Source organism: Antedon mediterranea, chromosome 4 (genome assembly GCF_964355755.1).
Source record: "Antedon mediterranea chromosome 4, ecAntMedi1.1, whole genome shotgun sequence".
In the NCBI taxonomy this organism is placed as follows: Eukaryota; Metazoa; Echinodermata; class Crinoidea; order Comatulida; family Antedonidae; genus Antedon; species Antedon mediterranea.
In genome coordinates, this window is record NC_092673.1 from 18,339,076 (window position 1) to 18,405,468 (window position 66,393).

The 66,393-nt window shown below is 32.6% G+C and overlaps 2 protein-coding genes across 3 annotated transcripts; both read left to right on the forward strand.

Annotated features, from left to right (window-relative positions):
- The first annotated feature begins 18,186 nt into the window (after positions 1-18,186).
- Positions 18,187-26,032, forward strand: LOC140047644 (uncharacterized). Its single transcript, XM_072092681.1, has 6 exons — positions 18,187-18,376; positions 18,460-18,630; positions 18,756-19,058; positions 19,793-19,885; positions 19,966-20,249; positions 25,933-26,032. Exons 1-6 carry the CDS (start codon positions 18,266-18,268, stop codon positions 26,030-26,032), a joined length of 1,062 nt encoding a protein of 353 aa, XP_071948782.1. The 5' UTR covers positions 18,187-18,265.
- LOC140048059 (uncharacterized) lies at positions 19,818-44,935 on the forward strand. Of its 2 annotated transcripts, none has more exons than XM_072093064.1 (23): positions 19,818-19,885; positions 19,966-20,173; positions 25,933-26,018; positions 26,681-26,748; positions 27,091-27,121; positions 27,250-27,314; positions 27,828-27,861; positions 27,999-28,080; positions 28,176-28,200; positions 28,448-28,472; positions 29,599-29,711; positions 30,402-30,491; positions 30,768-30,947; positions 32,163-32,414; positions 32,963-33,157; positions 33,673-33,867; positions 34,128-34,430; positions 38,399-38,473; positions 39,057-39,276; positions 39,835-40,026; positions 40,237-40,832; positions 40,982-41,039; positions 43,286-44,935. In XM_072093064.1, the coding sequence occupies exons 6-21, from the start codon at positions 27,261-27,263 to the stop codon at positions 40,257-40,259; spliced, it is 2,058 nt and encodes a 685-aa protein (XP_071949165.1). In that variant the 5' UTR covers positions 19,818-19,885; positions 19,966-20,173; positions 25,933-26,018; positions 26,681-26,748; positions 27,091-27,121; positions 27,250-27,260; the 3' UTR covers positions 40,260-40,832; positions 40,982-41,039; positions 43,286-44,935. The 2 variants fall into 2 exon arrangements, with proteins under 2 accessions (XP_071949165.1, XP_071949166.1); XM_072093065.1 differs by lacking the exon at positions 43,286-44,935 and adding an exon at positions 42,232-42,358.
- The last annotated feature ends 21,458 nt before the right edge of the window (positions 44,936-66,393 follow it).

Here is a 66,393-nt window from a genome sequence, read left to right on the forward strand (position 1 = left end):
CTGTATAATAATATAAGTTGACAACTTATATTTTCTGTTATTTTCTAGTATGCAAGACTGACTCTCAAAGTCATGTGACACACAGAACGCTGTAAACCGGGTGTTGGCACTTAGCATAACAATAAACACCTTTGACGATGGACCAGGGATTGGAGGAATATTCAGACCTACAAGGGTAATTTATGGTTACCAATACCAGCAACTCTTTATGAATTTATTGTTAGTGACTGTGAGTTATATTATTCTTGTTTTCATTTCATTACAGTAATTTAACGTTTTAAGCTCTTTGTCATCTGAAAGTTACAAATAAACAGTACAGTTAAGCACACAAGACACATGAATTTTGCTTTATCTAATCCAGCAGACGTATTTAGTGTGAGAACATAGATTACAATTTTTTTGTGATAAACTTACAGTAAGCTCTGTCTACACTATCAAACTATTTTGACAAAAGGGTCAGGTCAGGTCATACAGATCATCTTCAGGCAGTAACACCAGCATGCAGGTCATCTTCATTCAGTAACACCACCATACAGGTCATCTTCATTCAGTAACACCAGCATATAGGTCATCTTCATGCAGTAACACCAGCATACAGTAATTTTCATCCAGTAACACCAGCATACAGGTCATCTTCATTCAGTAACACCAGCATAAAGGTCATCTTCATGCATTAACACCAACATACAGGTCATCTTCATTCAGTAACACCAGCAAACAGGTCATCTTCATTCAGTAACACCAGCATACAGGTCATCTTCATGCAGTAACACCAGCATACAGGTCATCGCCATCCAGTAACGCCAGCATACAGGTCATCTTCATGAAGTAACACCAGCATACCGGTCATCTTCATGAAGTAATACAAGCATACAGGTCATCTCCATCCAGTAACGCCAGCATACAGGTCAATCTTCATGCAGTAACACCAGCATACAGGTCATCTCATTCAGTAACGCCAGCATACAGGTCATCTTCATGCAGTAACGCCACCATACAGGTCATCTTCATCCAGTAACACCAGCATACAGGTCATCTTCATTCAGTAACACCAGCATACAGGTCATCTTCAATTAGTAACACCAGCATACAGGTCATCTTCAATTAGTAACGCCAGCATACAGGTCATCTTCATCCAGTAACACTAGCATACAGGTCATCTTCATCCAGTAACACCAGCATACAGGTTATCTTCAGTTAGTAACGCCAGCATACAGGTCATCTTCATTCAGTAACACCAGCATACAGGTCATATTCAGTATTCAGATAATATTTATTTAGATAATAATGAATGAATATATACAAAATAGAAAAAAGATATTAAAGTGAACATAGATAAAGCAGTAATTGGTAGTCATTATTATCATGGATCCCTTCTAGAAGTTAAAAACTTGTCTCGTAGGGACCCATAACAAAACACATTACTAAAAAAATATAAATAACCTAGAATATAATTATATAATTTAGGATAAAAAATTACAGTATAATAACATAACTAACATCTTCTTTATAAAAATTATTTAAATTATATTTCAATAGTTTCATGATAATTATAAATGAAATAACTACCGATATTGGTAAATGAAAAAAAAATATGTATACATAAATTATAATTCCAGTATATATATAGTATATACTATATATACATTATATATAGTATAGATTAAAGATTGCAATAATATACAACAACTAATATTTTGTGTAAGACATAAATAGTATATGAGTATAAATAATGATAATAAGCATATTAACTAAGCAGTATAATATTTAGATATATAATGATTCTTTAACTTTTTTCGGAAAGTAAATAATGATATTGACGTTTTGATATTTGGTGGGATATGATTCCACAAATTAGGACCTGATATAGTTATAAAAAATTTAGTTTTTGTTAGTCTAGCAAAAGGAATGTTTAAATGAGAAGTTCTTAAATTGTAATTGTGAAATTTGGTACGTTTACAGAGCATATCAATCATAGAAATAGGAAGTTGGTTTTTAAAATAATTAAACATAAAACTGGCAACTTGAACATTGTGGATATCCGTTAATTTTAATATACCAAGACGTTTAAAAAGGGGTTCAGATGAGGTTCTATATGGTGAAAAAGTAATAATTCTAGCTGCACGTTTTTGTAATTTAGTTAATCTAGCAATATTAGAAGAGTAATCTGCAGCCCAAATAATGTTACAATACTGGAAATAAGGAAGTACAAGTGTGTTATAAAGAGAAATTAAAATATTTAGAGGGAAGAAGTGCTTAAGTCTGTTAATAATACTAATAGATCTTGATATTTTTTTCGAAACGTAATTTTGATGACTGGTCCATTTGAGGTTTTCATGAATATATACACCTAAAAAAAGTGTTTCAGTTTTGCGTTCAATTTGAATTCCGCCAAGAAGTATATTTAGGTCATCAACTTTTAGTTTACGTTGAGAATTGTGAAAAATTAAATAATTTGTTTTAAGAGTATTAATAAGTAATTTGTTTGAAATAAACCAGTCACAAAATTTTGTTAATTCATCATTGAATGTAGTAAATAATAAATCAATATTGGAATTAGAGTAAAATAAGGTGGTGTCGTCGGCGAAGGATATTACTTGCAATTTGTTACTGACATTAGCCAGATCATTAACATAAATAAGGAAGAGCAATGGCCCAAGCACAGATCCCTGTGGCACTCCGCAAGTAATATCCATCGTCGACGATGTACAAGATCCTAATGCAACATATTGTTTTCTATCTTTCAAATAACTATTAAACCAATTCAATGAAATACCTCTAATTCCATAGCACTCAAGTTTTTTAATTAAATTATCGTGATTAATAACATCGAAGGCCTTTGAAAGATCAATAAATAAACTTAATAAATTTTCTTTTGATTCAAATGAATTTGTAATATTATTAATAAGATCTAAAACGGCATGGGATGTAGAGTGATTTTTTCGAAAACCATATTGGCGTTTATTAAGTATATCAAATTTTGTGAGATAATCAGAAAGTTTAGAATACATGAGTTTTTCAATAATTTTGGAAAACACTGAAAGTAGTGATATTGGCCGGTAATTAGATAATTGACTTCGTTCACCTTTCTTGAAAATGGGCACAACTTTAGCTAGTTTTAAGTGTGTTGGAAAAGTGCCAGATAAAAAAGATGAATTTATACAATGGGTAAGTTGGTGGATGATTAAGGGAGATATAGATTTTAAGACACGAGCAGTAATACCGTCAGATCCAGACCCTTTATTAGAATTTAGATTGTATATAGTTAGGTTAACATCATCAATTGAAACTGGGCTAATATAAAATGAGTTGGCAAACGCAGAATGAAGATAAGATAATGGATCAGTTATATTAGTTGGCATACTATTAATAAGATTAGGACCAATTGTAGAAAAATAGTTGTTAAACGATTCACATATCTCTTTTTGAGTTTTGTAAATATTATCACCGTCTTTAATTAGATTCGGGTGCTTGTTATTATTATTACCTTTATTTAAAACAGAATTTATTACAAGCCATGTGTTCTTCAGATTACCTTTATATCTATCAAACTGGGAAGTATAATAATTCTTTTTAGCAGTGCGACAAAGATTAGTGAAAATATTATTATATTTTGTATAGTTTAATTTGTCATTATTACTACGTGTGTGCATATATTTGTTATAAAGTTTATGTTTCCGAGAACTACATTTTAAGAGAGCAGATGACATCCATGGTTGTTTAAACGTTTTATTTGATTTTATACTACTTTTAACCAAGTGTCTGGAGTGGATATTTGTAAATTTTTCAATAAATATATCAAAACTCAATCTTGGGTCACAATCAAATATCATAGACCAGTCTTCACCTTCTAAATCAATCGATAAGGCATTTAGGTCGTTTATACGAAATGAATAGTTGGCGCTATTATCATCAAGGTTTTGATCATTAATTTCTTGATCAATGAACTGAAATATAGGAAGGTGGTCGGAGATATCATTAAGTAAAACACCAGCAACTATTTTATAGTTAGATTGTTTGGAATAAAAATGATCAATCAAGGTGGCCGAAGTTGAGGTAATCCTAGTTGGTTTTGAAATAGTTGGAAAAAAAGAATGGGAAATTAAGGTATTTAGGTAGGTGTTTGTTAATTTATGGTTATGGAATTTTAATAAATCAATATTGAAGTCTCCCATGAGATGACAATTTTTGTTTTCATTGTTAATTTGGGTTAATACATTATCGACGGATTTAGTAAAAGAATCTAGCCCTCCACAGGGGGCTCTGTAAATAATGCCTATAATATCATTTTTTGTCTTTGAATTTTCAATCTCAACAAAAAGTGATTCGGAAAGGTCGTCTGGTAATTTTAAGTCATTTCGAATTGTAATGCTAATATCATTACGTATAAAAAATGCAACTCCTCCGCCAATTTGATTATTGCTTCTATTGCTTGCAAAGAAGGAGTAGTTAATGAAAGGAATAGGGGAGTTTTCATTATACCATGTTTCACTGATACCGATTATGGAAAATTTGTTATTAATTGAATTCAAAAGGCATTCGAGATCATTAACTTTATGCGTAATACTTCTAATATTAAGATGCAGGAGAGATAGTTTAGTATTAAAGGATGTATTAAACTTAGAATTAAATTGTGAATAATCATAAAAGCTGCATTCATCTAGGGTAACTGACTGTGAATTGAGATTATTAATTAGTTGATCAAAAGATTCATCATATTTGTCATTTTCATTGTAATTAACTGGATTAAAGGTTATGTTAGAAATATCATTGTTGTTAGTAAGTTCAGAGTTCACATTAAAGTCATAAAAAGGAAGTAAGTGAAGATAATTAACATTCATTAAAAATAGCTGCGTATACTGTAGCGTTATCTAAAAAAGAAATACAGCAATAAGCATGCATGAGACTGTATACATTAATACATAATTAATGAGAAGCAAAATAAACAATTCTTGAAATAAAAATATATTATAGGTAATATTTCGGTTGACGGTAAGTAGAGTCAAAGTAAAGTTAAATTATTGCGACGACTAGAATTACTCAGTAGCTACGGGGGCATGTGCTTCCTTGAGGTTCGGGTAGTATTTGGCAAGATGATCCATGTCGATGAATGTGCGAACATAACCATTTGCATCTATGTAACGCAATTTGTCAAGGTGGAGCCAGGCCTTTACTTTGTTGGAATGCAGGTATTTCATCGATGAGTATAATGCCTTTCTTCTACTTATCACTCTGCTGGTAAAATCATTATTTACGTAGATGTTATTATCTTTAAATTTAGGTCTCACTTTTGGAGCTGCCTTGCGTACTCTTTCTTTAGTGGAATATCTGAGAAAGTATGCAACAAGTGGTCTCGGTTTATCCCTGGTGGTATTACGTGGTCCAACTCGATGGGCTCGTTGTATATCATCATTAGCGATTTTGATGCCGGTGGTATTAGAAATAAATGAGGAAAGGAAATTAACAGTACCTTCACTATCCTCCGCTTGTTCGGGTATGCCAGTAAACCTCAGATTGTTACGGCGTTGACGTCCTTCTAGGTTGTCGATTTTGTCGCGTATCTCTTCTATGCATTCCGTAGTGGATTGCTGCGTATCCTCGGCAATATCCTTCAGCTTAAAATCCATGAAATCAGAATTTTCCTGCATATCGGCGTGCAAATTCCTCAGTTCTTTTTGTAAACCGGTGATTTCAAGATTGAGGATGGTAATGTCTTTTTCCAAGGAGACAATCTTGGTGACTGCGTCGCATAATGTAGATTTAATATCAGCAATGGTTTTGCAGCCCATGATTGACTTGATGAGAGTCGACAGCCAGGTGTTCGGTTCAGCGGCGCTAATATTTAAATTAGAAATATTTGGCTCTTTGTTTTCCACGTTGGCCATTGTAGATGTTTAGTTAGAATAAATAACAAAAGTGTACCTATATTTAATGCAACCGATACGTTCACTATCCAGGTAGGTATACAGGTCTCATGCAGTTAGTAGCTTATCCTTGCAACATGCTATCACAGGTAAGCGAGTACTGTATCTAAAAACGTATACGTGTGAGAGCTCCGCTCAAACACGTCTGCACTCGACGAAGGACAGTCAATCAAAAAAGAATTCATTCAGTAACGCCAGCATACAGGTCATCTTCATCCAGTAACACTAGCATACAGGTCATCTTCATTCAGTAACACTGGCATACAGGTCATCTTCATGCAGTAACGCCAGCATACAGGTCATCTTCATCCAGTAACACCAGCATACAGGTCATCTTCATTCAGTAACACCAGCATACAGGTCATCTTCAATTAGTAACACCAGCATACAGGTCATCTTCAATTAGTAACGCCAGCATACAGGTCATCTTCATCCAGTAACACTAGCATACAGGTCATCTTCATCCAGTAACACCAGCATACAGGTCATCTTCAGTTAGTAACGCCAGCATACAGGTCATCTTCATTCAGTAACACCAGCATACAGGTCATCTTCATTCAGTAACGCCAGCATACAGGTCATCTTCATCCAGTAACACTAGCATACAGGTCATCTTCATTCAGTAACACTGGCATACAGGTCATCTTCATTCAGTAATGCCAGCATACAGGTAATCTTCATTCAGTAACACCAGCATACAGGTCATCTTCATGCAGTAACACCAGCATACAGGTCATCGCCATCCAGTAACGCCAGCATACAGGTCATCTTCATCCAGTAACACTAGCATACAGGTCATCTTCATTCAGTAACACTGGCATACAGGTCATCTTCATTCAGTAATGCCAGCATACAGGTAATCTTCATTCAGTAACACCAGCATACAGGTCATCTTCATGCAGTAACACCAGCATACAGGTCATCGCCATCCAGTAACGCCAGCATACAGGTCATCTTCATGAAGTAACACCAGCATACCGGTCATCTTCATGAAGTAATACAAGCATACAGGTCATCTCCATCCAGTAACGCCAGCATACAGGTCAATCTTCATGCAGTAACACCAGCATACAGGTCATCTCATTCAGTAACGCCAGCATACAGGTCATCTTCATGCAGTAATGCCAGCATACAGGTAAACTTCATCCAGTAACACTAGCATACAGGTCATCTTCATGCAGTAACACCAGCATACACGTCATCTTCATTCAGTAACACCAGCATACAGGTCATCTTCATTCAGTAACACCAGCATACAGGTCATCTTCATTCAGTAACACCAGCATACATGTCATCTTCATTCAGTAAAACCAGCATACACGTCATCTTCATTCAGTAACACCAGCATACACGTCATCTTCATTCAGTAACACCAGCATACATGTCATCTTCATTCAGTAACACCAGCATACATATGCAAGTTAATTGTCGTTGCCTTTAATGCAAAGGTATCTGTCTGATGGAATTATATTTTATACATGCTGTATGTATGGAAACACATACAGTGATGTTGAAATATAAAATGTTTCTGCTGGAGTAGCTTTCATTGTGTATACATTTTCACCAGTTTTATGTTCAACAGTCTGATGATACTGAAGTTTCCATTCCATTTGTATATCCAGTAAGCAATTGATTATTATCAGTATATTCTTTGTACCACACAGTTACTGTGACACAAACAATTGGTATTTTTTGCATTGCATTGTTTTGAATACAACACACATATTAGGAATTAATGATGATTCGCACTAGTTTCTTTTATTTCCTGAAAATTATTTGTAAAGCTCTGTCTACACCACCATATATGGACATGATGAGGTCATATCACTACCCTATTTGAGAACATAACAATTTCTTTGTCAAGTTTGATATTGTAGACAGAGCTGTGGTTTGTCTAACAAAAGCTATGCATTTAATAACCTCAGGCTACAGAGTTGGAGATATGAACATTTAAAATCAGACAATTTGATAGCTATAAAGATGTATTATTCCCCATATAAAAATAATAATTCATTTTTTTTTTGTTGAATGCCATTTTAATGTCCCATAATAGGTATCCACTTTGACCAAAAATTTGATTGAAAACATTTTTTTACCTGAAAAGTGATTAACTTTATTAAAACTACAAAATAACTAGCTATTCAAAGTCTGATTTAATTAATCTTCATTTTTCATGTTTTTGGGTGACAATCTTTAAACTTATATTTTAACAAAATGACATTGTTGTGAGTATCAGTAGCTGTTTCTCAATGTACAAATATAATAAGCAAAAGCTAAATCAAAACGACAAAGTAAAACAGCCAGCATCAGAAACATCTATATTATGGTATATTACTTCAATAGGAATTTAGATAGTTAGATAGAAATACAGATAGTTTACATACCAGGAAAGATTAAATGTTTACCTTTTATATTTTCAGAAGAGAATGTGTAGGCTTTTATACTAGAGGCTATCAGCATTAATAAATGTTAAATGAAGACACTGTATTTTGAAAATGGAAAGGTAGGTTTTTTAATTTTATTATTTCAAATCAAAAAGATTAACCTTCAATTAATTTATAGTTTAAATGAAAAAGAAAACACTTTAAGATATTATTTTGAGAAAAGTTACTTTTCAAATACAAACATAAATATTACAATTAAAGGGCCCATTTTCATCAAATATAATGATGATAATATTATTTTCATCAATCGTCATTTTCATAAAATAATGTAACATTTCATTATAATCTTTTATAATCATTTTAACAGCTTTGCACAGGAATGATTTTCAAACAGTTAAACACATTTGTAGAACACAGCCAGATCTTGTGACATCTATCAATGAGGTATTAACAATATATTTTCATAATGATTAATATTAACAAAAAGAAATTCTTTTCATTGAAATTTAAAATTGTTTACTACATTATTTAGCTGTAATTTTTGCTGCTGTTTATATAGAAAGAAAACCAATTTCACATAATGTCTGTTGTTATTTATAAACTTTATTATTTTGATTCCTTTCCAGGATGGGGACACTCCACTACATGAATATCTAAGAACAGTAAATCCTACCTTAGATATAGTGACTTGTCTTGTACAGAATGACACATCTGCAGCAACATTGCAAAATAAGGTAATCTACAGGTATTTGCTAGTGTAGTAGGCAACCATTCTCTGCAGTAAACCATTCTATTTATCAATAATGACAAATAGGATTTTTTACTACATTATTTAGCAGTACTTATTGCTGTTGTTTATATTGACAGAAAACCAATTTCACATAATGTCTGTTATCAGTATTTATAAACTTCATGATTATGATACCTTTCCAGGATGTATATTGGAAATTGACTATACTATAGTTATGTGCTTAAACCATTTAAAACAAACTAAATTGATCAAAAAGCCAAATTCCTGGCCCCCAGCCAAAAGTAATCTTTGTTCCTCCTGTTGATTTATTTTTGGATTTGCCCCTGGGTACCCTGATTTGAGTGCCATTGTGAATTTCAACTTGTCAAAAATAGATTTAGACTTGTCAATTATAGATGAGGAAATCTCTAGATTGATTATTATTATTATTACATTTATCTTGTTACACTCTATAACACAGGCTAACATTCTATTTACTGATGAAACATATGTGCGTTTGTTCATATAGCCTTTCACCTTGACCGTTTGACCATTCAACACATTTTCAAAATGTGTATACCAAGCAAAAAATTGACCACCCTAAACCAATTTCTGAAGTCAAATTCTCTGGACATCAAAGTAGCTACTACAGTATCATTAATTATGACCATTTTAGATTTGTTTTCTTTTTAGTAGAACAACCTAATGGCACACATGATGTGTAATTAACCAATCAAATCAGATACACTAGTCAGGTGTGTTATAAAACTGTATATGTAAATGTATGTGTTTTATAGGAAGGGAATACATCTGTGAATGTTTTAGAAAATAACACGCAGATGGTTTACCAAGAAAAAAACAAGATTTTAAAGTTCTTTGACAGTAAGTGAAGTTTTCTAGTAAAGTTTTAATTAATAAACTAAAGGTCTGCCAGTTTTTAATTTTGTTCTAAAATGGGAGTGATTAAGTTAAGACAGTGGAACCGTAATCCAGTCATAATATCAACAAAGGTTCAAGGTTCACCTGCTCCATGTTTCTGGTAGAACGAGTCTTCTTGGATAAGGACTATAAACTGTAATTTCAGTTTACATAAATGCTTGTGTGCACTTTGAAGAACCTAGTACATACATTTATAAGGATGAGTAGGGGTTACCTCAGTTTACTTGTTCACACACAGCCACTGTCTTAGAATTGGCAACAATGACTTGACATGACCCTAAGGGGAAAAGAACTATTATGAAAGATTTATATTTATTTTTACTTTATAATTTTATATTAGAATTGTTAATCCCTGCCGAAATATATGCCAAAGGTGCAGATGCAATTAAGATATATAAAGATGAGCTACAAAATGGTGAAATTGCAGTTGTAAATTCAAGGTGTATGTTTCTTGGAAAAGAAGGTGCAGGCAAGACTAGTTGTGTAAAGGCTATGCTTGGAGAAAGGTAACAAGTAAAATTGATATGTGTATATGTAGTAACTCTAAAGTTTTTTTTAACTAAAAAAACCCCAAAAAACCTGTGTTTATACCAATCCCCAAACTTTGGCTATTGTTTACTTGCTTTGTCCTATTGTAAACTAAAGCCTAGTTTGGCTTAGTTCACATACTACCAGTCTATCTTGTGATGACCAGTCATCTCAGACTATGCTACTTTATATATTAGACACTGAAATATAACAAAAATATTAGGTTAATTTTGATTTCAGGTTTTTAAAATTTAATTTTTGTAATCAAAGATGTATAAATATATGGAGTTTCAATCTTGAGATTTTGCTTTTTAAAATTATTGTCAAACTTATATATTAACTATATACAACTTATAAATATTGTTCAACTTTACTAATACATTGTTATAATAGATTCAATTCCAGAGAACCATCTACTTATGGTATCGTTACAACTACAGTGTTTCAGGCAACTAATAAGAGCAAAAGGGTGAAAGATGTAGAGGGTAAGAGTCAAAGAAATGCTATTGGAAAATATTGATTAACTTCTGTATATAACACATTAATCATTTGATAAAGTAAACATTTTACATTCAAATTGTTGCTATAAATTTAAACCTTAGTTTTGGAGTTCCATTATTAATCTTACTGTACATTGTATAACAGCAGTTGAATGACATTTTGGACAAATGCTATTAAGTACTGTAGTTAGAAATATGTAGACTCATAAATCTGCTAGTAGGCCCTGAACCTTAAAATAACAAATTTATGTCTTCCTTTAAATAACAAATTTATGTCTTCCTTTAAATAAGATTCCATAACACAATTATAGTCATAATTGGGTTTACTGAACATTAACCTCTTATTTTCAATACCTTCAACATTTATACCAAATTCGTAGGTATATTGAGTATATTGATATACCCACTAGTGAAAATGCTGTACGTTGTCTTGTCTTGCCACGACTGGACTATTGTAATTCTTTACTTCTTGGCACATCTAGCAAAGAAATCAAACCCTCTTGAAAAAACACACCTTAAGAGTTTATTGCGCCACTAGTTTGGAACCAGCTTCCACTTAACCGTCAGTGTAAGCAATTCAAGTCACTTCTAAAATCTCACCTTTTTTAATAATTCTAGTTGGTCTTTTAGCGCTGTGAGACATCAGTAAATAGTGCTTTGTAAAAGTTTATTATTATTCTTAATAATAAATATCACACTATCACTTAATATTGTTGATCTATAAATAATACATTTATTTTTCTTTCTTTGTAAAGGTGCTGAACTATCCAAGCAAATTCGTGCACATGCGTTAGAAAAGAAATTAGATGAAGGTAGGCACATACTAAAACATTAAAATGTTATTATTTTTTATATCTGCAGATTTAGGTATATCAAGCAATATTACCATAGTGCTTTTTTTTATTGTTTTTAAAAGGCAATGATAACAGCTTGGCTAAAGTTTGGAATATTGTAAGGAAAGGTTTAACAATGGCAACAGGAAAGGTAGATGTGAGTGACATAACTAGTATTTGGGACTTTGCTGGTCAACTAGACTACTATATAACACACAGGGTATGTTTGTCTTAATTATCCTCGAGTCTTTTCTTGATAGTGAAATCAACATGTGATTCTTTTACTTCTATCTGGATTTAGATACAAGTAAATATATCTGTATCATCATAATAAAAATGACAATAGAAGATGTTGGGCAATAATAACCAACATAATACAGACAATAGACGATGTTGGGCAATAATAACCAACATAATAATGACAATAGAAGATGTTGGGCAATAATAACCAACATAATAATGACAATAGAAGATGTTGGGCAATAATAACCAACATAATACTGACAATAGAAGATGTTGGGCAATAATAACCAACATAATACAGACAATAGAAGATGTTGGGCAATAATAACCAACATAATACAGACAATAGAAGATGTAGGGCAATAATAACCAACATAATACTGACAATAGAAGATGTTGGGCAATAATAACCAACATAATACTGATAATAGAAGATGTAAGGCAATAATAACCAACATAATAATGACAATAGAAGATGTTGGGCAATAATAACCAACATAATACTGACAATAGAAGATGTAAGGCAATAATAACCAACATAATACTGACAATAGAAGATGTTGGGCAATAATAACCAACATAATACTGATAATAGAAGATGTAAGGCAATAATAACCAACATAATAATGACAATAGAAGATGTTGGGCAATAATAACCAACATAATACAGACAATAGAAGATGTTGGGCAATAATAACCAACATAATACAGACAATAGAAGATGTTGGGCAATAATAACCAACATAATACTGACAATAGAAGATGTTGGGCAATAATAACCAACATAATACAGACAATAGAAGATGTTGGGCAATAATAACCAACATAATACTGACAATAGAAGATGTAAGGCAATAATAACCAACATAATACAGACAATAGAAGATGTTGGGCAATAATAACCAACATAATACTGACAATAGAAGATGTTGGGCAATAATAACCAACATAATACTGACAATAGAAGATGTAGGGCAATAATAACCAACATAATACTGACAATAGAAGATGTAGGGCAATAATAACCAACATAATAATGACAATAGAAGATGTTGGGCAATAATAACCAACATAATACTGACAATAGAAGATGTTGGGCAATAATAACCAACATAATACAGACAATAGAAGATGTTGGGCAATAATAACCAACATAATACTGACAATAGAAGATGTTGGGCAATAATAACCAACATAATACTGACAATAGAAGATGTTGGGCAATAATAACCAACATAATAATGACAATAGAAGATGTTGGGCAATAATAACCAACATAATACAGACAATAGAAGATGTTGGGCAATAATAACCAACATAATACAGACAATAGAAGATGTTGGGCAATAATAACCAACATAATACTGATAATAGAAGATGTAAGGCAATAATAACCAACATAATAATGACAATAGAAGATGTAGGGCAATAATAACCAACATAATACAGACAATAGAAGATGTTGGGCAATAATAACCAACATAATAATGACAATAGAAGATGTTGGGCAATAATAACCAACATAATACAGACAATAGAAGATGTTGGGCAATAATAACCAACATAATACAGACAATAGAAGATGTTGGGCAATAATAACCAACATAATACAGACAATAGAAGATGTTGGGCAATAATAACCAACATAATAATGACAATAGAAGATGTTGGGCAATAATAACCAACATAATAATGACAATAGAAGATGTTGGGCAATAATAACCAACATAATACTGACAATAGAAGATGTTGGGCAATAATAACCAACATAATACTGACAATAGAAGATGTTGGGCAATAATAACCAACATAATAATGACAATAGAAGATGTTGGGCAATAATAACCAACATAATACTGACAATAGAAGATGTTGGGCAATAGTAGCCAACATAATACTGACAATAGAAGATGTTGGGCAATAGTAGCCAACATAATACAGACAATAGAAGATGTAGGGCAATAATAACCAACATAATACTGACAATAGAAGATGTTGGGCAATAATAACCAACATAATACAGACAATAGAAGATGTTGGGCAATAATAACCAACATAATACAGACAATAGAAGATGTTGGGCAATAATAACCAACATAATACTGACAATAGAAGATGTTGGGCAATAATAACCAACATAATACAGACAATAGAAGATGTTGGCAGGCCCGTAGCCAGGGGGGGTTTTTATGGTTCGGGCGAACCCCCCTTTACAGCGAACCCCCCTTAACCGACTGCGAACCCCCATCCCCGACATGCCCAATACCTCACCCTCATCTCCGAAAATCGTCCAAATATGTGCCCCACAGTACAAAAAGTTGTTCGTAAATTAAAAAATTCGTAAACTCGTTCGGAATAACTCATACAGTACCTTCTTCCCTGTATGAGCGTACTTCGAGCGATACGTGTCTGTAAATTTCTAAGAGTTGCAAATGAATTGCCGATTTTAACCTGAAAAATAAATGTTTGGTCCCTGCATGTAACATGATATTGACCCGTCTCACAGCGAGCTGGGGCACGAACGATTCGTACAAAGGACACCGCCAGACAACTGCGTACCAATTGTTTAGATCACTGGCAGTCAGGCAGCATGCATAAAGTATATAGCCTTCCGACATACATCAGTATTTATGTGTGGCTATGAAGTATAATGTATCATAGAGAATTATAGTGAATATTAATATTTTACACTATAATATCTATGGTATCATGTACTGTAGTTCACATTATGGCATCCGATTATTTTTTTCTAGACCACCAGCCAATACGTACTCAAATGTATCAATATCAGCTATTTACGTTGGCATATTTAATTTCCTCAACAAATTGCTGTAAATAAATATTATAGATAGAGCTATAATAAGAATTGCATTTTCCTTCACCCAGTGTGCTTTTTTTCGGGGCTTCTCCTAGACGTACGTTCGCATTGAACTTGAACGCAAAACAAAATATCGAGTAATAATGATCTAACAATCGGCGGTTCCGCACAGAGCACGTGCATCTAACATACGGCAACAAACGTTATCGTTTAAATAGTCCACGAGTCCAAGTACGATCGTTTTGCTCATTGGTAGCATGCTGCATGAGAGTGTCTTTTCCGGCCATCTAGGGGTGTCATTTAACAAAATTTGCTTTGCCGATACGTACTCAAATGTATCAATATCAGCTATTTACATTGGCATATTTAATTTCCTCAACAAATTGCTGTAAATAAATATTATAGATAGAGCTATAATAAGAATTGCATTTGCCTTCACCCAGTGTGCTTTTTTCGGGGCTTCTCCTAGACGTACGTTCGCATTGAACTTGAACGCAAAACAAAATATCGAGTAAAATGATCAAACAATTGGCGGTTCCGCACAGAGCACGCGCATCTAATATACGGCAACAAATGTTATCGTTTAAATTTAACAAAATTTGCTTCGCCTCAGGCCCCACCCCAGGGGAAGAGGGTAGGTATGGGGGTGGGGTGACCCAAATACTTAGTGTGCGAAAATCCCCTTGACAGATCCTGGCTACGGCCCTGGTTGGGCAATAATAACCAACATAATAATGACAATAGAAGATGTTGGGCAATAATAACCAACATAATAATGACAATAGAAGATGTTGGGCAATAATAACCAACATAATAATGACAATAGAAGATGTTGGTCAATAATAACCAACATAATACTGACAATAGAAGATGTTGGGCAATAATAACCAACATAATACAGACAATAGAAGATGTTGGGCAATAATAACCAACATAATACAGACAATAGAAGATGTTGGGCAATAATAACCAACATAATAGTGAACATAAATATTTAGGAGTATGGATAGATGAAAAACTGTCATGGAACGCCAACACTGCCAAAGTCTATGCGAAGGCAAACCAAAGATTGTACTTCTTAAGGAAATTAAGAAACTTTAATATTGGCAGAGATGCGCTGTCTCTATTCCATCAGGCTATGATACAGTCCATATTAACATTTTGCTGTATTGTATGGCTAAATAGTTTATCTAAGTATAACTCAAATAAATTACAGAGAATAATAAAAATGGCTAAGAAGGTAATAGGTGCAAACGTCCCATCTATCCATGATATATGCGATAAGGTTATGGAGAAAAAACTAAAATGTATAATTAACGACCAGTCTCATCCTCTTTTTAACTTTATAAATTTCAGTAGATCCGGAAGGATGATTCCTTCAATTAAGAAGACTGAGCGTCATAATTCCGTGTGCAATCAGGCAATACAACAAGCAATTTAAAAGATAACTTGAGACGTTTTATATTTTATTCTTTATATAGTATTTTAATATTTATACTGTTCATAATGTTTTATACATAAGCATATTTTCTTATATATTATCTTATCCATTGTATAGTATTGTATGTTTTTAACTGTTGTTATTTTTATTGTAATTTGAACCTTGGAAGGCAAATTTCATTTACTGTGTATTTGACAATAAATTTTAACTTGAACTTGAACTTGATAATACTGACAATAGAAGATGTTGGGCAATAATAACCAACATAATACTGACAATAGAAGATGTTGGGCAATAATAACCAACATAATACTGACAATAGAAGATGTTGGGCAATAATAACCAACATAATACTGACAATAGAAGATATTGGGCAATAATAACCAACATAATACTGACAATAAATGAAACATGTATATTCTCTGTTTTGTTTGTGCCATAGCAAGTTTTTTACAGTTTTGTATTTTAGTTATTTTCTATATCCAACAGTATTAATATTAACTTTTTTGGTAGCCAAAAATTGAAAAAACTATATTTCTTTATTATTTATAAATTATAAATGTTGACTTTATTTAGAGGATAATATGTAAAGCCTCTATGCACTTCACATTAAAAGTAACAAGTTTTCAATTACAAAAACAAAGAAATAAATGAAAAATAGGTATTCATTTTGTTTCATTTTAAGTTATTTTTTGGACGCACCTTTATCAATGCAGTGTGCCACTGTTGTAAAAGTAAGGTTTAATTATAATATTCTATCTATTAACCTTTACATTGTATTTATATCTTTCAGTTCTTTCTGACAAACAAAGTATCATACTATGTTACGTTTAATGTGATGGATAACTTGAACGAACTAGCTAATCCACGAGATTCATCAATTGTAAGTTCACCAAGTATTTAAGATTATTTTGTAAAATTTATCAACAGAGAATTGTTTATTTTTTAATTACAATTACATTTTGATTTTAGGATTCCCTAGGAATGACTAATTTGGACATGAATTTGTTCTGGATAAGGACTATTTATGAACATACTGTGTTAAAACACAATTCAGGAAACCCCATTTTCATTGATGGCAAGAGTATAGCATCGCCTCCTATCTGTTTGGTTGCTACCCATATGGATAAATTGTCAGGGACAGAATCAGAAAAACAGATGAAGGTAATAGCTGTAGTATACATTTATAACTTAAACATCATTTGACTCTACACATTTATGCACATTGCTTATTTCTGAATGGTAAATCAGAACGGATAAGCATCACATGAAATAAAAGAAGAAACCTTTTTTTGTATTGTTAATATAAGAATACAATTTTACTAATTAAAGGCTGAGAAGATGTTCATGCAGATGTTTGATGCAATGAAAGGAATGCCGTATGCCAAGCATGTAGATCGTGAAATGTACATGGTGGATAACACTGTAAAGTCACATGAAGGTATTGAAAAACTTAAGCGAAATGTTGGTAGATACATGAAAGAAATGGTGATGAAAGTTCCTGTAAAGTGGGTTGATTTGCAAGAAAGGTTGCAAATAATTGGAAAAACAAGATTGTACATTACCTTGACAGAGGTAAGGGTTTGAATTACTTTTGTTTTCAATGTATAGTTATAGAATTCTATCATTCAATATGTTGTGTGTGTACTCAGAAGATTTACTTCAGAGGTAAATAATTGTAATCAAACATTAATCAGTAATTATAGTAATTATTTAGTCAGTGATGCGGCCGTGAACATCAGTCTGTATTGCACCTTCCAATAGTACTGTCCTGTTTAGTTATTTATTTGTCAAATGAATTTAGTGTAATAATTATTATTAAAATGTCAATTCTGCTTTAGGTTTCTAAGATTGCAACTCAATGTGGAATTCCTCAAGAAGTACTCACCACTGCCATAAGTTATCTGAATGACACTGGAATTATCATGTACACTGGCACTAATGAGAAATTAAGAAACATTGTGATAACAAATCTTCACTGGATGATTGAAATTTTGACAAAAGTCATCACAGTATTTACACCAATGTTTGAAATGGTTAGTAAATGCATATTATATATAACTAGACTTGTATATCAGTAGGTCTATTACATTTAGAATCTTTTTTTTTTTGTACACAGAAGAAAGCAGAAGATCGGAAGCAATTACAGAAGCTATGGGGAAAGCTTAGCAATGAAGGAGTTCTTGAAGAGATGTTACTACGTTATTTGTGGCGGAATGAAGATGAAGATCTTTTTGATGTTTTTGTAGAACTGATGAAAGTATTTTGTTTGCTCTTTGAGAAGACAAAGGTAGGCACATAGTATACACTTTTAATGATTTAAAAAAATGTAACTGTAAAGCTCTTACCTAAAAATATAAAACTAACCACTTGTATTAATTTATGTGTAATTGTGATATCATATTATAATAACAGGAAATTAAAGAAGCTAACCGGATATTTTTAGTTTCCTGTCGAATGAAAGTTGACAAAAAAGACATTTTGAAAGTCACAGCAGATGACACACAAACAGTATCAATTTACCTGACTCCGACAGACTTCCTATCTGATGCTGTGTACCACACATTGGTTGTTGCATTTCTTGAATTGATGACAGAAAAGGGTAGTGATGATTCAGAAGTGTTCCGGAATCGTAGTGACTTTAAATTTAGTGGTCACACTTTAAGCTTAGGTTCTGTGAAAATTTACCATGAAAAAGAAAAGCCATGTGCTTTAAAGGTTTGAAATTAATTACTACTTTTTCTATTAATTATATTCTAATTTTAATATTTAATAAAAATGTGTATATAAAGAGAAAACATAAAACCAATTAACGTTGAATATCGTATATATATGCATTCTTCTGTATTACACACTTTTTTCTTTAATAGTACAACAAACCTTGCTTTACTAATTTTGTAACGATGTATTGTTCCCTCAAAACATGACAAATTAATTATATATTATTATATTCTACTTTCAATATTTAGTAAAAATTTGTATTTAAAGAGAAAACATAAAACCAATTAACGTTGAATATAGTATATATGCATTCTGCTTTATGCCAATGTATTACGCATTTTTTTCTTTAATAGTACAACAAATCTTGCTTTACTAATTTTGTTTATTTTAACGATGTATTGTTCCCCCCAAAACATGACAAATTAATTAAAAATTTGACGTTAAATAGCCCATATTGCAGTTTTAATAAAGTTATTCACTTCCGTAAAAAAAACAACAAACAACAGTAATGATTTCACTTTTTACGTGAATAACTATTATGTGACATTAAATAACATTTTTTAAAAATAACAATTTTTGAAATTATTTTTTCAGGGGAACAATGCAGTATATCTTTTATATTTATGTTCCATTTCAATGTTTATGTGTTATATGTGTTTATCCATCTGTATTGATTATCAAAAGTCATAGATAAATGTCGTAATATACTGTGTGAATGTTTTTCTTGACAGCTAGAAATATCACGCTGGAATAAAATTGATGATGAAAGAAGTGATGGCAAAGAAACAGAGGTATCTGAACCAGAACCGAGTGTCTGCATGGAGGTAATTATAAGATTATCACTTTTAAACAAATTTATCATGTAATATTAATCTATAAATAACATGTCATTCCCATGTTTTAGGTACTAAGCTACTTGAAAGAGCAACTAAAAACTGTTTGCAATATATATGAGGGCATTGGCTACAATCTACGTGTGTTATGTACTGCTTGTAACCCAGATGAACATCACTTAATTGATCTTGACGAGTGTTTGAAAAATGATTTTGTTCCATGTGGAAGAAGAATTAAGGCTATGGATACTGCTCGTATAAAGCACTTATTTTCAATGAGTAAGTTGGTTTGGTTATTTTTCAATGTTGTCATCCTTACTTCATACTGCTCATATAAAGCACTTATTTTTACTGAGTAAGTTGGTTTGGTTATTCTTCAATGTTTTCATCATAACTTCATACTGCTCTTATAAAGCACTTATTTTCAATGAGTAAGTTGGTTTGGTTATTCTTCAATGTTGTTATCCTTACTTCATACTGCTCGTATAAAGCACTTATTTTCAATGAGTAAGTTGGTTTGGTTATTCTTCAATGTTGTCATCACCATTACTTCATCATAATGAATTCTTAATCTTTGTTGCATCAGTGAACAAAGAAAACTTAAAATTTCTTAATTTTAACTATGAAACTTTCAGTGGTAGATGCCTGTGTAACAAGCAAATGCGTACTGTAGGCCTATAGAATCTAAGTGTTGTACATATTATTACCCCGGTCATAATCCCATGATGCAGCTAGTAGTCAGAGCAAAGTTTCAGCTGAATCAGATCCAAGTTTGGTGTAAAATATATTTATCGGAATATTTGAAGTGGGTATGGGTTGGTGTGGGTATGATTTGGTTCAGGTTCAATCATGAAGATCACCTATTATTTGTCAATAATGACTAAATAAAATCTAGTTTATATAGTAATTGAAAAAATAAAAGAATTTATGTTTGTGAATATTGTTTGTTTGTTCAGTAATACGGTAGTACTTGAAAACTAATTATACCCGCTGAACTGATGAATTTGATATTTAAAGTCATTGCATTAATTGATTTTAAGAAAATAATTCTGATTTATACAAATAATTTATTTAATTCATTGAAAATCCTAAAATGAAGAAGGAAACAAGTTTCTTAGCCTTACATTGCAATATTGATTGATTGATATTACCCAGCTTCTGTTGATTGATAATTTCAATAAACATGTTGATGTTTAAAAGTAAATCCTTTATTATATACGCAAACGATTGAAAGACATGCCATGCCTATGATAGGCTAAGTGTTTATTATACAATGCAATAATTGGCTGCTGTCACTAAAATGCAAGTGCTTGGATGAAATTTAAACTACTTATTTATTTAAATTTGCAAAGAACATTTTAGGTGCCGTCCCTCATATTTTTATAAGAATCTCAAATACAAAAAGCATCTACTACTATATCAATAGGGACTTTGCGAAACACGACGGGAAGCCACAAGATGGTGATCATGAATAATTTATGCATGAGCTTTAACAAAGTGGGCAGAGCTTAGTGTTTCCCTCTTAACTTAAAGTCTTAACTTTTTCAGGACGATAAACTTGCCATTTTCCCGTTTACAGAGAACGGCTAGAAATAATTTATTTATTTAATTTTTTTTTTATTTAAAAACATATTTATACAGGATAAAAACATATCAGGTTTAGATGTATCAACTGTTTTACATATGGTCCTGTTTATATAAAATAAAAGGTTAAAACATGCATAAAGAATTCTTTAAAACACGTAAAAATAGTAAAATAACAAATTAAGTCAAAATATATGTACTATATATTTGTATATTTTCGAGAAAATGCAATTTCAGTTTACTTGTTACTTTAAGACTGCTTGCTGGCTTTTGAAAATTGTCTCCTATCTTTTAACACTAATTTGGGATCCTGGTCTAGATTTAATGGAGTAGTCCTATATATCTATCTTTATTTTCATTTTGGTAAAGGTCTTAAAGGACAAACAGACAGACAAACAAACACACGCACACGCGATCGACTACATATACCTCATTAGTAAAAAGGTTCATCTGGATCACTGTATAGTATTTTAAGTAAATTTTCTTTTGGATGATCCAAAGTTGAATAAAATTCGTAAACTTGCGTTTTTTACTCTAGCTTTCGCTGGTCAACGACGCAGCTTAATCATGAGTGAGTCTCTGTGACTTGGACTTGTTACCATTAGATCTCGTATATGGTATAGCGCCATCTATAGATCGTTCAGGTTTTCCCAAATGGGATTGTCGGGGCCTCCTCTTTAGTAAGTTTAAGTTTAGTTTAAGTACTATTGTACTTATTACCATTTGGACCTATTGTACCTTTATTACATGTACAAGCCCCTTCCTGTTGATCAGGAGAACTCACCAATTCTGATGATTTGTGACCCCTTAATTACTGATGTTCATCCGCCCCAGTGGTCCACCTTGAAACTGTACTACTGTAAAGTGTATAGCAGTCCCAGTGAAGCAGATTTGTGTTAGAAGGACCCTGCTGTGTTTGTGTAAACAATTCACAGGATACCTCATTACAATTTTGACAGGTTAAAAGAACTTGGTTAAAAAATCTAAGGGACTTGTACACGTCATGTTGGCGGAGGGGAATTTTTGAAGAGTGTTGAAGAAGTCCTTAGATATGCAATGAGCTAAAGGCACGCTAAACATAATACAGTAGTAACAATTACCACCGTTTCTCTGGAAATTAGTCAAAGTATCTAAATATAGTATACTACAAGTGGTCTTGGATGCTAATCTTAATAGAGATTTAAGATAGGTCTACATTGCTTTACACTTTTTTTTAATTGGACCTTGAACAATCAATAATTACACTAATTTGTTATATTAATAAACATGGACGTAAATGACAACTAATCCAGGTGGATTTAAAAATTCATTTAAATTCATGTACTCGCCTCTCTAAATATAAACTATGATCTTTAAGCTTTTGGACGGCGACGTGTTTAGTGAACATGCTTTTTTTCTTTGCCTTTTATATACTGTGTATAGATTATGCAAAGCAAACAATTATTTGAAAATAAGTCATGCTTGCTTAATATATAGCACCTAACAGTATACACAGATGCTATAACATTGGATTATTCTGATTTATATGCATACATTAAAACACTATTTTTGACAAGACATGTTTAATAATTTTTTTTGTTAGACTAAGTTCCATCTGCTATTATTGCTCGTGGTACAGATGTACAGACGATCTACAAACGAGTCTGTAGTGTTTTTTTGGCAAGTTTATAACATAAAAATATCTGGCCGAACCTAGGCCTCACACAGTCTTTCCATATATACCAAACCAAAAACGTTGTCTGGCAATTGTGCAGTTGCTATTCCAGCAGTTTACTGTCTTCCTTGACCTACGACTATTTTTAGTGGTACTGGTATTGCAAGAATCATGAATAGCAGCAGAAATTTGTTTGCATAAGTTGTCAATAGAGGACTTTTTTTTTAATACTTAAAAAGTACCGTATATACACAGATGCTAAAATTGGATTATTCTGATATATCCATATATTTATCACAAAAAAAAGCATTCTATTCAAAATACTCTTAAAGACATGCTTGATAGTTAATTTTACTTGATTTACTGTACTTTAAGGCGCTAATGCAGTTTCGTACCCACCCCTTAAAATTACTCAAAATGATTTCAATACTTCATCTAGCCTACTCACGAGTTGTCTACAGCATTCAGCAAGCATTAAGTGGTAAAATATCGATAAATTCTTATTTATAACTATTTTTAATCAATTAATAATTGAGCACCCTTCAGAAATCCATCGCCAGCTTAGCTTCGCGAAAATCATCGCTAGGCCTGCCGATGAAAGTACGGAGGCCTCATAGGGCATCGATCTATAGAGGACGCTGTTATATGATCATATTATGGCGATAATAAAATATTTTTTACATGTTCCTCGTGAAACGGATTTTAAGTTTTTTTCATAAAGAAATATTTTGTGTTTAATTATGTTGAATTCTATTTATTTTGAATGTTGTGTGTTATTGTCTTGTCAAATTATATTTTTTGTAAGGGTCCCTAATGATCAGCTTCGGCTGGATGGACCACCCTCATAAAATATTGTTGAAATAAATTAATGAATAGACATGAAATGATGTATTCAGTGTCAGCAGAAGTAAAATAAATTCTAGTAATTGATGGAAAACATTTTTATTATAATTATTGTATTACTGTACATTACATTTCAATAAATTATATCTTTCTGTTTTTTAATTCTTTTTATTCATTTCATTTATTTATTTGACCTACAAACCATAATGTAAAATTAACTAAAACAGAGGAAAATTGGTCAGTAGGCCTACTTATATCTTCAAGAGTCAGCAGTTCCATATTTATCTTCTTTTCTGTGTGAAATTCTACTAGTAAAATGAAAGAACAAATTAAAAACATAACATAATTATGATGATACCCACAATGATGAATACAGCAATTGTATAGTATTAGTATTTTTAACTACACTGAACAGGCGCGAATCCATACTCCCCCCCCCCCCCCTCTAAATTTTCGGAGGATAAAATTTAAGGCTTGGCCTACTAATGGGTTTTTACCCTTAGGGTTATTACTGAGGAGAGTTAATTGCCACGATTCAACTCTTTGTACGTTAACATTTATTATTTCAAACATTCAACTACCAAACATGTGATTAATATGTGGTTATTAAAATCTATCAACTATCATCAGCACATACAGGTTTTGTTTACTAAATAAACGCCGGCCCAGTTGTCTTCCTACCCCAAGTTCCAGGTGCCATGTGCTTTTTTGTCCGAGAAATATTAATTTTAAGTGTTAAAAACGTTATTTTCTCAATATCAGGCATTTATTATTCAAATCATTTACAGAAAATGTACCAAAAAGAAGGTCCATTTATTTCATTTTTGGTATGATGTCATTGTAAGCCAATCAAATATGAGCTTTCCTGTGATCGGCAGATTTTAGATTCTGGTTTTTTTATTGCTGGACGCAAATACCCACAGGGGAACGTTTTGTCTCGCACATGGTCTACCTGGACTGATCCAAGGTTGGATTCAAAGGATTGGGTTGGGTGCGCCGCACAGCTTTGCATAACTATTGACTTAACCGCGTACAGCATTATTGAATGTAATAATGAATGTAATAGATGAATTTTGCAGTCGTGACCGTCCAAGCGTAAAAAACAGAAATAACATAACATTTGTATGGGGATTTCAAGAAACCATGTTAATTTAACAGAGGGTCGTATGACAAAAAAAATTACTACTAAATGTTCTTAAAAGATTGTTTGGATTGGCTAAAATTCACCGGAAAAAACACCACAGTGTATAAGCATAGGCACACTGTCTACGTTTATTACCACCATTTTTTCTTGGTGCAGGTGTGGTGCCCATTCTTATAAACTGTAGTGTTTTTTAACACTTTTCTAATTTAAAAAAATCATCCATAAGCTCATCACTAACATTTATTTATCCTAATTGTTTTTATTGTTAAGGTGTGGTTTAAGTAACAAAAGGAATATGAACCTCTAAAGATGCCTCTTGTATAGTTTTAAAATCTTACAAAATGCATAATGCAGGTCCAAACCACTTGCAATTGTTGTTAAAACTGTCCCAGTGGCAGATTGCTACTTAATAGCAGAAGGCACAATGAAGTACAATAAACTCCGAAAAAAAGGGTGAAATTATTCAACAAAAATTTCCAATAATCAATTAGTTTCTAGTTGATGCCATTTTTGGCCTGTTAGTTCAATTTTTTTTATAAATGTTATTGAAAACTTGTTATTTTTAATGTGAAGCTCATAGAGGCCTTACGCATTATGGTTAAAATGTATTGCCATTCAATTAATGACTGATTATAAAAACATTTTGCACAGATTTTATGTTTATTTAACAATATTCATGATTTGTAAATGGGTGTCTAGAAAACTAAGATCTAGAAAACTGAGATATCAGCAAAAACTTATATTATTATTATTATATGTATCTCAGATTTGAGGAAGAACATAAAGTTGATGTTTCAATTATATTTACTTCAGATTTGATGATGCCTATAAAGTTACAGATGGCATAGCAGTGATAAGGACTGTAAGCACAACATGGAAAGAAGCTAGAACTGAGAGTGGTAAATATGAATAAATTTAGCAATAATATTATTTCCATCATCATAAAATCAATCAACCCAGCACAAATACTGTCAAAGTGAAATATTATTAGCTCCAAAAAAAAAACTTGCCATTGAATTAGTTGATTTTGTATCACATGACATTTGTAAAGTGATAATAGTCAATAGTTTTATTCATTCACATGATAGGCCAATATATAATGCGACACTGAAAAATCTAATATCCGACTTCTTGCTGTGGCTGATTTGGCCATTAATGTGATTTAAAACAAATAATGAATTATTTGTATTCATTGAATGAAGAGAATATTTTCGTTTGTTAAAAGATAAAACATAATTTCTCTTCAACTTCAAGATAAAGCGTACTAGAAACAGTACTAGAACCATATAATGCTGTGGAGTGTTTTGTGTGAAAGTTTCTTTATGATCTCAGAAAATTAGAACTTTTTTGCTGATTAGATTGACTGGCTAGTTATGTGAACTATTATAGTCTGGCTATTAGTACTACTAGTCTAATTGTTAGACCATTCACTTTTATGTTAAATTGTTTTATACTTCATTTAGAATTACTTCATACATACTTTAAAAATCAGTTATGAGTTTGACATTTGTAAATATCCAGAAAATTAAAATGAAAGCTACAATAAACACTTGTTTTGTAGGTATTCCTTTGAAACAGTATATAAAAGGGGTCACTGAACTGAGTCTAATTGAAAGTTCATCAAAAAACGTAAGTCAACAATGTCATGCAAAAATAACATTGATTAGTAGTGCCTGCATGACTTTCATACTATAGCAAACCACCCACATCAAACTTTGTAAGCAAAAGTATTGTACAATTTATGTTTTTAGAGTTTTTATGATCAAATAACAGTAACCTGTGTTCCGCACAGTTTTTTTCTGCCTTAATATGTGGTTATAAAACTTTGCATAGGAGGAGTAAGTATAATAAAAGCGCACTCTGATAAAAGTACTCGGACACATTTTTTTATAGTTTTTATGATCAATTACTTTACTCTAAAATTGTGGACAGATTCCGGAATTGATTAATAAAGTTTATTTCATTTATTAGGAAAGTACTAAGAAACCTACCGATAGTTTAGGTAAGTGTTTTTATACAAGTAAAGGCATAATATGTACAAACATTTATCATGTTTTTAATGGTTTTCAAATGATTAAAACTGTCATCAATCTATCTTTTTGCATTCACTGAAAAATAAATTCTACTTAGTAAACACTGAAATGACTGTGGAGAATTCTGAACCTGATGATACACCAATTGAGACAGAACAAGATGTGAGTACACTGTAATTTATAGTGCACAACAGAGAATACAGAATACAGAAAACTTCATTGGTCTTGCATGATATACAGTACAAGAAATTAATCCATTGTGGCAGCTCATACAAATTCACACTTAAAATACAAAAATATACATATATATTATACTGATGAAGGGGTAGTGTTGCCCGATACGCTAATTTTTCTGCCTGTTTTATACTTTATCGTTTTGATTTAGCTTTTTGCTTATTTTATTTTGTATCTCCATTGAGATCCAGCCACCGATACCCACAGCATTGTCATTATTTCATATATATCAACAAACTTTACCTTTACAATTTAAAAATATGCATAAATTCAATTTTGCCTGCCCATTGAATTATACATGTGCAAGTAGGAATATGTTGAAATGTTGTTACCAAATATAATCTAAATATATCTCCTGTTTTCCTTTACTATTGAAATTCTATAGTCAAAACCAGTTCATGTTTCAATAATCAATATTCATTTTATTTACTGTAACTTTAGAACAAGACGAATGAAGCTACCCAGAGTAGTATATGTAAGTTTGCTGTACTGCTTTTATCTGTAAACTTTAAGTATGCATAGAATATGTAAATAACTGCGCATACATTTTTAAAATTTTCAAATGTCGACCTATCTTTTACATTTTTGAAAATATATTTTTGTATTGAACAGGGAAGCCACTACAAAGAATGCTGAACACAATGAGAGATCAATTCAGACAGATCAAGATGCGAGTACAGAACTATACAGTAGAGTAGGTGTATAAATATTATTACCAAACGTAACATTTGAAAGTATGAGGAAAACAGAAAAATGTAAATGCCTATATAATTTTATTTTATTTATCAGGTTAACAAGAAATTGGCTGCAGAAGGTATGTACCTTTTTAGTTTTAAAATTCTGAACACCTGTGTTAGAAACAATGAATGACGGGCTGTTTAACAGATTCAGATAATTAGGCAAACAAACATGATAAGGAAATCGAGAATAATTGATATAAATATACATAGATGATGTGCTGCTGATGACGACTAGTACTCTAAATTATGATTTATAACATTCAAAATTATGAGATGAAAAATGTTTATTTATAGTGATATTTCATTTATTGTATCTATCAGGTTGACAAGGAATTGCCCCAAGACGGTAAATAAATTTTTCAGAATATTAAAAATTAGTTAAGGTGTTGATGATTGAGATTTAATGTTAGAGTTTAATGACAAACTTAACTATATTTTAATTTATCACTATGACAAATTATAGGTTATATGCATTATATGTTATAACGTTTGTTCTTTTTATTATAGTTTGTTTGATCGACAATATTTCAAAAAATTCTTGTTAATACCGAATAAGACATAAACCACTTTTTTCTCTTACTTTAATAATAAATCATACCTATGATTCATATACTTATATACAGTTTATAAATAATTAAAATTAAAAATGAATTCATCAATGTGCATTCTGATGAGTTGTATAAATTTGTAAATTATACATATTTCATAAACATTTGTACACTTTATTGACCTTACACTGTTGTTGCTTGGAAAATGCGATTTCAAGTTGAACAATTACTAAAATTAAATTACTGTACTAAAAAGGTTGTAAAAAACAAAATTTGTGCCCACTGGCGATTTTTTGAAATGCTTAAAACATGCACAAAAATATGTTTTTACGATTCTAAAAAGTAAGTTATACAATGCTCAAATAATGTTATTATTACATAATATGACCTGATATTTATGAGCACTGAATTTGGTTTAATTACGATACAGTGTACCCTTTTCACATCTACATAAATTGTTACAACTTATTGTAACCAGGTTTGATTTCCCGACTTATTACACGTTTTCATACACGCATATGCGAACCTTGCAAAATCTTGGGAGGAAAGCATAGTTGCACACTATTTGATTACTATGATTGGTCAGTTTAATACGAGAGCGCGTATCTTCTACAAAATTGTCTTCACACTATGCAAACCTGGTTGCAACTTTTTACAAGTTTTCACTTTTTGAAGGTGTGAAAAGGGTAAAAAGTAATTTAATGAATAATTTCACCCCTCATTAAAAGCTTATTAAGCAAAAGCAATTCCTGGCATAAGGAAAAATGAAAACCAATGTAGATTGATGAAATGGATCTCAGGTGTACAAAATAATACATTAAAGAATAAATAATCTTAATCAATTTGTTGTCCTAAAAATATCTTTCACATTTAAAGTAAAGAAGCATGAAATTTAATTGTTCAATTATTATATTTTCTCCACAGGTATAGATAAAGATGCACTTGAGGATATTGAGCAAAATAAAGGAGAAACCTATGAAGATACATTTAACATCTGGGATCATGGGGGACAACAAATATATCATGGTATACAGCGTGTAAGTTAGGATTTTTGTGTCTTTGCCTATAAAAAAACAACCCTTTATTTTAGTGCAGTGCTTTTTAAAATAATTAATAACACATCATAATTTATACAACTCCAAGGTAAGTTGCAGAATTATTTGCTGTTTTTTAAAATTTATATTTATTTTCATACTGTACTACAAAAACTCCATGCCAGCCAATTTAAAGGGATTGTAGGCTACTTTATATACTGGCACCTTTAAATTCATTGCATCTGATTGGTTTAATTGTCAGTCTATACACTAGCTATTGCTATTCCCCTCTAACTGGCTATAGGCTGGCTAAACTGCGCATAGTTTCATCTTTAATACAATTGGATCTACAACACGTGTGATGCGACGATTGTGTAGCCTATAATTTATACGATGGTTAACTTGGATGTAGCTGACTTAGAGGATTTAGTAAGTTTAGCGGCCAGTTAAATATGAAGAAACAAATAAAGTATGCTTTGGGAATATTTATTGTATATCTGGAAATGAAGAATTATCAAATGCAGGCCTTGTGATGATTGCTTCTTCGCAGCAAAAGAACAATGAACTGTGTCATGTTATCGATTCGTTTTCGGTTGTTATTCAGGTTATGAACCACCTAACCTACAGAGTAAATGCTGTTAGAGCATAATCAGAAGCAGTTATAACATTTGTGTAATTATGTGTGTCTTCCAGATGTTCGTAACATCAGAAGCACTTTACATTGTAGTGTTCAATCTCAGTGTTAACCTTGAAGATCGTGCAAGTATCAGTGATTCTAATAGAGTAAGTATATGAAGTTTATGGCTTTGTAGTTCTTGTGGAACAAGTCATCTTGCTAAGAACTTCATAATTGTGTAGCATTACAAAGAGTTTGGTTTTATTAAAATGTTATTTCATACTTCAGATTAGCTGCAAAAATGGACATAGTTCAAAACCACATCACATCAAGTTTAATTGGCATAAAAAATTAGTTAAGTCCATTTCAATACATCAAGCATAGATAGATATTGATGATAATGATAGAGAAAGATATAATGATGATGTAATTTTTGTTTACAGAAACAGGATCAACATTATTGGACCAATCTCCAGTTCATATTATCCTTCATCCAGACGGTTTATTCTCATAGTCGTATTGTAGGAAAAGACACAAAGAATGGAGTTCACCAACCAACTATCCTTATTGTAGGTACACATAAGGGTAAGCTTGGTAAGACTGAAGAACAACAAAATGCTGAGGTTAATACTTACATTATTAAAATTAGCAACCAATCAAAGTAATGGTATACATTTCTGTTCTAAAGGCTAATGTAAAGAAGCTACTACTAGAGTATCAAATACATTCATATCAGAACTTCTTATGTGAATGTATTTATATATTGAATATAGTCATACCTGCTTGGTTACCTTACCAAAAAGGACATCTCTACTCATTTGAACAAGTCCAACGCCGAATGAATAAAATTTGTTTCTATGGGGACGATATTTCCTATGAACGGCGTCTTAATGTTTTAGGATTAAGTTCACTGGAAAAACGTTTCCAACTTTTACCCATGTCATTTATTGAGAAATGTCTTTATGGCATATATACTGTGGATATTTTAAACCATATTTCAATCAACCCTTGTCACGGTGATCATCTCATATTTGTACACCCTTTTGCTCGGACAAATTCTTTAAAATACTCAATTTTCCACATATTTCCCCGTGCATGGGAGGAACTGTCGGAAGAAATAAGAGATTCATTAATTTTAAATACAGGTATTTAGACTTTTATAAATAAGCTTAAAAATTATTTTAAGTAAGATTTTGCTATGTATTGACGATTTTTAATGATATTGCAATATATTTTAATTTGTTTTGATATAGTATTATATGCATTTTAAATTTTTATACAAATTTTATTCTAAATAATCAGTACAATAGGAGACCTACTAGATAGTGATTAAGTTCGCTTTTTAGGAATCCTGTCTCTGCCTGGTTTTGTGTAATGTTTTCTTGTTCTTTGTCCATGTATTTGTTTATATATTGTATTTTTATGAGACAAAAATAAATGAAATGAAATACATAAATCCAAAGGCAAATTACTGAAAAAATGACAATGCTGTGGGTATCAGTGGCTGGATCTCATTGGAGATACAAAAAAAAGCGAAAAGCTAAATCGAAACGATAAAGTAAAACAGCCAGAAAAGTTAGCAGAGCTTTCGGGCAACACTAGCCCTTCATCAGTGCAAGTGAAGGAATTTGGATGACGTCGTAGCATTGAAATATATATATATATATATATATTATGGACCCCATTGGAAAAAATGACATGTTGATTTTATGAGTCGTCCTTGCATCCATTCACTTGGTTTTATACATTTTTAAATTCAAATTTCCTTTTTCTTTGCTATGTATTTTAAATGTCTTGTTGAATGGATGTTCTCATTTATTGAAATTTTTTACAACCAGGCAATGGAGGTCTTTAAAAAAATTCAAGATGTACTTAAACAGAAAGAGTTTAAAAAACATGTGTACAACGTATATTTCGCCATCGAAAACAGCCAAGAAACTACAGATAAGAGCTTTAGTGGTCTCAAAAACGTTATTGATGAGCTTATGACACCTTTAGTAAAGCCTGTTCCCTTAAAATGGATGCGTTTTCGATATGGCATACATAATCTAAGGAGAGAAAAACACTTTTCTTTGTGTCCTGTTGTAGAGGTAAATTTGATTTCCATCATTCCTTTTTTTTTTTTTCACAATAGAAGTATGTTGGATATGATAATATTTAAAAAGTATAAACAAAAGAATCTACCCACTATTATGTATTGCCATTTGGACATTAATAAATGTTCTTTGAATTTAATTGAATTGAACTACTATATAATAATATTGATTAAAATTGAAAATTTTGTTTTTCTAAATGGCTTTTGTCATAGACAGTCCGATAATATTTTTGTCATATTTTCACCCGTCATCTTCACTGCCATTAAACAGTGTTTTTTAAATAATTTCACTACTGTTTAGCGCCACCTATGTTGACGTTGAGAACAATCACAGTTACGTTTCCCCCATTTTGAGAGTGACATTTTCCTTCAGATCCAACATTATGCCGTCAAGTTTATCAAGTAAACAAAAAAAGTGAACTTTTTTTGTACCTCAAACATTATGCTGTAAATGAAAAAAAAACTAATTTTATAAATGTACTGTATACCTACCTATGATTTTATATTTATTTAAATCTGAATAGTAAAAATATTTTTCTTTAGCTCAAAATGCTGGCAAGTAAGAATGGTATTGCAGATGAAAAACAACAATCAATCCTTCTTAACTACCTGTATGATCTAGGTGAAATTGTTTACATGCCTGACAACAAATTATTAAGAGACAAAGCAGTGTTAGATCCGATGCGGCTAGTGGAAATTGTCACCGCATTTGTAACAGTCATTCCACCAAAATCTCCAGTAAGTAGGCTCATAAAAATGCCGTGTTCCTTGGGGAAATAATAGAGGTATCTGTACATGTTAATTCCTATAGGCACTGTAGTACCAAACGTAATATCTGCGTCTAACATTGAGTGGTGTTATAAACTGGCCTTTCTTTACATACTTCCTGCATCACCTTCAGATTCTAAATTGTGTGATAACTTAAGTTAAGTTTATTACGTATGTAGAGACTGATGCAAATAAGATAGTAAGTATGTAAACAGATGAAAACTTATTTAATAAAAAAAATAATAATAATGCTAGTCTTGAAAAAGTAGTATAGAATAATATATGAAAAGAGTGATGAAAAACAATGTTAATAGAAAAAACCTGTATTTTAATAAATTAAAAAGAAAATGTGTAAAGAGATAAATACAAAATAACAATGTTAAGAGAAATGTATAAGTAGGAAAAAAACCCATGCAAGACAAAAAAATATAACGTAATAAACACATAATATTAAGTATAGGTAAATATAGTGGTGTTTTTTTTAGCCGACCATGTATAGTGATGCTTATGCTAAGCTTGATAAGGGCATACTGGAGGAAGGCTTATTGCGAAAATTATGGATAGATCGTAAAGTTGATGAAGGAAACAATTTTGAGTTCCTTGTAGCACTGATGATTCAATTAGGTTTCATTTGTGAGAGGAAGACAACCAGCAGCCAAGATGTGGCAAGTACATCTATAGTAGGTTTTGTTAAATTATCTTTTCTAACATGTTTTACATAAGATAAGGAATTTATAATTGGGCATTGCAACTTAAAAAAAGTTTTGGGTTTGTATCAGTAGCAGTTAAACTAAACAAAATGTCTTATATTTTAATTTAACAAAAATAAACAAAACTAATAAATTAAATACAAAACATACAATGCAACTTAATACAATGCAAATTAAGTAAATTCTGTTAAAAGAATCTAATTGGATTGTTTACAAATCCACAATTTCAGGATTCAGTTGAAAAGAGATCATTTTATGTGCCACTACGCCTTGCTTTCAAGACATCAACTGAAGTGGAACCAATGCCTGAGGAATTTCCAGCTATCAGTATCTATTACGACTTTAAGGGATATCTGCCAGATGTATTGTTTCCATACATGATTATTGATTTCCTCAACAAATTTCAAAAGGAAGGCGTTGACCCAATACTCCTGTATAATCATGCTGAACTTTACTTCGACCAAGACCATCATGTGACCTTATCTCTTGTCAAATTTGTGACTACGGAGGATGAAAGAAAGTTCTTGTTAAAGGTACTGTATCATATAATCTCTTGTGAATAAATCATAATTTAATCTCTGCATAAACTCAAATTTAAGAGCCATTGTCTGTAAGAATCAAAGAAATATCAAAAAGAGTGGCAGATTTTGCACATGGCTATATACGTGTTGAGAGAAATCAAATATGAAGTATTTTTTATTTCACACATATATTTCCATGGCAACGGCCAAATTTGTGTTTTTGACAAATTTTGTCCTTTTTTAAGGTTTTTTAAAATGGATATTGGTACTACTTTGATGAACGATATTTTTGTGTTGTTCATTTAATTATAAAAAATAATTAGTGTATGCATAATAACAATGCATTGTGTACCTGTTTCAAATTTTTTTATTTTTTTTAATTTCATACCTTGGGAGAGACCATTTATTTAAAAAGGGGTGTTTTTCACTTTTTTTAAATTGTTCAATGCAACTAAACTTTACTTCACCATAACGCCCAAAGTGGTGTATTTTTTTAGCTGATTTATTACAAATAGGTAGTTCTAATGTTTAATAATTGATTTCTAAAATAAAATACTGGGGTAAATTTAAAATCTACAAGCAGTGTTGCGAGAAACATAGGCATTTTTATAAAAAAAAAAACATGGTATATTAGTAAAAACATTTTATTTTCTTTGATTATTTGATTTGAAACTCATTGGTCAGAAAATTCTTAATGTTTTATATAGTTCTAGTTGTGTTGTGAGAAAAAAAATTAATTTTTAATTATAGATTCTGTAATTCCCAGTTTTAATGTCATTTTATAGGTTATATCCTCTGGAAATTTGAATAAATTATCAGATCGTTGTGAATTTTAATCTTTGCAACAGATTACTCCTCTCTTATTTTGAAGCTCCTCTTTCATTTGTTTACTTCTTTTATTTGCTAACCTAAGCAGATCCCACATGCCCATCCACCACCACTTTCGACTACCACCCCCATCCTCCCCCCCCCCCGACTATAACCACAAAAAGATAAACTGCAACACTTTGGTCGATCATCCACTATAGAGTGTCAAATGCATGCATTCAAGCACCACTCACACTGCCGCTACTATCGCCCCAATGAATAGACGGATTCAAACTCCTCCATTCCATCCCCTCCCCCTTTCTCCAAGCCCCCACCCACCCCAAGTTAAAAATTGCAATGCAAAAGATAGGACATAAAGTTAAGTTTTAGACCCTCGCCTTCAACCCCCTACCTATTTAAAAGTCCTGGATCCACCACTTTCCCCGCCCCAAAATAGAACCAATCAAAAGTCAATGATATACTCAGGTACTGTATGTTAATGCTACATAACAAATATTGAAGCCCTGATTTGAAATTTCATTTCATTTAAGGTCAGCATGTAAAATATCACACTTTATTATTAAATATTGGTTTTAAATTCTATATTTTTTTTACTGTAATGGTTGGATTCAGTATTAATTATTAATTAATAATTATCTGATAATTATTTAATTTCCCTTAGTTATACATAGCAGTTACTATGGTAACTAAAAATGAGATATTCTTTAGATTTTGCATATTTATCTCATACAAATTTAAATTTGTAGATTATTAGCAGGCATGCCTTATTTGCATTTTCAAATTACCGTTTTACAAGGTCATATTCTGTGATTATTTTTAGTCATGAAAACCCCATATTTTATTTGCAGCGGCCACCTCCCTTAACGGACGCACTTTGAAAAGCCTGTTTGTTCTTCCTATCTAATTAGTGCATTTGGTGCTTACCGTAAGCAGCTGCGGGCACCTTTTTATACTAAAAATGAGATTTTTTGTAAGCGGCCAATCGAAAAATGCGATACTTATTGCATGGACCTATGAATTAGAGGTGCATGTTTATTGTATTTCTTTATATATTAGCTTTATTTTGAAGAGGTTTTAAAAACATTACTGTGAAGAGATGAGAAAACTGCACAGATTTTGACCGACCATTTTTCATATGATAAAAGTTTTTAAAATTTGTCTGAAAATGCTAAAAAATACTAAACCACCTGATTATAAATAATAATAGGCCTACAATTAGCTGGAAAATTGAGAGACTCGTTTCGTTAAGAATATCGTATATAGCCATAATAAGTGATTTTGGCCCTTTATCGGCAGAACCTCCCGTAAGGGGTCACCGCCCGTAAGCGGCCACTTTTCCAGGTCCCGAGTGTAGCCACTTACGGGAGGTTCAACTGTATTTAAAAAAACAATTATCCTTAGTTATGCATAGAAACAGGTTCTAAGATAACATAAATAATACATTTTGACATAACTTGACCCAACAAATGACCCTTTCACAAGGTCAGACATTTTCTGGGATTCAGTAGATAAGTAAATTTAGGAAAAGGTAGTAAAGCTATGTAATTAATTGTTTGTAGTCATGAAACCCCATATTAAAAATATTGTACTTAGTTACGTATAGAAACAGTTGCTACAATACACTATAGGTAAAATGTTGATGTCATTTGACCTCAATATGTAAACAATTTTTTTTTTCATGAAACTCCATATTTAATTTTTTTTTTTAAATATCATTTGCTACGTAAACAGGTTTAAGATAAAACTAAAGGTCATTTTTTTTACCTTTATTCAGATTCGTCAAGACTTTCTTTCTGAGATTATTAGGATTCAGTATTTAAAGTAAATTTGGCAAAAAGTAGAAATGTAAAACTATATGTAGAAAAAATGTTTTTTATTTATGAAAAACCCCTTATTTTTTTTTAAATTTTCGCATAGAAACAGTTACTATGGTAAAATGTTGACCTCAAAATGAATGAATTTACAAGGTCAAGTTTGTCATTAATGGAATGCAGTAGAATTAAAATTGAGAAAAATTACAAATGCAATCAATTCTTTATATTTATAAAAACGCCATTTCTTATGTTAAAAAAAAATTACTTTCCTTAGTTACACATAGAAATGGTTGCTAAGGTAACACTATAGGTAAAATATGAACATTGTTGAGAATTGTTATGAACTATCTTGTAAATTTTGGTCAAACATTAATAGTTGTAGTAAAGTGGGGACCTGTCCTGTTTTGCATTCTGACCCCTTTTGACCTCAAATGACCTATTTACATAGTCAGATTTTTTGGGAGGTCTTTCTGTATCTCTTTACACAAAATAGATTTAAAAATTTATAAAAACCATTGACGCAATTATTTCCAAGTTTAACATTATTTTCCATCAACTACATATTTCAATGCAAAATACTGTTTTTCTGGCAATTAATTGAAATAAACCTGGCAACACATTCTCCTATTTTATCTAAACTATTCGTATGACTCTAGTAGCATTATGACAAGCCACATATACATTTTATTATTGGATTAGCCATATTTAAATTGTGTTTCATGTGTTTTGTTTGTTGATATTTTGTTATATTTTTTGTATTTTTCGTATTTTCCTGGCAACACAAAACCTATGTACGAAATTTACCCCAGTGTTTTTTTCGTGATTATTGTTGACAAACCTATTGACTATCAAATTGAAAAACCTCATTGATTTAAAAACACCACTTTGGAAGTTATAGGTACGTTTATGAGGTATACATTTATAAAAAAAATATTTTTTAAAAACACCCCTTTTTAAAATAATGGTATCAACCAAACTCCATTTTGTAATTAATTTTTTTCTACATTAAATGGAACTCAATACATGTTGTTTACACTGCTATAAACAAAAACTGTATAATGTAAGTATTATTGGTTAAAATAAGTATACAAGTTTGTACTTTTTCACTATAGAAAATCTGTGAAAAATGGCAAAAACATCAAAATTTGGATAATTGACCGTTGTCATGGCAACGGAGGCTAAAAATTAAAATGAATGTTGTACTTGTAGATATGCTTTTTATTGAAATGTCTATTCATGGTAAAAATTTGAGAGAAATCCATTTTTTTACATCTGCCACCAAATCTTTGATTTTTACAGACAATGGCTCTTAAATAGCAAAGCATTACTTTTTTTCAGGTGACTATTAAAAGAACTCCTGTTGGTAATGAGGAAACAAGTAATTATGAACCCTCTTCTGAAGCATGCAAAGAGGTTTGTTATCATTTCATAATTTTTAGATATTTTTGTTGATATTGAGTTTGTTATAGCAGTTTCATTGTCTTAATTTGTATTGGATTTTTTAATTCTGTAATTTGGTTAGTTTTCATGGACATAGAATGTATACAATTATATTTATTTATTATTTCATTTTTATTGATTTTAGTTAACATTATTAATTAATTATGATATTAAATAGCAATATTATTTACTAGCAATTGATTAAAAACATCTTAGAAAATTAATTTATAAAATGATATAATTTTAATATAATAAAAGTACAGTTGTCAAAACTAGTTGTAACTGATTTTTAACTGAAAAATAGATGCCGATATGCATTCTGAATTTTTCATTTTTTAAAGATTATGACACCAATGCTTATAATTGAAACTTTAACAAAAATCAATGGTTAATGGTGCCAGAACTTTGGGAAAGACTGTTTACTTTTTCCCCTATTGTATTATACATTTTTAGTAAACACAACATTTTTAAGTATTTGTTGTCCTTATTTAAAATGTTCTACATTGTGTGTTTTATGTGTTAATTGTAGTTAATTGCATTCAATTTGTATCATTAGGTTTTGTTAACGATCCAGAAGTCATTTCAACCTTCTCAAGATGGTGGTAGAAGGGGAATTCAATATGAGAGATGCATACTTTGTGATGTATGTAGTGATAATACATCAGAAAAGAAGCACATTCAAAATCTTGGTCATTTCCAGTATGAGAAGTTGCCATGCAACAAAACTGGCGAGTATAGAAGCATGCCTGTTGAACATTACAAGCGACTATTTGGAGGTTAGAGTAATAACAGAGACAGCAAGTTTGACTTTATTTCTTTCACTGATTGATATATTTATTTCATTTATTGTTTGACCAATAAAGAATAAGTCAAAGATACAGACTGTTAATCAGGAATTATACGAGTCAGAAGAAAAGTATAATAATTAAATTTATGTGAACAATTAACAGATAAAATGGGGGGAAAACCGAAATTTCAAATAACTAATAGAAAATAAATTCAGTCAGTAGAAATATAAAATCTGGGAGACACCATCTAAATCAGCAACAGTAGCTATTTGATATATTAAAAAGAAAGAGATTAAACATCAGTCACATATCAAGATAAATGCTTCTGCACACTATTCAAAAAGAGTAACGTCTGTTGCACTGTGGTTGATGTTGGTTTGTAGAGGACCTAATCTAAATTTCCAATCGTTGGTGTATACACATCTGGAAGAAGTGATACAGAAATTGTTAAAAGGTTAAATTTTTCGCTGACCACTCCTGAGTTTTAACAAAGTTGATTTTTTAAGTTTTTATTGAATAACAAAACGGTTTTCTTTTTTATTTCAGAATCAAACCACTGGCGGAAAGTTTCAGCTGCAGTTTTAGTTGCAGTTTTTGGAGTCTTGATAGGTATATGTGATATACTACCAGCAGGAATTGCCATTATTATTGGTGTTGTTGTAACTCTGGTTGCAGCCTGGTATATTCACAATCTTTTAAAGATGGATATCACATGTTATTACACAAGGCTATTTGACGGTAAGAGTAATTAACATAGACATTTAGACAAGTTTAAAGTCCCATTCCCTACTTTACAAAACTAAGCCTAGCTAGGCTAGGCCTAAAAACCGTCCATGAGAGGATATTCACCGCGAGCTACTTAGGTAGTGCATTGTTTCTCTCTCTTTATCATAATTTATCATAAAACGTACACTACACATGTTTCTAAAGTAATTTTTTTAATTTTAGAAACCAGCATAAAAGTGAACTGAAACAATGATTATCTTCATCAAATTAATTTCCTGTAATTTTATTTGCATATTCTAAACCTTGTAACCATTTCCGAGATCTAAAAGCTGATGTCAGTAGATGCTTTGATGGTGAAAGATACCTATGGATAAGGTTCCTATTATTTGATGACTTAAATGTTGGTGTTCTTACGAATCCACATTTTATTGTGAATGACTTATTCAATGAACTTGAAGACAAAGGTTTAATCTCACCAATGGATGTTAGCTTGTTGTTAGAGATTACAAATCTATCAGAAATCAAGAGAGCTGAAGATCTTGTATCAAAGTATATGACAGACAACAATGTTCAGAATAGACATACTGATAGAACCAAGTTGTCACCTTACAGAAAGCGACTGTTCAAGGCCCTGAATCAAGTTGACCCTCGTGCATTACGTAATGTTATATCTTTCTACAAGTTAAGAAGATATAGCTTCTCCAATGTTTGGGATGCAGTTCTCTATCTGGAGATTCAGCAATTATTAGCAGATGATCCAGACAAAATAAATCGGTTTGCAGATCGTCTCGGCACAATAGCAAGTAACACACTACTTGGTATGCTTTCTACTTTATATTATATTAAGTTTTTTGTATTGTTATTGAATCATTCATTTTTTAAACAGTTTACGTAATTGTAATTTGATTAAAATAATTTTTGGTTTAATTTTAATCATTAAAATTTTACATTAACTGATTATTTATAGGCAATAGTGAGAAGAAATGAGACAGCATCATCAAGTCACCAATGTGAACAAAGTGAAGGTAAATTATTCAGTAAAGTTGGGAGATAAACATAAAAAATGAAGATCATATATGATTATAATATGATTAAGATAATAATGACATAGAAGTTGGTGATATTGAGGATGATATTAATCTAAAATTTAGGATTTATAAAACAAAGAATATAATAATTAGGTGATCATTTAGAATAAAATGATCACCTATTGTTATTGTATGAAATCTTTATTCTTCTTCTTATTCTTATTATTTATTTCTCTCTGTACAAATTTGTGTAACAAATATCTCAAAAAGTTTAATGTCAATGATTACCAAAATTTCACATTGTCTTTCAAGTACTTTAACTTAGCGATAATAAGCTTTTCAGCGTGATCACTCATCCGTGACGTCACGTATACGCCATTTTGTGAAATCACATTATCAATCATATCTCCATAATTCATTATCACATATTAATAAAAATCACTACACGTAAACTTGAGGTCAAGGTAAAAAATATTAGCAAATAAAAACTCGGGCGTTTCAAGGTCATGCGCGTGAAATCGCGCGTTGAAATTTTAAAAAGCTCAAAATTTAGTTTTTATCAATTTAGAGCATGAAATAGGCCATTTGCGTGTTTCAAAAAATTACTGCGTAAAAACACATTTTTGCGCACGCGATTTTTAAAAAGGTTAAAAAATAAAATTTGATGTATACATCATATTCTACTCACAATCCTTAGTACATTCTCCGACTTTGAGTCCATTCCGACTTAAAATAACGCTATACGAGCACGTTAAAAATGACAAAATGCGCACATTAATTGTACAAAAGTGCTAAAAATGGTAAAAAATATGGCCTTTTTAAAATGAATATAACTCTTCAGAATGGCAGGTGACCCCCAATTTTTTTAACTTATTATGGAAGCCAATAAGTTGTAGATATAAATATATATACATATTAGACGTACAAAATGGTATGACGTCATCAAATGGCCACTTGAATTTAAAAATTAGTAATTTTTATCTTTTTTGTGTGGGTTATCACATTCAATAGAGCGCATCTCCGTTATTTGAGCCCGATTTTCGCACACATTTTAGTATGTGCTTGCTCAATTAATTATCTTTCTCGTGAGTTGTCAACATTTTTATTGTGATGACGTCATCACGCGTAAAAACTTGAATAACCTAGGTCGTGTAATTTCAGCTACACCATACATTTGAATATCTTATAGCTCCTCAGAATTAAAGGTGACCTTGAAGATTATAATTTATTATGAAAGCTGATGAAATGTAGATATGAATTCATATCAAAATTAAGCCTATCGGATGTTGTGATGTTATCATATGGCCAGTTGAAGTTAAAAGGTAGTTTTTAAATTTCTTTAGTCGAAGTTATACAAATTTCAAAGAGCGCGCATTGCGCTTCTACGTGTCAAATTCTCTTCCAATCATTATATTTATTTGCTCAATTCATTATATTTCGAAATTGTCATCTTCGAGTTTATTTTGATAATTCCATCATACCAAAAAAATAGAGCATGATGTGGGTCCCGTAATTTCACCTATGCTACACTGTATATAGATATACAGTATTTACTGTACATATTGTATATGAAACATAATAGGTACAACAGCACTATAAGTGTATATGCATCATGTCATAGGATGGCGTACATCAACTTTTTACGATCGTATGTTAACGTACATGCATGTTTAAAAAGTGTTAATTTCATTAAAATGATAAAAATGATCACCTATAATTCGTCAAAGTGACGAATTAAATTCTAGTGTAGATTAATATTATAGGAATAAAATAATTAGAGTGAGTAGTTTTTTTGTAGTTGTTTCTAAAAGCTGATAATAGATATAGAAAATATTATTATATTATAATCATATTCAAATAGTGATAATTATTAAACAATACTTATAACAATGCTGAATTTATTACTTGAAATTTGAAATTATTTTGTGGTTTTTCATGAATTTTTATTCATAAATCTTAAAACAGTAATTATGATAAGAATGCTATCTACTGAATTTATTACAAGAAATTGGAAATGATTTTGTGGCGTTTCATGAATTATACTGCAATCTTAATTTAAAAAATGATTTTGATTTCAACAATATTTATGATGCTAATCTACTGAAATTATTACATTGGAAAATATTGCTGTGTTTTATGAATTTATATTCATTATTCATAATCTTAAAAAACAATTACAATTTCCAAAATAATCATGATAACTGTTATACTAAATTGATTGATACTGTTTTTCATTTGTATAGATCTCTCAGAGGATGATGAAGACTTAAGTCACAGACTTAGCCCAATGCAATAAACATGGACATCTATTCATACAAGTATTAGACAGCGTTAAAGTGTTGAAAACTGGTACCAGTACAATCTCTTTTATCTGTGAATTGATTAGCGATTTGGTTGCAATGTAATGTTAGCGTGTCATACTAAATTTCCCCTTGTTTTATGAGAAAGTATCCCCTGAATAGGGGTGTCCTAAAGAAGGGATTTACTCCAGTAGTAAAGAGGAGGGGTGTGTCCCCTGAATAGGGATGTGTCCCCTGAATAGGGTTGTCCTAAAGAAGGGGTTTGCTCCAGTAGTAAAGAGGAGGGGTGTGTCCCCTGAATAAGGGTGTCTTAAAAAAAGGGATTTACTCCAGTAGTAAAGAGGAGGGGTGTGTCCCCTGAATAGGATTTCAGTGTACTAAACAGTACATGAATGTTGGTAACAAAGAAAAGATGACAAAACAAATACTGGAACACTTACAAAAAATAACAGTAGGTCTACAAGCATGTGGGTACAAAAATATACATGGGTGGGTATAAAACATTGCTACTGTTCCTGCAGACATTACATATTGCTATATTTAGAGATAAGACTATTTTAACTGTTTTTATATTTTGTTGTGCATATATTAGAGTCTCTATGTTGAGATTACAGGCAAAAATCAAATGACAAACATACATTTTTTGAATAAGAATTGATTTAAGTAAGAAGAATATGTGCTACCTCAGACCTCATGCCATAAACGAATAATATATTAATAAATGAATTGTAGATTATAATTAGAATGTCTTGAGGAACAAAATATCTCAACTTAAATAATATGCCTATTTTCTTACATTTTTAAATAAACTATGAATATTATTTTCCCATGAAAGAAATTTATCAAACAAGACTAAGTTTCTCTACTTCATTTATTACATTCTATCCAATTAAGAGATCCAATTTTGTTTAAAATGTTCCTTCTGTTTTGAAAAATAATTTAAAAAAAATAAAAATAATCCACTCTTGATTCCCCTTTTTATAAAAAAAATATTTTCCCCTGAAGGAATTCAACCTTGCTCGTCAAATGAAACGACAACATTATAGTACAGTACAGTAAATGAACTGAGATTAGATATTAATAAATTATCCAATTTTTTTTTTAACTTCAGAGAATATCCAGTTAATTATATAGTTTTATATGCAGAATTACAAAACCAAAAATATATGCAAATGAGACCAGGTAAACGGAAGAACAGAATCAGAGCCATATATATAAAGTCGTAACTATATATATATGGCTCTGAACAGAATTAAATCCTTGCACCCTCTAATCCTTCCCCTTACCACACTAGACATAGACACAACTGTTAAATCTCACTGTGTTACTAAACGCCACTTCTCTAGCCCAGTTCCATATTTGATCCGATTATTAAACAAACAATGCTTAAATCTAAATTAATGTTTGATGAATTGTTTATACAGTAGTGTTCAATTTTTTTGTACAGTACTAAATTATTATATTTGTTATGAATGAATTTTATAATGTCTATTTGTTGAATGAATATATTTTGATGTTTTTTCACTTTTAATTCAATTTGAATTAAACTCAATTCAGTATGCTGCTATGTTTTAATGTTATTCATATTTTTTAATAAATACTAAATTATGAATGAAAAACTTATTTGTTTATTTGTAAGGATAGTGTTTTTTGAAGGGGGAGATTTTAACATCGAGGATATAAAATTATACGTTCTAGCTATTGTTAAAAATGTATTGTATATTATAAGAATAATAATATCCATTTCAACAACCCGCTGGAGGTCGAGTAATAAAGTTCTTCGATAATATTGCAGCGATAAAAATATGTAGACAAATTGTGATTGCGCCCTCTATAAAAAATAAAGTTTTATAAACATCACACGCATTTTATACAGAAAGGATGTCCGAAACAAGAAGTAAGTTTTGTTTCATTATTATCATACCATATCATATACGGAATTCTTTATAATGTGTTGTTTTAATAGCAGGTCTTTTTTTGGATCTTATATTCGTATCCTAGGGCTAGGCTATAGGCCCTACCTAGCTAGCTAACAAACTAGGCCAGGTCAGGTCTAGGCTAGGCCCTAGAATAGTAGGCTAGGTAGCCTAGTAGGGCCTAGCTAGGCCTCTACTACTACTACTAGCTCTAGGCCGAACCATCTACGTACTACACTACCAGGCCTAGGGGCGCTAGTTCCGTTTCGCACCTGTCTTTTATTTCGACTCCAAATGTGTTAAAGAACTTTATCCTGAATACCATACTTTAGAATTAGGCCTAGACCTCATCCATAAGTACTTTTACAATGGAGAATCACAGAAAAAGTAACAAATATATCCTTTAAATCGATGAAATATACAGACATGTTTCTTGCACGTGGTTTGTGAATTTCGCACACTCCATGTTCAATATTGACATTTCTATGGAGCGCCAAAAGAGCAACTATAATAGAGGGCTAAAAAGGCAGTGGAATGCGCATATTTAATGCATCTATTGTTGGTGAAAATTACGTTCAATTTAAATATATTTTATCAATGTTAATACAACTAAACTGTTGATACTGTACATGGTTTTCGACAAATCGACAAATTCATCATCATAAGATGTACTGTAGGTTATATACCTCAATGATCTAAATAATATCCGTTGTAGTCCTGGACATAGACCAATTAGATGCTGATTTAGAGTCGTTTAATAATGTTCTTTGAAAACAGCACATTCAAATTCAAATTCAAATATTCTTTATTCATCCTCTATCATGAAAATATACAACAACAATATATGAGAACATAAAAAAGATGAAAAGGAAACACATAAAAACTCAAAAGAGCTTGATTAGTTGTGTCCCCCTAAGTCCCTAACTAGCCTAAAAAACTAAAACATAAATAATAAAAAAGCTAAATCCTGCAACAAGTATAATTTTTAAAATTATTTGTAAAATGATAATAAATGTTCTTTAAACAATGATTTAAATATATATATTGATTTGGTACTTTGTAGTTCGTAATTCAAGTCATTCCACAATTTGGGTCCCACACATGACACAGTAAAACTAGTAGAAGTACGATTACGTTTTCTGAGTCTCATTTTGTCTTTAGATCTTGTATTATAATTATGGTAAGAACCATTTTTAATAAAGAGCGATGAAAAACGCACGTCCTGATTAGTAGTAACATTATACATGAAAAGCCCAATTTGGTACTTATTGATATCAGCAATTTTAAGAAGTTTAAATTTATGGAAACATTCAGTCATTGAATCATTAAACTTTGACCATGTTATAGCTCGTAATGCCCTTTTCTGGAGTTTAAATAACTCATCTAAATAACTTGGAAATGTGCTACACCATATTATGTTGCAATAATTTAATACTGGTTCAATGAGTGATTTGTATATTGTCCAGAGAGCATAGGTTGGTAAAAAATGTCTTACTTTATATAGTATGCCTACATATCGAGATATTTTCCTAGCTGTAACATTGATGTGGTTCTTATATGTGAGAAATTCATCAATATGTACTCCAAGGAATTTAGTCGATTTAACTCTATCTATTCTTTTATTGTTGACATAAATATTTACATTCTCTAAATTACTTGGATTTCGCTGATTGCGGAAAATTATGTAATTAGTTTTTTTAATGTTGATTGATAGTTTATTGCACATGAACCAATCCGAAACATTTTTTAGTTCACCATTAACTAGTTCTATGAGCGTATCCAAGTTTTCGTGAGATGCAGATATGTTTGTGTCGTCAGCAAATAAAACAAAAGATAACGAGTTTGAGCAATTAAATACATCGTTAATGTACAAAATAAAAAGTAGAGGCCCCAGAATTGAACCCTGTGGTACACCGCAATTTATATCCATCAAACACGAACTTGTGTTATCAATAGACGTAAATTGTTTCCTTCCACTAATATAGTTTCTAAACCATTTAAGGGCCGTGCCTCTTATGCCATAGTGTTCCAATTTTTTAAGAAGTATATCATGGTTGATGGTGTCAAACGCTTTTGACAAATCAATAAATATTCCGATGGTATTTTTTTTCTTATCAAGCGCATCGGTTATTCGTTCAACCAGATCTATAATGGCCATAAAAGTAGAACTGTATTATTTATCGCCAGTAACATGTAACAATTGACAAAAAATTGTGAATTAAAACGTGTATTTCGTAAATAGATGCATTAAAAGTAGACGCATTCCACTGAATTTTTAACCCTCTATTATAGTTGCTCTTTTGGCGCTCCATAGAGACGAAAAAAATGAACTTCGTGTATGCGAAATTTGCGAACGGTGTGCAAGAAACACGTCTGTAAAATCATCAATTTAAAGGATTTACTTGTTACTTTTTATGTGATTCTTCTTCATACAAGTACTTATGAGGCTCCAATACTAAGGTGTGGTATTCAAAATAAGTTTGGAGTCGAAATAAAACAGCTAGGGCCAGGCATGGCCCAGGCGATCGGGGAGCCCAATAATGTTGTAAGACGATTGGGACAAGAGACGATCGGGTACAAAATAAAAATGTAGGGTCTCACAACTAAATGACAACTCAAGTCAAACAAATGTTTGTGCTCCCGAAGCCATCTTGCAGAGATGACCAGCTGAGAGTAAAAACGGAGAATATATTATAAGAATGAGTAATCTGCGACTTTTGGATTAGAAATTTGTAACAGAACGTGGATGCCCGCCCTCATGAGAGCGGATGTATACAGACTAAAGAAGACTTCATTTGACAGTATATTATGTCATATTATTAATAGAATTATGATAATACAGTAGAACCTTCATTTTACGTACGGTACGCGTGAGACCAAAAGACATACGTAAAACATGGGATTCGTAAAATCCAGGTTGACCTTAAATTGACCCCAAATACGTAGATTATAGCTAAAAAGGCTGCCATGTTTGCCTACAGTACTTGCACAGCATGCATGTGGTCACTAGCTAGGCCTTGCCTAGACTAATCTAGGCCAGGCTAGCAGGCCTAGCAAGATGTGAGGCCTAACTAGAAAAGTGCAGTATATACAGGCTGTGCGATGTTTAAATAAAAGTTTTAAAAATAAAATATCAATGTTCTTGTATTTTCCATAATAAAAACAGTCAGTGCTGTACAGTAGGTGGAATGCACATGTGTAGCTGAGTTCCTCACACATCCATGGCTTTGTGCTTGTTGTTAAATTGCGCCCTCAATGTAAGAAAATGATGATGTCATCAGTCATTTTAAGCGTACATAAAATCCAGGGAACATAAAACAGAGGTTCTACTGTATATTTAAATTTGATTTCTTTTAATTTAATTTATATTGTTACATGTTTATGTCTCGTCATATTTTTGTGAGGGTCCCTAATGGTCAGCTTCGGCTGGATGGACCTCCCTCATAAAATATTGTTGAAATAAAAATAAATAAATAATGCATTTTATAAAACATATTTAATAGCAAACTATGGGTACATTCACTTCTACAAAAAATTATTAAAGATGTATTGTCGCTTGAACACAAAAAAATGAAGGTCAAAATATTCTAAATTTAAATTGGCCATACCAAAGTAATATTAAAGTTATTCACTTTAAGTTGAAAATTTGAGCCAGAAACAAAAATTTTACGTAATTAACAGCTAAATTAATTTGATTACATTTCGTCTGGAAAATCGTCGCGAGCGAAAGTAAACAAAGATTTCAAACCTTGAGTATACATTTGCATGATGCTAATTAGGATTGTTTACAACTTTTCACGGTTGAGAAGATGGTGTTTTCACACAGATCGCGATGAAGTTTTATGATTATGCATACAGAGGAGCCAAATAAGCGCGTTGCATGAGATATGTTTTGATCGAAAACTTTGACTTCCAGTCAAAGTTATTTTTTGAACCAAAAAACATCTGTATTTCAGTTAAATGATTTTTTTTTCTACTAATTTTTGGTGAAAGTTAATAACTATTATGATACTTCAAAATGACCCACTTTTTTCGAAATCTTTTTTTTTTTTTTGGAATTTGACAAAGGGACAATACAACTTTAAATTAGTTCACAAAGAAAGACCGAACCACAACAACAAACATCTACCCAGCGTTACTCAGCATGGTCTATTCTTTGCTGCGTAATAATCTATGCCTGGTAAATTAAGTAATTTATTTATGATATATATATGTTACATTTAATTAATATTTATTTTTTCTACTAGAAACAAGTTAAATAGATATATTATTAATCTATCCTTCGTGAAAACAAGTCAACAACAATCTATCTGCTATGCCAGGGCTAGGTAGTGCCATTGTTAACCCACTCACTATAGTTCATCCTCAATATCACTTTGGTAATAGTAGTGTACAATGATTGACAGAGTATTGACATATTTAATTTTATTATCACTCTGTGTAAATATAACCTAAATGGTAATAGTACAGAGAGTTATAAACTGCTGTGTTCTATTTATTATCTTTGTTTAACATTAGAATACAATGTTAATATTAAATCTATGGTAAAGATTATCTGATAACAAATTGTATAACAGGAACTCAATAAAACAAAACAAACTAATCATTAATAACAATTTCTACCCTGGTTTTCTGTATAAGTGTTATAATGAACTTGTTATCATATAAACTGTCTGACCAGAGCAATATGTAAAAAAATATATTTAGATTATAAAGATAATAAATGTTTGCTAAAGTCTTATGACTGAACCAGACCAGATCAAATGTGAGATAAACAAATTACCTATTAGAGGTCCCTGTAGCCCAACAGAAGATTAACCAAAAATGAAATTTCAAATAAAACCAATTTTGACAAATATAGTCAGGGCCGTACACAGGATTTTATTTGGGTGGATGCTGATTAATATATTTTGGACCATTTTCATAATATTGATTGAAGACGATAAGACCCTATAAAATGTGGACCTTTTGCAATTGCGTACGACCCTGATAGTGACCCATGAAACCCAAAAAAGAGAGCACATCAACCAGATCTAACATGGGATACCACATAAGACTAATTCAATTCAATTCAATTCAATTCAAAATTCTTTAATCATCCCACACGGGGCAATTCAAATAAAAAGGTCTGGATTAAAATGATCTTACAAAATATACAAAATATCACAATACACAGAACAAAAAAAAAAAAAAAAGTCAAGTCAAGGTTCAAGAATTTAAGAGTCGAATAGCCACTGGCAAAAAAGAATTCCTTTTCCGGTTTGTTCTACATGCCAGGCATCGAAAGCGACGCCCATGATTCATGAGCTCGAAATCACTGAACAAGGCATGGTTAATATTTTTTAGAATAGCTCTACTTTTTTCTAGAGTTTGCATGTCACAGAAAGAAGATAAGCTACGAAGTTGACAACCTATTAATTTAGAACTTAAGTTAACAATTCTTTGTAGTGAGTTTTTCTCTTTGACCCTAAGACTAAAAAACCAGCATATAAAGGAAAAAGTTAAAACGTTCTCAATAAAGGAATTATAAAAAACCCTAAGAATTACTTTATCGACATTAAAATGGTTCAGCTTCCTTAACAGATAAAGTCTCTGGTGTCCTTTCTTTACTATTGCCTCTGTGTTTAATTCCCAGCCGAGATTGTCCTCAAATATAGTACCTAGGTATTTAAAGGAATGGACAATATCGACTGGTTCGTCATTTATAATGGATACCCGGGGGTTGTGTCCTTTCTCCTTCCTAAAATCTACAATCATCTCCTTGGTTTTGGTCACATTGAGTTCCAAGTAGGAGTTTCCACAAAATTGGATAAAATCATCTAAAGCGGAACCATGGCCGTCCTGTGAATTTTGAAGGAGAGACAGCAAGACAGTGTCATCAGCAAATTTAACAAGATGACTATTGTCCTGTTTGCTGCGACAGTCATCCGTGTATATAATATACAGGAGAGGAGAGAGGACGCAACCCTGGGGGTATCCAATACTTGTCATACGTACATTCGATTGTCTTTGGTTAACTAAGACCCTCTGACATCTGTTCGTAAGAAAACTTATAATCCATAATACAAAATCACGTTGAAAACCAAAATTCGAAATTAATTTGTTTGCTAAAATATAAGGGTGCATGGTATTGAAGGCAGAAGAGAAGTCGGCGAATAACATTCTGGCGTGAGATCGAGGCAGTTCAAGGTGCTTGTACAATGTGTTTAATAAAAAAAGCTTGGCATCCTCAACACCTCTTCCAGACCTGTATGCAAACTGCAGTGGATCGAGTTTAGACTCTACAACAGACGTGATGTAGGTTTTAACTATCTTTTTAAAGATGTTCATAACAAGAGATGTCAGCGCAATAGGGCGCAGATCATTCAGTTGTTTTATGACAGTCTGTTTAGGAATAGGTTTTATAATCGATTCTTTCCAAAGATTAGGAACTACACACTGGTTTATAGAGGTCTGGAAGAGGTACCGAAGGACACCACTGAGCTGATCCGCACACGACTTCAATGTTCTGCCCTCAATACCATCGGGACCAGAACTCTTATTTACATTTATATTCCTGAGTAATGTTCTAACATGATCCTCAGAAATAATAATTTCATCTACATGCGGATCATTATTGCCAACAGTGTCGTCTTTTAAATTGTGTTTTTCAAACCTAGCAAAGAAGTCGTTTAATCTATCTGGCAATGCCTGGTCATCAATACCCTCTACATTTATTTTATTTCTTTGTGTTTTATCAGCTGTGTTTATAGACGCCATATGTTTAATTCCTTGCCAAGCACTACGAATACATCCACTACTAAACTTATTTTCAATTTTTCTCTTATACATGTCTTTAGCCTTACGGACAGCTACTTTAACTTCTTTATTTATTTGCTTATTATCATGAGTGGTGCCTTGGTAAAAAATCCGTTTTTTCTTATTTAATATGTCTTTCAACTCTTTCGTAACCCACGGCTTATTATTTGCAAAAACGACAACCTCTTTTTTCGGTATTACTGAATCAACACAATAATTTACATATGATGTTATAACATCCGCCATTTCGTTTAGATTTGGTGACGACTCATAAAATACTTGCCAATCAGTGCATTCAAAACACCCTCTTAAACGTTCGATACTGTCCAAAGTCCACAATTTAACAGTCTTGACTATTTTGTCCTTCCTCTGGATAACTGGGACATATTTTGGAATCAGATTCACACAATTGTGGTCCGACGCACCAAGCGGTGGTAATGCCACGGACCTATATGCGCTTGGAACTGTACCGTAGCATAAATCTATTGTTTTATCTTTACGAGTAGGGCAGGTTACATATTGGTGGTATATTCTGAGCACTTTACCAAGCTTGTGTTGGTTGAAATCGCCCAATATGAGCCTGGGTGCATCAGGTGACAATGTCTCCAACTTGTGCGTATTTTCAGACAAGATTTCAGCTGCTCGTGTAGAATTAGCCTTTGGGTGTATATACACAACTGTAACAAATAACTGTGGAAATTCCCGCGGACAATAGAATGGTCTCAGTGAAATTGTCAACAATTCAATATCAGGTGTACATTGCTTATCGCGAACAATAGTTATGTTGCACCATCGTTTGTTTACAAATAAGCATACACCACCGCCAATGTCTTTTCCGGATTGTTTTGTCCTATCTCCTCGAATTAGGGTGAATCCATCAATTTTGACACTTTCATTAGGGACATTTTCGCTCAACCACGTTTCTGTAAAACATAATAGATTGGCTTCTCTAAAAACCCTATCATATCGAATATTTGTCCAAACCTCATCCATTTTATTTTTTAATGACCGAACGTTTGCCAAAACAATTGTTGGCAAGGGTAAGCGATATTTATTTTTCCTTATCCTCTGTCTTTCTCCTCCTTTCTTACCCCTCTTCCTTCTTTTATGTCTGCTATTATTGTCGTAGTTGTTTCCTTTGCTAATTATATCTAGGCTTAGGCGTGTTACATCTTGTATTGTGTCGCTCTTCGATCTAAGGCTTAGCAGCGCTTCCCTGCTGTAGACCAGTCTACCGTGACCGATACCATCGACGCTAACACAAAAAACACAACATCGTATGAACAGTAAAAGTGACAAAACTCCACAAACCACGTAATTAGATCCACAATACATTCTTACAAGTGTCAATCAACAAGATTACTCCAAAAAAGTTACTAATTTAACAAAAATCGAATTTAGATCACAACAAGAATCCAGCCTTAGACGTCGCCACTAAGCAGCGCCAGGTATTCATTGTGAATACCTGTTTTAACACCCACTTAGCGTATGTGGACTTGTATCAGAATGGATGACACAATTGCAGTAAATGCATAACTAAACAATTAGTTAATGATATGACTAGAAACCTACTTAAACAAATTAATTTCAAAAAAATAAAAGTTACAGTTATTTGGCAAATATAATTTGTTATAAACTAGAAATCTAGTTAGTCAACAGCAAAGTAAAAGATTAGGTCTCTTTAGAATACAGTGTGTGGTATTATGTTTGGACACTAAGAAAACTAGAAAGACACTCCGAGAGTGCATACCTCCGCCTACTGTGAAATTCTCCTACATAAGATTTCTCCGGTAAAAAAGAAATATATATATTATATTTGTGTGTGTCTAAATGCTGTTTGTGATTTAGGCTAATTTCACTACAAGCATGTGTATGCGAGTTTGGTTTAATGGCTATGTAACAAGTCTTTCAATTAACAATAGCTTCAGTTGACTAACAATAGAACAGCAACGCGAAAATCAAACGAGTGAATTTGAAAAGAAATAGGTTTTTTAAACTACTCGCATCAAAAAACGTTGTACAAAAATGAAGTTTTTTGGACAAGTAGTTCTCGAGAAAATGCAATTTTAGTTTATTTGTTACTTTAAGACTGCTCGCCGGCTTTTGGAAAATTCTGTCCTATCTTTTAACACTAGCAGGTCTGAATAGTATACTAAAAAAGTGTTCCAGAATTGGGACCATGGTCCCAAATGGTCCCAACATTTAATGGAATGGTCCTTGACCACATATCTATCCGTATATTCATTTTGGTAAAGATCTTGTAATTACTTTTTGAGTAATCCTGCTAACAAACAAACAAACAGACAGACAAACAAACCCAGGCGATCGATTACATATACCTCCTTGGCGGAGGTAAACAAGTTTTTATGGAAAATCGTTATAGCCTAAATACTTTTGGGGAATTAGAAGGTGATCCATGCAAACTACACAAGTTTAGAAGAAAATAAAATGCAAAGGCTTTGCCACTATGGCTATGTCGAAAAACACCCTTATGACATTTTCTTTAAAGAAATTTAATTTCTTAATTGTAGAAACAAACCCATTTTGAGTAAGAAATAGAAAAATGTGAAACTAGAGAAATAAAAGAGGATAAATTATGTTTTTTAATAATTTTTCTGTATAAACATACCCAATGTTTGACAATTTTATAGCTAAAACAATTTTTGTCAGAGATTTTTCTTATGAAAAAAAGTACTGTAATTGTTCAGTAGGAGTTGATCAGGAATTGTGTTTCATTTCGGAATCCTTTTAGCCATGTTTGTTTTTGTACTTGAGAAAAATGTTATGCAGATTGTCAACAAGCTTAAAACATTGAGAAAAACAAGGGGCCTGATTATTATTAATGACCGTTGTTTGCCTGTTGCCCCTAGATACAGCCAAACAAATCCTATCAAAATCATTATCGTCAGTTTAATATTAACTTTGTATTTAAACAAAAGATAAAGTAAAAATCATCTGATTGTTTGAAACATGTATAAAGGTTATACAAATGTTTGGTTATTGCTTTATGATCCATTTATTAATAGACTAAAATGCACTGCTTCCTCAGGGCTGTTAGTCAGGGTATTTGTGTGGGGTATTGTACTACCTTACTTTATGATCCATTTATTAATAGACTAAAATGCACTGCTTCCTCAGGGCTGTTAGTCAGGGTATTTGTGTGGGGTATTGTACTACCTTACTTTATGATCCATTTATTAATAGACTAAAATGCACTGCTTCCCCAGGGCTGTTAGTCAGGGTATTTGTGTGGGGTATTGTACTACCTTACTTTATGATCCATTTATTAATAGACTAAAATGCACTGCTTCCCCAGGGCTGTTAGTCAGGGTATTTGTGTGGGGTATTGTACTACTTACTTTATGATCCATTTATTAATAGACTAAAATGCACTGCTTCCCCAGGGCTGTTAGTCAGGGTATTTGTGTGGGGTATTGTACTACCTTACTTTATGATCCATTTATTAATAGACTAAAATGCACTGCTTCCCCAGGGCTGTTAGTCAGGGTATTTGTGTAGGGTATTGTACTACCTTACTTTATGATCCATTTATTAATAGACTAAAATGCACTGCTTCCCCAGGGCTGTTAGTCAGGGTATTTGTGTGGGGTATTGTACTACCTTACTTTATGATCCATTTATTAATAGACTAAAATGCACTTCTTCCCCAGGGCTGTTAGTCAGGGTATTTGTGTGGGGTATTGTACTACCTTACTTTATGATCCATTTATTAATAGACTAAAATGCACTGTTTCCCCAGGACTGTTAGTCAGGGTATTTGTGTGGGGTATAATACGGTAGTTTAGTTCTGTAGTCTATAATGCTTTATATTTCACATGACAGAAGATTGTAAAAATCTGTTGAATCAGTAATTTTGTCTAACCTGCATAACATAATACCACACTCATTTTGGTAGAAATACACCAGGAGTAGATCCAGGATTTAGAGGGGACGGCTAATAATAGACTGGGGAAAGAAGCCTAGGCCCCATATGGTTATAATCAAAATTTTAAAATGTCCTCTTTCGCCATGCTTTTATAAAGTCTCCCACCATTTAATTTTTATGATTTCAGACCTCCACATACTAAAATGGCGGTGCGAAATAACACTTTTGGTTTTTAATAATAAATGAACAATAAATGATATCATTATTGAATAAAGAATTGTTTATCTCATAATAAATATATTTAATTCAAAATAAAGTTTTGTTCTTATTATTGTAATATCCAGTTTTTTTTATCCATAATTGTTATTTTAAAATATTTTGTATAAAGCTGGTAGACTGCTCACAATAAAATACAGACAGTACTTTTTGTTTCATTATGCAAAATATGATTTTTTTTAAATTAATAATTTATAATTAGGTGATACATTTAATATCTATAGCTTCTCGTGCATTCTCCATACAAAACCAATTTCTGATAAATAAAATGAATGTGATGTGAAGTAGGATTGGCTTTCCCATGGATATCTTTTTTCCTTCTTGATATACCTGAGTACCAATAATTAACCAGTATATAGGCCAATAAATAATATTATCAATAATATTATCACAACATAAAATGGCATTAGGCCTCTATTAACCAAACACAGCCTCCTAATTAGCCTTAATATAAATTGTTTTTTATACCTAAACAATTCCTGGTAATCAAAATACACATTATTATCCTAAAGCACACAATATTATTAACAAATATATCCATGACACTTTATTAATTTTATTTAATGAGCAAAGCATCTACTATGAATTAAAAATACTAGATGGTACGCTCGCTTCGCTCGCGCCCACAGATGGTTCTCGAATACACAGTAATTTCAGCGTAACAAAACTGGCGATTTCAAATGTACGTACCGCATGACTATATACATTGTCGTTTACAGAAACAAATAAATAGACACGATGATTTATGTAGTCAACTAAAATTAGCACCCTGAGAATTACTGACGGGAGGTGAAGGGCGCCCCCCGTGGATTTGAGATATTTTGTGCGGATGAGGAGAACGCACGAGAGGAGAGATGAATACGACGAATAGAGTTGAATGGACATTTCCGAGTAATGATGTTTATATTACTTGTTAGTTAATAATTTGATGTTTAAGAGGTATAATACGACGTTGGAAATAGAATTCGAGTGTGAAGATGTTTACTGTAGTTTGAACTTACATGGATTGTAAAGGATTTCATAGATTTAGAGTAGATTACTATACGAAAAGTTTGTTAATTTGTATTCAATGTTATCAACGGATCAAGATCGTTGAAGCTTGCCATGGTTGAAGTGTTACTGATATTGGAATTGTTTTAGTTCAAGACAAAGAATTGTTGATACTGTTTTGTACTACTTATTAAACTGTTGCAAAATTTTATACTTAATCGTATTCACTTTATTCGGATTCTTTACGATCTGAGGGGCTATACATATTGATAACTCCCACACCCCCCACATTACGACAAATGGCGACGAGGATGGGATGTAGCAGTTTGTAAGTACTGTACAATTACCATATTTGTAAACTTCTAGCATAGGCCTAGATCCCGATTACGATTATTGACATTTCCGAAAGTAAACTAGGAAGCGGTTTAGCGATTCATTTATAAAGGAAGGATTTTACGACGTGGCGTACGTGTGATATAAACGGATTGTTGTGTTTTACCGTTGCAGTGTTTTTGTTTAATGACAGTTCGGCGATTGTGAAGTGCGCCACCTAGTTATGATTGAAATTTGGAATAAGAGATCGAGTTACGTGTGGATATACTTTTGTGCAGATATTTTGATTGTGAAGGACGCCACCTATCAAGATTTGGACTAGTAATACTGTATTGTTGAAGCTAGAACTATTTTGACTTTTAAGCACTATATTTATGAAACATTTTTATTTGTTGATTGATTGGAATTATTTTGATTGATTGATGGTATAAGTGTAATATTTATGGTAGAATAAGGGTAAAAACAAAAATTATATACATTACCCGATAGATGTTTTTTTAAGATTTTGGTGCATTAAGGTACATGTTAGAGATAAGCTCAGTAGTATATAATATTGTGTAATAAGAATTTATTTGTACTGTAAGAGAGCTCAGTCTGAAATTATGGCAGAAGAACCAGCTGAAGATCAAGCGTCCATGCAGGGGATGATGCAGGCGTTGACTGATGTCCTACAAGGGTTAAGAGTTCAGCAAGCTCCACCTCCGGTGAAAATAGCCAAGTATAGAGGGTCTACAAAAGCAGATGGAGATTTGTCACTAAAAGAATGGTTAGATGACTTTCAGAGTTATGCCAACCACTATAACCTGACAGGAAAAGCAAAAGCGCAGTCATTATTGGATCATCTAGCAGGTTCAGCGAAAGAAGAGATTCTTTGCAGAGAAGGAAACGTGAGAGAAGACTATGACCAAATAGTGACAGTGTTAAAGTCTTTGTTCGGACCAATAGAAACAGTACCTTCTCTAACTCGAGAATTCCACAACCGGAACCAAAAAGATGTTGAGTCGCTAGCAGATTTTAGCCGTGTTCTAATGAGATTATATACAAAGATGGTAAAGGCAGCTGCAGTAGAAGAAGATAAGGATGCCTTGAAGAGGCTGAGGGATTATACATTGAAGGAAAGATTTGTTCATGGTGCCAAAGAAGGTTGGGTTAGGAGAGAACTAAGAAGAATAGAAATGCAGTGTAAAGATAAGACATTTTTGGAAATGCGGGAGGAAGTGTTAGAATTTTTTAAGGATGAAGAGCCAAGGCATCAGGCCAGAGTTTGTGAGGTGTCTATGGAACATTCAGTAGAAGCAAGAAAGGTAGAAGAACCAGCACTAAAAGAAGAAATTGCTGCATTAAAAAATGACGTAGCGATGCTAACGAAGAGTGTCCAGAGCTTGATAAATATTCAGAGTGCTGACATGGAACGAGCTAAAGAGTTAAAGTGTTACAATTGTGGCAAAAAGGGACATGCAAAGACAGACTGTACAGAGGAGACATTGTGTTTTAATTGTAAAGGAAGAGGGCATTACAGTAGAAACTGTCCGGAAAAACCTAAAGAGAAGGAAGCTAAAGGACCGGGGACAAAGCGGATGTCAACCACACCAATGGAAAATACAGAGTTGGTAGATCGACTGGTCGCAAAAAGTCCTTGTGGTGATGTGGAAATCGGAGGCATCATGCTGGGTTGCATTTTTGACACGGGTGCAGAAGCATCGATTATACCATCGTCACTGTATCACGATAAACTAAAAAAGAATCTTGGTGAATTACAGCCCGCATCTGGAATATTCCTAAATGTTATTGGAGTAGGCGGGATTGAAATTCCAATTGAAGGCTACATCGAGGTACCGATTGAAGTGAATGGTGAGAACTTGATGGGAAGTTTTCTAGTAGTATCAGATCAGTCTTGTACACAGAAGAACACCAGGTATCCACTTCTAATAGGCTGCAACATTCTTAGACATTTGGTAAATTCGCCAATACAGAGCAGTAAGGATACGGTACCAGCTACGCGGAAGCATGAAGTCATGCTTGACGTAGAGGAGAATAACCTTTTAGTGGCTCTGTGTGAAGTGATGGAGGAGCAGGAGAGTAGTAATGTTAATAACGAATGTGTAACGCCTACGTTGTCGACAGACAGTGACAAATTGTTGGCAACAGGAGTGAAACTGAATGGCCTTTCACAACAAGAGGAGGCAGGACTGCGGAAATTATTACAAAAGCATGAAGACGTTTTCTCGAAGGGAATCTTCGACGTTGGCAGATGTACTGTGATTCCTCACCAAATCAAAGTTACAGAAGGACCACCAATTCGATTGCCTTATAGACGAATTAATCCATCGGTAATCCCAGAGGTTAAACGAATGCTCCAAGAGATGCTAGATGCTAAAATAATTCAACCTTCTAAGAGTAGTTTCGCGAGTCCTATAGTGTTGGTCCGTAAGAAAGACGGATCGCTTCGACTCTGCATTGATTATCGTCGTTTAAATGATCGAGTGATAAAAGATTCGTTCCCTCTTCCGAGGATTGAGGAGACATTAGAGGCGTTTTCTGGGTCGAAATACTTTTCTACAATTGATTTAGCACATGGTTATTTTCAAGTGATTTTAGAGGAAGGATCCATAGACAAAACAGCGTTTAGAGTGCCGTGGGGCCTCTACGAGTTTGTACGGATGCCTCAAGGCCTAAGCAATAGCCCGTCCACATTCCAGCGCATTATGGAGTATATTCTTGGAGATATGAACCTATCAGAACTGGTACTATATCTTGACGATATACTGATTTTTTCTAGTACGTATGAAGAACATTTGGTTCGCCTGGACAAAGTGTTAACCAGACTCCAGCAATATGGACTGAAAGTAAAAGGAAAAAAATGTGATTTATTAAGACGAGAAGTCAGTTATTTAGGCCATGTGATATCCGATCAAGGCATCTCTGTCAACCAAGATAAGATAGAACGAGTGATGTTGTGGCCTACACCGAAAACCTGTTCAGAAGTGCGCTCTTTCTTAGGATTAGCCTCATATTATCGACGTTTTATAAGCAACTTTGCAACAATGGCAGCACCTTTACACGCGGTAACTGCAGGGATGGCTAACAAACAAACAGGGAAGGCGACTTCTTTCAAGTGGAGTGATGAACAAGAGGAAGCTTTTTCTAAGTTAAAGAATGCATTGACTACAGCACCAGTATTGAAATATCCGCAGTTTGATAAGGATTTCATTATCGAAGTAGATGCGTCACTTCTTGGCTTGGGTGCCTGTCTTTTGCAAGAAGACGAACGGGGAAAGATTCATCCAGTCGCATATGCGAGTAGGGGACTGCGAGGGTCAGAGAGAAATTACCCTGATTTGTCGAGCTTTAAGTTGGAGCTACTAGGATTAAAATGGGCGGTTGCCGATAAGTTTGGTCCGTACATTCAGGGCAAGCATACCATTGTATGGACAGATAACAACCCATTAGCACATTTGAAGAATGCAAATCTAGGAGCTACCGAAATGAGGTGGATCGCTCAGTTGGCGTTGTATGATCTTGAAGTCAAATATCGGCCCGGGAAGACAAACAAATGTGCAGATGCACTGAGTCGTTGTCCAAGTAATACCTGTGTTAATTCCTCGGAGTTAAAAAGTGACCTGAACGTGATCGCATCCTGTTTGATGACAAAAGTTCAAGGTGGTTCCATAGAAGTAAATTCCGTTGTACCAACAGTGTTGCCGTCATTTTCACATGAAGAATTGTCAGTTATGCAAAAGAATGATGAAGTACTACAAGAGGTGTGGAAAATGTGGAATGCAAATTGGAAAACGGGGCAAGACTATGATCGAGCTGTACCTGGTCTTAAGGGATGGATAAGAGAATGGTCAAAGTTTCGTCCAAGTAATGGTGTGCTGTATCGCATTATTCCTGATTCAATTTTTGGGGAGTTCCAACAATTATTAGTGCCTTTGAAGTTGCAATCAACCTTGCTAGGAATAGTACATGACAAATGGGCTCACCAAGGAGTTAATAGGACCTATGAATTGCTAAGGAGACGATGTTTTTGGCCTGGTATGCATCATGATGTGAAGAGATATATTAAACGTTGCCTGAGATGTGTTACAACAAAGACGCCTACACCCACTGTGCGTCCTCCTATGCGGCATTTGTTGGCATTTCGTCCGCAGGAGATAGTTGCGGTTGATTTTATGAAATTAGACAAAGGAAAAATGGGATTTGAGGACGTGCTAACCTTGACAGACGCATTTAGTAAATTTTCACAGGCTATTCCATGTCGGGATCAGACAGCGTTAACAGTGGCGAAAGCACTTCGGGATAATTGGTTTGTACACTACGGTGTTCCATCAAGAATACATTCCGATCAGGGTGGTTCGTTTGAAAATGCTGTGATTAAGGAACTTTGTCAGATGTACGGGATAAGTAAATCACGCACTACTGCATATCATCCGTCTGGCAATGGACAATGTGAGAGATTCAATAAAACATTGTGTGGTCTGATAAGATCCTTAGATGTACAGGAGCGACGAAAATGGCCAGAATTATTAAAGCATCTGTTGTATATGTATAACACAACTCCACATAAGGTAACGGGAGTCAGTCCTTATTTTTTGATGTTTGGTAGACCGCCATCATTACCTATTGATCACCTACTTGATCGACTAGATGACAGTTGGAATGAGGACCATATCAAAACCCAACAGAAGTTGATAAAGAGAGCTCATGAGATAGTGGCGAGCAGGCTTAAAGAGGCAGCAAACCGAGAAGCCGCACGACATGATGGTCGCACTACAGACTTTAAATTGGAGGTTGGGAATAGAGTGTTGTTGAAACGAAATGCGTTTACTGGACGTCATAAGTTATCAGATAAATTTCAAGAAGTAACTCATGTGATTATAGACATGAATGAAGAACAGGATATTTATGAAGTTAGACCAGCAATGGGTGGAATTTCCAAATGGGTAAATCGACGTCAATTGCACCTTGATCCACGTGGCCAGGAATCAGATGTCTTGGAAGATCATCTTCCTATATTTGTATCAGATGAGAATAGTGAGGGTAGTGAAGAAGAAGATGACGAGGGTGATGCTTTGTTACAATTAGTGTTTACTCCTTCTGTAGAAAACAAAGAAATAGACAATATGATTATTTCTGTAGAAAACGAAGAGATAGACAATATTACTTCTGTAGAGAACAAGGAGGTAGAAAATCAAGTTAAGAATATTGAAGATAGGGATAAAGGGTTGAGACGATCAAGTAGATTGAATAAAGGGAAACATGGAAATCCATGTCATTTGCCGACATCGGCAGTAGGGGTTCATGATTAAAATTGTATGCTACTCTGTTAATAGAAGATTACTTGAGTATTAGGGATTAGCTTGAATTATCTTTAATAGTTGTATAATGTTGATATTGCAGATAATTTATGAGGTTTACGTTACATAGATGATAAGTAATTTGAAATTTTTTTAAATTTGTTTTTTGTTAAGTTTTCAGAGAAACATTTTTTTTATTTGTATTGTACATTCGGGGACGAATGTTTTTCAAACAGGGAAATTGACGGGAGGTGAAGGGCGCCCCCCGTGGATTTGAGATATTTTGTGCGGATGAGGAGAACGCACGAGAGGAGAGATGAATACGACGAATAGAGTTGAATGGACATTTCCGAGTAATGATGTTTATATTACTTGTTAGTTAATAATTTGATGTTTAAGAGGTATAATACGACGTTGGAAATAGAATTCGAGTGTGAAGATGTTTACTGTAGTTTGAACTTACATGGATTGTAAAGGATTTCATAGATTTAGAGTAGATTACTATACGAAAAGTTTGTTAATTTGTATTCAATGTTATCAACGGATCAAGATCGTTGAAGCTTGCCATGGTTGAAGTGTTACTGATATTGGAATTGTTTTAGTTCAAGACAAAGAATTGTTGATACTGTTTTGTACTACTTATTAAACTGTTGCAAAATTTTATACTTAATCGTATTCACTTTATTCGGATTCTTTACGATCTGAGGGGCTATACATATTGATAACTCCCACACCCCCCACATTACGACATTACTTCCGAAGGAGAAACTTATCACAAAATTGATTTGGACTCATTTAAAGAAACCCAATTTGTGTTTTGTATGTAACATTAGGGTTGAGGGATGGGAAAGCGGATAGGTACAAAGAGGAACAATTTTTAAATATATTCTTTATCCACTCAGTAACAAAATATTTTTTTCATGTTTTATAGGCCTATAAATAATATACCTCTAAATACAGTAAAACATTTGCGATGTAATACTTTTTTTATTTTATTTATTTATTTATTTCTTTTAAATATTCATTGTACACTAATTTTCCCCGTGTATGGCAAGAGATTCCTAATTATATTAGAGAACATTCTTTATTTAGTTTAGTTAAAACTGTCACTGTCATAATCGATTGAAATATTAAAGTACCATGTCACAATACACAACTACGACGTTTATATTTGGTAATTATTAATTAATACAAACGTTGAGAAAGAACTGTCAGTATAAAGTTTATTTGTATATAATAATGTGTTTATATATCTAACAGTAGAGCCTATCCACAATCTCGCAAGTTTATTCTCAAAGGGCCCATATATTTACCTACCGTATGTGTTAAACCAAGGGCTCATAAATTTACCTACAGTACTTGTGTTAAACCAAACTCTGGCAGACTGAGAGATTGGGATGTTCCATTCATCGCAAATCAATAGATTTGTATAATTGTATATTAAATCTATCAAAATAGTATTTTTTAAAGAAAATCGGCCTGTCTTCAACATTATGATGGTGTACTCTAGCTGTTCAACCGGTTTTCAGCTATTAAAAACAATTATCGTAGGAGGAGATAGGAAAATGCGAAGCCTCCTCGCATTTTTGTGGCGGGTATTTTTCAAGACGGACATCCATTAGACAGTGTATACCACGATCGGAAAACACCCCTATTTGGGGCAAATCGTTGAACCTAAATTCGTTTTAATCGTCAATAACTAATTATCTAACTTAATTTAATTAGTAAACAGGGTTACATCAGGTGGTTAAAATCAGTACCGAAGTACGAACCAACTTTATATACCATCGAGTACAAATTCAAAAAGTAAGGCGCGATTTACCGAATTTTGCCCTTACGTAAATTTATATATAGATACATAGTTATGTGATGTTTTGTTCCAAAATAAATAAATCTTATAGTGTACAGTACAAGCGCAAGCAAGTACTTCTGTACACTTTGCACATCAATAATTCACCATCAATGCAATTACATTTTTTAAAATATAAGAAAACGTATTTTGTTGCTCCTCTATACTTTACATGGATTAATGGAGATAATTTTGACACAATTTGATTTGTATATCACATGACTTTTAAGTTTAACCCAATGTTGTTACTCTTTATATATGGCTCTGGCTCCGCTCATAATTCATTGGTCGAATAGGAATTATGATATCTTCCTAACACTATCTTGTTTATATTAAGTTTGCAAACGATAGATAGGTAAACAAGACTTATATTTTCTATTATAGGCTAGCATGCAAGACTGATTAGGAAGTCATGTGACGCACAGAAGCAGTGACAATTATAAACACCCTATAGTCAAGTAGCGTCTGTTGATGTAGAGCTGTTCAGTCGGACTGATTTACCAGTGGATGGAGGATTGTTTCCAGGGTAGGGTACCAACAATTCTGTTGTTCAGATTCAGTTGTAGTGTGAGTTTTTATATTATTTATTTAATATTTCATTTGACTTACAGAATTGTGCTTTGTTTTATGACAATTACAGGAATAGCAATACTTTGTTTGGAAATGTTGGTTTATGGCAACCCAGTTGCATCCATTGAAGTGTTTCTCCACTATTTTATTTTTACAGCAAAAATTGCAATACAATAAAATTACAGATTTAATTCGAAATTCAGAGGCTTAAAAGGTAATCTTGGTGAACACTACAAGGGTGATCACTATCTTTTGCTCAAATTCTGCCTATGTTATCACTTACCTTTCAGGCCTTTCGGTTAATAAATAGCACATGAATTGTTCAATAAAATTGTGTTAAAATGTTAATATCAAACCTACTAATGTCTGTTGTTGGACAGTACAAAGGTCACAGAAGTTGCTGCTGAATATCTTGTAGTACTAAGTATATTTTGAACGAAACATGTCTGACGTGAAAATAAAAAAGGTGTATTAGCCTGATAGTACAGTGATACGCCTGTATTCTTAAACCAGACTTTAGTTGTAGTTCGAACTTCGACTTCAAAAAATGCTAATTCAAGCTACGGGGCTCTAGCCCCCTTGTCGGGGAGGCTAGCCCTCCCTCCCCGGTCGGGAACACGGGTAATTTTTGTTGGGGAATATAATATACAGTACAAATCGTTCACGTTCACTTCGTAGCTTCAGCACCTAGAAAACCGCGACATTCTATTAAGTGAGTATGTCAGAGGGTTATTATGCACTTTATATGCATTCATTATTGCCAGCGATCTAACTACTACAATAGGTACGCTCTGCCGGTGTCCCTTTGTACGAATCGTTCAACATTGGGCCCATTGTGGTTTTCACGTGATATCATGTTCCATCCAGGGACCAAAATGTGTAGTGTCGTTACTTTCCAGGTGAAGTTTACCGACGCGTTACTTCGTGTACTGTGTATCGACGTACACTACAGCAAAAACAAATTATGTTAATTGTTCGTATGTTCACCAATTTTTAATTTACGATTAACCTCTGGGACCGTGGGGCACCTAAAATAAATATTTCAAACATTACTAAACAAAAAACATGCCATTTTCGCTTAGCCAACAACATCTTATTATAGCTAATGTCCTGTATGTCATGAACTTCTCACCGTA

What these genes read in the sequence shown, in the direction of transcription:
- LOC140047644 (XM_072092681.1), top strand. Translation starts at nt 18,266, where the DNA reads ATGTACACTGGCACTAATGAGAAATTAAGAAACATTGTGATAACAAAT. An exon ending in AAAAGCCATGTGCTTTAAAG is followed by an intron (nt 19,059 to 19,792) that starts GTTTGAAATTAA and finishes TTTTCTTGACAG; the next exon opens with CTAGAAATATCACGCTGGAA. An exon ending in AAAGCACTTATTTTTACTGA is followed by an intron (nt 20,250 to 25,932) that starts GTAAGTTGGTTT and finishes TATTTACTTCAG; the next exon opens with ATTTGATGATGCCTATAAAG.
- LOC140048059 (XM_072093064.1), top strand. Translation starts at nt 27,261, where the DNA reads ATGACTGTGGAGAATTCTGAACCTGATGATACACCAATTGAGACAGAA. An exon ending in CAATTGAGACAGAACAAGAT is followed by an intron (nt 27,315 to 27,827) that starts GTGAGTACACTG and finishes CTGTAACTTTAG; the next exon opens with AACAAGACGAATGAAGCTAC. An exon ending in AAGAACAACAAAATGCTGAG is followed by an intron (nt 30,948 to 32,162) that starts GTTAATACTTAC and finishes TTTTACAACCAG; the next exon opens with GCAATGGAGGTCTTTAAAAA.